The sequence below is a fragment of the Tamandua tetradactyla genome, chromosome 2 (genome assembly GCF_023851605.1).
Source record: "Tamandua tetradactyla isolate mTamTet1 chromosome 2, mTamTet1.pri, whole genome shotgun sequence".
Taxonomy (NCBI): domain Eukaryota; kingdom Metazoa; phylum Chordata; class Mammalia; order Pilosa; family Myrmecophagidae; genus Tamandua; species Tamandua tetradactyla.
Genome location: NC_135328.1, coordinates 219892317 through 219964405, shown reverse-complemented (window position 1 = coordinate 219964405; position 72089 = coordinate 219892317).

The following is a 72089-nucleotide window of genomic DNA, read 5'->3' as shown; positions in this document are numbered from 1 at the left end:
TTTGGAAACACTCTGCCCTCTATGCACAGGTGATTGCCAAGAGTGAAGTGCAGGGAACGGAGGTCCCCGGGAGCTCATGGGTCTCACCCTCTCTCTAACTACAAAGCATCTACATCCACCCCGTACCTGTGGTCCTTATTTCTGGGGACCTGCCTTGGTCCACTCTTAGTGGATCCAGTCCCCTTACTTTGGAGAATGCCCAGGTGGGAAGTGATTATTAAAACCATGTGAAGTAAGTTACCCCAGGAGCTTAATAGAGGAGTCATTGACTTTTCCCTCCTGCTGCAAATTAGCCTACAATGGAAATTAATCACCAAACAGCTCAAAACCAAAGATTAGCTTGTTGGTCCACCATTCCCCTGGAGACAAGGGGGACTGCCCCACCCACCACTAAGCCCAGCACCCTCCTGCTGGATTGGCTGCACTGGGGGGGTGCACCTGGAAGCCCCACTCCACCTGCTCTGCCTTCACAGCTGCCACCTAGCACCATGGAAAGGACCTGCCTTCATGGTGTTGGCACACAGACATGCACCCACAGAGAGGAGAGGCTTCATCCTCAAGAGAGGGTGAGGATGGAGGTGTCTGCTCCCAACGCGTTAGCTCCAGGGCTCACAGAGACAGCCTGCACGCTCATTAGTTCACGCATGCTCTCTCTAGGCATTTATTGAGCTCCTATGATGCCCTAGGATGCTGGGGACCTGGACTTCCATAAGGCCCAGGACCTGCCCTCAGGGACCCTCCTAGGCCTATGGAGGACACACACACACACACACACACACACGGAATCCAAACACCCCAACAGTGTGGCCAGAGAATCTCAGGGGAGCCCAAAGAAAGGTTAGGAGTAGGAGTGTCTGGGGAAATCCCAGAGGGCTGCATGGAGTAGGGGATGGCATTTGGAGCTTCATCTTAATGCACAAGCAAGTGTTCGCCATGGACATGTCTCCCAAGGAGGCGCCATCTGCATCTCATCCGCACCCAGGCTTGACCAGCAGTGTGATGACGTCCTCAGTGGCACATTTCCTGCTTTATCCGAGGGTCCTGGGGGGGATCATTGACGGGAGGCCAGCGGAAGACCGGCAGGCTCACAGGGGCTCTCAGGCCTGGCGCCCTGACCACAGCCCTGGGCTGGACGCCCTGCAGCAGGGCGAGGGTCGGGGATTCCTGCTCTTGGCCACAACCTCCGTGCAGCAGGCTGGGTGGGCCCGAGGCCTCAGCCCCGAGTCCAGGGCAGTTCTCAGGGTTGTAACACGGGACCGTACCACACGCAGGGCTTCCAACGTGTGTTCTCTCGCCTTCCAGAGGCTGGAAGACCCCGAAACCGGGGAGTGGGCAGGCTGCTCCATCCAGAGGCTCCAGGGAGGCTCCTTCTTGGCCTCATCGAGCTTCCGGTGGCCCCAGGGGGTCCCCAGCTCATGGCTGCATCACCCCAAACTCTGCCTCCATCACCACATGCTCTTCCCCTCTGGGTCCATCTCCTTTTCTGTCTCCTGTAACGACACCTGGGACACCTATCTTTGGATTTGGGGACCATCCAGATAATCCAGGGTTTTCTCCTCATCTCAAGATCCTTCCCTTAATTACACCTGCAAGGACCTGTTTCCAAATGAGGTCACAGTCCCGGGCCCAGGCAATGGGGGGAGGGCACCTCCTTTCATAAAGGGGTCACCACTCAACCAGGACAGCGCCTTTCCTTTGCTCTCAAGTCGGCATGGCATTGCAGAGACCCAGCCCCTGCCCTCAGGGATTTGCAGATGGGGGCAGAAAATCTGAACCAGGCAAGCGTCTTGTCCACCAGGGACTCCCAGCTGCCAGGACACACCTGGCCCAGAGGCTGCAGATGGTGCCAAGGGAATGAGCAAACAGAGATGCACCAAGAACTGGATTGGCCACGACGGCAGTTAAGAATCCCTGGACGCACTGGTCCCAGGACCAGCGGACACTCATGGGATAAACACAGACACTGGTCGTTCCCGTCGCCCCACCCAGAAGGCTTTCCAGAAGCCCGACCTTTGTGGCCACCGCCTGCTTCCTCCAGGAAGCCTCCCTGGCGTTGTGCCCCTGGTGGCCTCTTTTCAGTGTGCCTGGTCCCTCCTGGGACCCCCTCTTGGTGGACTGGAGCTTGAAGACTGAACCCCATGTTTCTGAAGCTGACCCTGGGGTCAGGGACAGAGGTGCTGGTGTAAACTACCCCCTCCACACACACAGCCTCTCCCTTTCTCAGCTCTGCCCTCTCCTTCGCAGCTCTGGGCTGGGTCACCCCTGGAGGGGGCCAGGGGGCTCCAGGGCTCATTCCACTTGCATCCCAGTGGGAAGAGCTCCTCCCTCTCCTTCAGTCCAGCCGCTGTCCCAGAGAGGACTTGTGTCCCTGAAGCCAGGAGGAGAGCTCTTGCAAACTGGTCAGGCCATGGGTGCAGCCCCTCAAACCCAGGGGAAGAGCAGTATCCCCAAGGACAATGAGAGGCTGCTGCCGGCAGAAAGGAGACCTGGGATGCATACCGCAGGCACCTGACATACCAGGCAGGGTCTCGATTTGAGAATTAAAGCAAAGGGCAACTTGGGGCACTTGTAGTGGGCAAGCTCCAGTTTAACATCCGTTTGCCAGTGGCTTCCAAGACAGGACCCAAGGCTGTTCCCTGCGACAGCCCCCCTTACCCACCCACCAGCGCACCGACCAGGATGACAGGTCCCCAGGCCTGCCACGTTGGTGTCACAGCCTCAAAGCTGAGAGAGCAGCAGAGAGCACAGGGTACCCCGTCCCCTCTCCTAGGCCTGGAACAGGGGTTCCCTCCAGGGTTCGAGGAGGAGCCGGGGGCAGCCAAGGGCCTCCCCTTCTCCTTCCTCAGCCATGGGGCCCCTGCCTCCGGAGCCCTTTGCCGTTCCTTGCAGGAGGCTTGGAGCCGGCAGCTGCCTCTGGCAAGTGAGCGGGTGTGAGGAGTTGCCAATTTGTGGCAGACGTCTGGAGAAGCTATTTCTAAAACAGCAATTACCAGAAAGGGGAACAAATTACTACTTACTTCAGAGACTTTCACACATGGAGAATCAGGGCTCTACAAAGTAATCAGGGCGATGTGTTTGCAAAACTGCATTATTGATATTCAAATATTTCACAGAGAAAGGTCAGACGCAGAAATTGAAGGTCAGTGAGGAATAAAATGCCAGGGTCACTTTCTCTCTGCTCAGCCCACATGGGGCCCCCATCACAGCTGCGCTGGGCATGTTGGAAAACTAGTCAATAAACCCCGGCTGGGATCCAGCACCAGATTTCTAGGAAAAATGAGCTTGTGTCCAAACCCGAGGGCAGTGCAGCTGTGGCCAGCCAAGCCCGTGCCTGGGAGACTTGCCCCAAAGACCCCATCCATCCATCGTGCCGTAGGCTGGGTGGTTGCCAGGCCACCCAGCAGCTCCCCTGGAGCTGCGCCTGAGGTGGGCACGGACTGAGGCTCAGGCAGGGGCAGGGGGTAAGAGCACAGGCGGCTCGGGCGGCACCACCAGCCTGGCCCGGCCTTTGATTGAGACCCTGCAACAATGTGTAGGTTTCCCCGGGCTGCAGGTGACAAAGTATCATAGGGTGGGGGTGAGGGTGGGGGTGAAATGGCAGGAACATCTCCTCTCACCCTCTGAACCCTCAGAGGAGGCCCCTCCCGCCTCCCCCAGCTTCGGTGGGGGCCGCTGTCCTTGGTTTATGGGGCCCCGCATGACTCCTGTCTCTGTCACCGTCTCACAGGCCCTTCTCCCTGGGTCTGTGGCCTCTCCCCATATTCTAAGGACACCGGTGGTATTGGTAAAGGGCCCAGCCTCAGCTGGTGTGGTCTCATTGTCCCTTGAATCCAGCCACAGAGATCCGTTATCTCAGTAAAGTCCCTGCACAGGGCCGCGGATGACGCGTGGACATGGCCTGCGGGTGCACACAATTCCACCCACAAGAAATGGGATGTCCGTCAGGAGGGCAGCCCCCCCCAGGACCCCAGGCCTTCCCCGCACACCCTATCCCCACCCACCCACCCCCCTCACCCTCCCCGCCCCACACACCTTCACCCCTTCCCCTGAGCAAGTGCGCCCTAGGGAGAGAATCACCAAGGAAAGCAGGTTAACAAGCAGCCCTGGGAAGATTGTACTTGAGCCCCAGTATTGGATTTGACCCTCGCAGGGCTCCAAAAGGAGGGAATGGAGAGCACTCTAAGACTCAGGCCGCTGCTGAGCCCACCCCCTCATCTGGGAGCCTCAGGCCTCTGCCCCGTGGTCCAGTGCCCAACTCACCCACCAAGGAGGGAGGGAGGAGGGAGGAAGGGGGAAGGAGAGGAGGGAGGGAAGAAGGCAGGAAACCAGCCTTGGCTCAGTTAGCAGAATCCCTTCCTCCTGGGAGAGAATCCCCCTAGGCTAGGTCTGGATCCAGCCCAAGGGTTAGGAGGTGAGACAGTCTTGGCCATTTGTTCTGGAGACAGCATCTCTGGGTGAGTCCCCTCTGACTCCCCGAGGCCCTCCCACCTGCCCATCATCCCCCAACTCTTTTCTCCCAAGGACCATAGCTCTTCCCCTGTCCCCCCATCCCACTGCCCCAACGGTGCATGGCCTCCTTGGGGGTGCTGGTTTGGGGCCCCTCGACACGGATGAAGACTTTTTGGGTAAACACTGCCAAGACCGCTTACTCGCCGGCCCCTCCCCTGGTCACAGGCGCCTCAGACCAGAGGTTCTGCCCATCCCCTTCTCTGATGCAGCCTCTGCATCTCTGACAGTGTCTACACAGAGGGGTACTCATTGTATACTTGAGGAGTCTATCCGTCTATCCATCCATCCATCCACCCACCCGCACAGTTCCCCGAGCAGCACTGGGCAGGCACCTTCAGGCCGCAGAACCAGACTCGCTGGACAGGGCCTTGTGGTGAGTTTCTCCACAGGGGGCTCGGCCGAGGAGTGGATGGCACAGGCCCAGAGGAGTCCTGGGCTTGGGGTGGATGGAGGTGAGGTCAGGGCTGTGGGGCCACAGCCGAAGAAGGGGCAGGAAGGACAGACCTTTAACAATCTGCAGTCAGACAGCAAAAAAAAAAAACAAACAGGGACGCTTCAAGGGCACCCCAGAGGCCCTAGTGCAGGCAACCCCAGCCCCCCAGGACCTCAGCAGAGAACCCCAGAATAAGGGCATCTGGCCAGAGCTAGAGACAGCATTTGCAAAGTGCGAATGTGGGACTCCTTGTTCAAAAGGCAGGAACAAAGTAACGTTAAAGGTACCAAAATATAAACCCTTTCTCTTTCTTCCAGTCTCTCTCTTAGCTTGTCCTGGTGATTTTTTTTTTTAATTTATATGCAAGGAATTTTTTGTTGTATTAGCGTTGTAGCTTTACAGAAAGATCATACAGAAAATATAGAGTTCCCAGATATCAGCCCTTGGATTTAACATTTTGCATTACTGTAGTACTTTGTTACAATTGATGAGAGCAAATTATCATAATTGTACTATTAACTAGAGACCATAGCTACATTGGGGTCATTGTTTGTGCTGTTAAACTCATGATTTTTGTTGTTGCTGTTCTAGTAACAGTTTTACCATCTTAACTTTCCCCTTTTAGCCAGATTTAGATATATAATTCAGCATGTTAATTAAATTCACAATGTTGTGCTACCATTACTACTATATGTTATGAAAACTCTTCCATTACCCCAAAGAGAAACTCTGCACCAGTCAAGAATTGACTCTAAGTATTTGCTTATTCTAATGATTTCATATCAGTGAGCTCATGCAATATTTATCCTTAGCGTCTGGCTTATTTCACTCAGTATCATGTCTTCAAGGTTCATCAGAGTTGTCACACGTATCAGAACTTTACTCTATTCCACAGCCGACTAGTATTCCATTATGTATATATACCACATTTTGTTTATCTATTTATCTGTTGAAGGCCACTTGGATTACTTCCATCTTTGAGCAATTGTGAATAATGCTACTATGAATATCAATGTGAAAATGAAAGTTTGAGTCCTTGCTTTCAATGCTCTGGGGAAGTGGGATTGCCATGTCAGATGGTAATTCATACATAACTTTCTGATGAACCACCAAACTCTTTTCCCCAGTAGCAATACCATTTTACATTCCCATCAGCAATAAGTGAGTGTTCTTATTTCTCCACATCAGCTCCAACACTTGTTATTTTCTATTTTTTTATTAGTAGCCATCTTAATGCATGTGAAATAATATCTCATTGCGGATTTCCTTTCTATTTCTCTAAGGGCTAATGACATTGACCATCTTTTCATGAGCTATTGGCCATTTGAATGCCTTCTTGGGAGAAATATCTATTCAAGTATTTTCAACATTTTTTAAAATTGGGTTGTTTGTCTGTTTTGTTGTTGAATAGTGTAGTAGGATTTCTTTATAAATTCTGGATATTAAAACCTTATCAGATCCTGTCTGTGTACTATCCTGCACCAAAGTAGCCCCTTCCATCCGCCACCTGTCAGGCCCTACATCTGTGTCCCCTTCACCACACCCTTGTCTTGCACCCCAAGGCCTGCCTGAATTGCACCCCTCTCCCACGGCCCCCACACCATACCTCCACAACCTTGCACCCCGTTCCCCACATGAGCAGTTACCAACATAGCATTCTTGACTCATGCCTATACCTGTCTGCAACCCATCACTGTCCTGTTGAGCCCAACCCATACCCTGCATCCAACTGTCCCACAGATACAAAGCTTTAGACTACTGAAGGAAATCAACTTCCAAAGTAACCCTATCAAGATATTTACATGCCATGAAGAAAACAGAAAATCACTAAGTATATCAAGAGGCAGACTGATATAGCCCAGCCTAATGACCAAATTAAAACACCAGAAGAGACACAAAATCAAGGACTTAACTGCTCACCTGAAGAAACTAAAGAAAGAAAGCAAACTAACCCCAAAGCAAATAGAAGAGAAATAACAAAGATGTAAGTAGAGTTATATAAATGGGAGAACAAAAGAATAGAAAGAATCAATAAAACCAAAAGTTGATTCTTTGAGAAAACCAATAAAATCAATGGATGAGTAACAAGGCTAACAAAGAAAAAAGGAGAGAGGATGCAAATAAACAAAATCAGAAATGAGAGAGGGGTCATTACCACAGACCCCAAAGAAATACAAATAAATAAATAAATAAGAGGATACTATGAACAGCTATATGCCAACAAACTAGACAGCTTAGATAAAATGGACAAATTCCTGGAAACACACAATTAAGCTACACTGACTCAGGAAGAAATAGAAGATTTCAAAAACCAGTCACAAGTGAAGATATGCAATCAATCATCAAAAATCTTCCTACAAAGAAAAGCCCAGGGTCAGATAGCTTCACAGTGGAATTTTAACAAACATTCCAAAAAACATTAATCTTGCTCAAATTTTTCCAAAAATTGGAGAAAAAAGGAACATTACCTAACTCATTTTATGAAACTAACATCACTTTAATACCAAACCAGATAAAGATGCTATAAGAAAGGAAAACTACAGGCCAATCTCCCTAATGAACATAGATGCAAAAATTCTCGACAAAATACTAGCAAATAGAAACCAACAGCACATTAAAAGAATTATACACAATGACCAAGTGGGGTTTATACCAGGAATGCAAGGATGGTTCAACATAAGAAAATCAATTAATGTAATACAGCACGTTAACAGAATGAAAGGGAAAAATCACATGATCATCTCAATTGATGCTGAAAAAGCATTTCACAAAATTCAACATCCTTTTCTGATAAAAACACTTCAAAATGTAGAACTAAAAGGTAACTTCCTCAATATGATAAAGGGCATATATGAAAAACCCATAGCCACCATCGTACTCAATGGAGAAATACTGAAAGCTTTCTCCTAAGGTTGAAAGTGAGACAAGGATGCCCTCTGTCACCATTATTACTCAACATTGTACTAGAAGTTCTAGCTAGAGCAATCAGGCAGGACAAAGAAATAAAAGGCATTCAAATTAGAAAGGAAGAAGCAAAACTTTCATTATTTGCAGATGGCATGATATTATGCTTGAAAAATCCTGAGAAATCTATAACAAAGTTACTTGAGCTAATAAACAAATTCAGCAAAGTGGGGGGATACAAAATTAATATGCAAAAAACAGCAATGTTTCTATACACAGGCAATGACCTAACTGAGGAGTCAATTAAAGAAGAAATTCCATTCAAAACAGCAACTAAAAGAATCAAGTATCTGGGAATGAACTAGGGATGTAAAGGACTTGTACAAGAAAACTACATAACATTGCCAAAAGAAATCAAAGAAAATCTAATATGTGGAAAGGCATTCTGTGCTCATGGATAGGAAGGTTAAATTTAGTTAAGATGTCAATTTCACCCAAATTGATCTCAAATTCAATTCAGTACCAATCAAAGTTTCAATGACCTACTTCAAAGACTTGGAAAAGCTAGTTACCAAATTCATCAGGAAGGGAAAGAGACCCTGAATAGCCAAAAGCATCCTAAAAAAAGAAGAACGAAAGAGGTGGAGTAACACTTTCTGATTTTAAAAGTTATTATAAAGCCACAGTGGTCAAAACAGCATGGTACTTGCAGAAAGATAGAAGCATTGACCAATGGAATCAAATCGAGAATGCAGTAATAGACCACCAAATCTATGATCAACTGAATTCAACATGGCCCCCAAATCCACTGAACTGCAACAAAATAGACTTTTCAATAAATTAATATGGTAGAACTGGACCTCAATAGCCGAAAGAGTGAAAGAGGACCTTTACCTTATACCCTATGCAAAAATTAACTAAAGTGGATCACACGCCTAAATATAAGAACCAACACCATAAAGCTCCTGAGAAAATTTAGGGAAACATCTTCAAGACCTAGTAATACGAGGTAGCTTCCTTAACTTTACACTCAAAGCACAAGAAACAAAAAGAAAAATAGAAAAATGGGAACTCCTCAAAATCAAATGCTTTTGCCCCTCAAAAGAGTTTGTCAAAAAGATGAAGAGGCAACCAATTTATTGGGATAAAATATTTAGAAATCACGCATCAATCACACATCAGATAAAGTTTTGATATCTGATATACATAAAGAAATCATACAACTCAACAACAAAAGAACAAGTGACACAATTATAAAGTGGGCTAAAGATATGAATAGACATTTTTCTGAAAAGCAAATACAGATGGCTCAAAAGCACATGAAGAGATGTTCATTTTCATTAGCTGCAAGGGAAATGCAGATCAAGACAACAATGAGATACCACCTCACACCTATAAGAATGGCCGCTATTAAACAAACAGGGAACTACAAATGTTAGAGAGGATGTGGAGAAATTGGGACACTTATGCTGGTGGGAATGTAAAATGGTATAGAAGCAATGAAGATAGTTTAGCGGTTCCTTAAGAAACTAAATGTCAAGTTGCTTTATGACCAGGCAATGGCACTACTTGGTATATAGCCAGAAGAGCTGAAAGCAATGACATAGACATTTGCACATCGATGTTCATAGCAGCATTATTCACAATTCCCAAAAGATGGAAAAATTCCAAGTGCCCATCAACAGACGAGTGGATTAACAAAATGTGGTATATATATAACAATGGAATATTATGCAGCAGTAAGTTGAAATGATGTCCTGAAGCACATGACATGATGGATGAACCTTGAAACATAATGCTGAGTGAAGCAAGCCTGAACAAAAGGATAGATACTGTATGACTCCACTTTTATGACCATGGTAAAGGTAAAATCAGAGGCTTGTAATACAGAATATAGGGGACCTAGAGGTACACAGATACTAGAGATGGGTGAACGGTTAGCTAATGAGGTTGAAAGCAAATGTAAGGAGATGGATAGAAGAGAAGGTGGTTCAACAGTGGGTCTATAAGTAATATTACCATACTGAAGGTGAACATGATTGAAAGGGATTGTATAGACCCATGTGTCCCACTGATTAACACTACAAATATAAATAGTTTTTTTCTTTTTTCTTTTTTCATGGGTAGGCACTGGGAACTGAACCCGGGTCTCCATCACAGCAGGCGAGAACTCTGCCACTGAACCAACAAATATAAATAAGTTCTTGCATGAACTACTTCAAAGTCATGAATCTTGTACATAGAGTTTATAAATGCAGGGTACTGGGGGAAAACTGCTATCACACACTATGGGCTGTGTTTAACAGGAAAACACCAGGATTACCACAGCAACAACAGGGGTAAATAATGGGGGAGGAACAAGAGTTAAGGGGAGGTTTAGATTTTCTATTTGGTGAAGGTGTGTTTATTGGTTATCTTTCTCTTGGGAACAGCGAAATTATCTAAAATCAAGAGGGTTTGTGGACTGTGGACTTTGGGCATTACATATGATGCCTGATGAATGCAGGTGGCTGAAGGATGCACTGACGCGAGAAGTAGATCGATGACCAACGGTGTATACACAGGATCAACGGTGTATACATAGGATCAAATATCGTGCTGCTACAAAAAGGAACAAAGTCGTGAGGCATGTAACATTGTGAATGAACCTGTGGGACATTTGGTGAGGTAAAATAAGCCAGAAACAAAAGAGCAAATATTGTATGGTCTCCTTCAGAAAATGCTTATAAGAAAACAGGGGCCTAGATTGTAAACTCTTAAAGCAGTCACATTTAGTTCAAAGTGCTAACTGTTATTTCTAGATTTTGAGAGGCTGTTTTGTATATGTATATCCTGGTATTTAGAGATAAGAATGAAAATGATCAGCTCAGGATTAAGGTAATTCAGAATACAGGGGTAAGGAAGACATCATCTACATTTTAGAACCTCATCTACTCTTTGAGACCAAAAGAAGAAAGGTTTTTTCTGCCCAGAACCTAAATTTTCTGTAGCATATAATCTAACTCAATCTGTCTGGATAGATCATTTAAACAATCCAAACATAGGGAACCCAGAATAAGAATGAGGGCCTTTAATCCTATATAGCTTAATTTAATGCCTGGATATATCCCAGAGCATATTAAGCAGATAATCAGAAAGTACTTGCAAAGTCCCTTGAGGGATGGGAGAAAAAAGATGGAACTATTAAACTTCAACATCAGGGAATTTCCTGATACTGTGTCAAACTTTAGGGACACCCAAATCAATAGGTCATGCCCCTAATCTTGAGGCTTGCTCTTATGAAGCTTATGTACGTAGCAGAGAAGCTTAGCCTACCTATAGGTGTGCCTAAGAGTCACCTCCAGAGGACATTTGTAGCTGAGATGTGGTCTCTCTCTCTCTCTAAGCCCAACTCTCCAAGTGAAATCATTGCCCTCCCCACAACATGGGACAGGCCACCCAGGGGTGAAAGTCTCCCTAGCAGCATGGGAGATGACTCCTAGGGATGAGTTAAGCCTTGGCACCGTGGGATCAACGATGCCATCCTGAGCAAAGGGGAGAAAAGAGGTGTAATAAATAAGGTATCAGTGGCTGAGAGAGTTCAGATAGAGTCGAGAGGCTACTCTGGAGGTCACTCCTATGCAAGCTTCAGTTAGACCTGGTTACCTATCCTAATTTGTCAAACCCCAATCAATATCATTCCAGCCAATCCTAGAGAACACATGGGGTGTTATATAAGATTCTACAAATGTTCCATGCACTAGTATAACTTTCCAGAAACCTACAACCTCTAGATGAGCCCCTGGACCAGATATATCCTGAAATGCCCAGGCCCTCCACAATTTCAAATAGTTACATCCCTCTATTCCATAGTATCAACAGCCCCTTCCAACATGAAACAGTTAGAATGGACATAACCCAAATACCTAGAGTGGGAGAAAGATCAAAGGTGTTGGTGGAGTTATACAGAGAAGATAGGGTTTAACAAATGAGAATGATTGCTGAATCATTATATTGATATTTCTTTAGTCTCTAACATCTTAGAGCAGCTAGAAGTAAAAATCTGAAATTGTGGAATTGTAACCCATACCAAACTCTGAAATCTGTTCTACAACTAATTGTTGTGATGTGCTTTGAAATTTATTGGTGTTTTGTATATACGTTATTTTTCACAAAAAAGAAAAAAAAATTTCTTCTAGCCTCCAGTGTTTTGGAGCAGCTAAAAGGAAAAATCTGAAATAATGGAATGGTAACCCATTACAAACTCTGAAATCTGTTCTGTATCTACTTATTGAATTGTACTTAGAAAACCACTGCTTTTTCTTTCTTTACATTGTATATATGTTATATTTAACAATGAAAAACATTTAAAAAAAATCAGTTGGCCATAGAAATGACTATTACTGAGCTCTCAATTCAACTCCATTGGTCTATAATTCAGTCCTTGTGCATTACCATGCTGTTTTGATAACTATAATTTTGCAATATGCTTTAAATTAGCTTTAAAATCAGGTTGTGTGATTCCTCTAACTTACTTCTTCTAAGATGTCTTTGTCTATTTGTGGCCCCTTACTCTACCATACAAATTTGACAATTGGCTTTTCTGTTTTTGCGAACAAAGCCATTGGAATTTTTACTGGGATTGCATTGAATCTGTAAATTGCCTTTGGCAATTTCACATCTTGACAGTATTTAGACTTCCAATCCAAGAATATGGAATGTTCTTCCATTTATTTAAGTTTTCTTTTTTTTCTGTGTTTTATAGTTTTCTGTGCATAAGTCCATTTCATCCTTGGTTAAATTTATCCCTAGACATTTGATTTTTTTCATTATTATCAAACTTCTTTATTTCCTCTACATACTATTCACAACTAATTTATAGAAACCCTATGAATTTTTGCATGTTGATTTTGTACCCTGCCATGTTGTATAATTCATTTATTAGCTCTATTAGCTTTTTTGTAGATTTTTAAAGGATTTTCTGTATATATATAGATCACGTCATCTACAAATAGAGAAGGATTTTCTTCTTCCTTTCCAAGTTGGGTGTCTTTGATTTCTTTCTCTTACCTAATTGCTCTGGCTATAACTTCCAGTACAATGTTGAATAACAGTGCTGACAGAGGGCATCCTTGCCTTGTTCTCAATCTCAGGGGGAAAACGTGCCATCTTTCACCATTGAATGTGATATTTGCTGTGGGTTTTCATAAATGCCTTTTATCATGATAAGAAAGTTCCCTTCTCTGGAAGATGGCGGCTTAGTAAGACGCGCGGATCTTAGTTTCTTCTCCAGGACACCTACTAGGGGAGTAGAAACGATACAGAAAGCGCCCAAAGCCACAACAGAGATAAAAAAGACAGCGTACCCCATCCTGGAACGGCTGGCTGGCTGAGAGAAGCAGCTCGGGTGAGATCGCCGAGGCGCGCGGGCCTTACCGGGCGGGGTGGCAAGCGGCCGGAGTTACTCCCTTCCCTCTTCCTGGGCCGGCTGGGAAAATTGGAGAGGTGGTCCCCTGAAACCAAGGCGACTGGCGCCCACACCACGCGCAGCCCCCAGACCAACTGAGAGAATTGGATCGGAAACCCCCAGGCCGCGGAGAACGGTGACCCCGTGACTCCCGGGGAACGTGCACTCTCTCGGGCGGGCCGCTGCCGCTGGCGCCCTCCCACCACGCTTGTTGCCCAGGGCCGACTAGGAAATTCGGACGGGCTCTTTCCCTGGCTGCGGCGACCAGCAACCCTCCCTGCGTTCGGACACCCTCCCTGCGTTCGGACCCCGGGCCGGCTCAAGCCGCTTCGGCTAGCGAACCCCCAGGACGGCGAGAGTTTTCCAAAGTTTAAGGTCCCACAGCACCCTTTACTGGTGGGACCCGCAGACAAACGTGTGCCACGAGCGCCACCTACTGGGCAGGATAAGAAAAACAGAACCCAGAGATTTCACAGAAAAATATTACAACCTTGCTGGGTCCAACACCAAGAGAAATCTGAATAAATGCCCAGACGCCAGCAGCAGAAGATAACTGTCCACGCTCAAAAGATTGAGAATATGGCTCAGTCAAAGGAACAAACCAATAGCTCAAATGAGACACAAGAGCTGAGACAACTAATGCTGAATATACGAACAGAAATGGAAAACCTCTTCAAAAATGAAATCGATAAATTGAGGGAGGACATGAAGAGGACATGGGCTGAACATAAAGAAGAAATAGAAAAACTGAAAAAACAAATCGCAGAACTTATGGAAGTGAAGGATAAAGTAGCAAACATAGAAAAAATAATGGATAGCTACAATGATAGATTTAAAGAGACAGAAGATAGAATTAGTGATTTGGAGGATGGAACATCTGAATTCCAAAAAGAAACAGAAACTATAGGGAAAAGAATGGAAAAATTTGAACAGGGTATCAGGGAACTCAAGGACAATATGAACCGCACAAATATACGTGTTGTGGGTGTCCCAGAAGGAGAAGAGAAGGGAAAAGGAGGAGAAAAACTAATGGAAGAAATTATCACTGAAAATTTCCCAACTCTTATGAAAGACCTAAAATTACAGATCCAAGAAGTGCAGCGCACCCCAAAGAGATTAGACCCAAATAGGCGTTCTCCAAGACACTTACTAGTTAGAATGTCAGAGGTCAAAGAGAAAGAGAAGATCTTGAAAGCAGCAAGAGAAAAACAATCCATTACATACAAGGGAAACCCAATAAGACTTTGTGTAGATTTCTCAGCAGAAACCATGGAAGCTAGAAGACAGTGGGATGATATATTTAAAATACTAAAAGAGAAAAACTGCCAACCAAGACTCCTATATCCAGCAAAATTATCCTTCAAAAATGAGGGAGAAATTAAAACATTCTCAGACAAAAAGTCACTGAAAGAATTTGTGACCAAGAGACCAGCTCTGCAAGAAATACTAAAGGGAGCACTAGAGTCAGATACAAAAAGACAGAAGAGAGAGATATGGAAAAGAGTGTAGAAAGAAGGAAAATCAGATATGATATATATAATACAAAAGGCAAAATGTTAGAGGAAAATATTATCCAAACAGTAATAACACTAAATGTCAATGGACTGAATTCCCCAATCAAAAGACATAGATTGGCAGAATGGATTAAAAAACAGGATCCTTTGATATGCTGTCTACAGGAAACACATCTTAGACCCAAAGATAAACATAGGTTGAAAGTGAAAGGTTGGGAAAAGATATTTCATGCAAATAACAACCAGAAAAGAGCAGGAGTGGCTATACTAATATCCAACAAATTAGACTTCAAATGTAAAACAGTTAAAAGAGACAAAGAAGGACACTATATACTAATAAAAGGAACAATTAAACAAGAAGACATAACAATCATAAATATTTACGCACCAAATCAGAATGCCCCAAAATACGTGAGGAATATACTGCAAACACTGAAAAGGGAAATAGACTCATATACCATAATAGTTGGAGACTTCAACTCACCACTCTCATCAAGGGACAGAACATCTAGACAGAGGATCAACAAAGAAATAGAGAATCTGAATATTACTATAAATGAACTAGACTTAATAGACATTTATAGGACATTACATCCCACAACAGCAGGATACACCTTTTTCTCAAGTGCTCATGGATCATTCTCAAAGATAGACCATATGCTGGGTCACAAAGCAAGTCTCAACAAATTTAAAAAGATTGAAATCTTACACAACACTTTCTCGAACCATAAAGGAATGATGTTGGAAATCAATAATAGGCAGAGTGCCAGAAAATTCACAAATACATAGAGGCTCAACAACACACTCCTAAACAACGACTGGGTCAAAGAAGAAATTGCAAGAGAAATTAGCAAATACCTCGAGGCGAATGAAAATGAAAACACAACATATCAAAACTTATGGGATGCAGCAAAGGCAGTGCTAAGAGGGAAATTTATTGCTCTAAATGCCTATATCAGAAAAGAAGAAAAGGCAAAAATTCAGGAATTAACTATCCATTTGGAAGAACTGGAGAAAGAACAGCAAGCTAACCCCAAAGCAAGCAAAAGGAAAGAAATAACAAAGATTAGAGCACAAATAAATGAAATTGAAAACATGAAAACAATAGAGAAAATCAATAAGGCCAGAAGTTGGTTCTATGAGAAAATCAATAAGATTGATGGGCCCTTAGCAAGATTGACAAAAAGAAGAAGAGAGAGGATGCAAATAAATAAGATCAGAAATGGAAGAGGAGACATAACTACTGACCTCACAGAAATAAAGGAGGTAATAACAGGATACTATGAACAACTTTACGCTAATAAATACAACAATTTAGAGGAAATGGACGGGTTCCTGGAAAGACATGAACAACCAACTTTGACTCAAGAAGACATAGATGACCTCAACAAACCAATCACAAGTAAAGAAATTGAATTAGTCATTCAAAAGCTTCCTAAAAAGAAAAGTCCAGGTCAGATGGCTTCACATGTGAATTCTACCAAACGTTCCAGAAAGAATTAGTACCAATTCTCTTCAAACTCTTCAAAAAAATCGAAGTGGAGGGAAAACTACCTAATTCATTCTATGAAGCCAACATCACCCTCATACCAAAACCAGGCAAAGATATTACAAAAAAAGAAAACTACAGACCAATCTCTCTAATGAATACAGATGCAAAAATCCTCAATAAAATTCTAGCAAATCGTATCCAACAACACATTAAAAGAATTATACATCATGACCAAGTAGGATTCATCCCAGGTATGCAAGGATGGTTCAACATAAGAAAATCAATTAATGTAATACACCATATCAACAAATCAAAGCAGAAAAATCACATGATCATCTCAATTGATGCAGAGAAGGCATTTGACAAGATTCAACATCCTTTCCTGTTGAAAACACTTCAAAAGATAGGAATACAAGGGAACTTCCTTAAAATGATAGAGGGAATATATGAAAAACCCACAGCTAATATCATCCTCAATGGGGAAAAATTGAAAACTTTCCCCCTAAGATCAGGAACAAGACAAGGATGTCCACTATCACCACTATTATTCAACATTGTGTTGGAGGTTCTAGCCAGAGCAATTAGACAAGAAAAAGAAATACAAGGCATCAAAATTGGAAAGGAAGAAGTAAAACTATCACTGTTTGCAGACGATATGATACTATACGTCGAAAACCCGGAAAAATCCACAACAAAACTACTAGAGCTAATAAATGAGTACAGCAAAGTAGCAGGTTACAAGATCAACATTCAAAAATCTGTAGCATTTCTATACACTAGTAATGAACAAGCTGAGGGGGAAATCAAGAAACGAATCCCATTTACAATTGCAACTAAAAGAATAAAATACCTAGGAATAAATTTAACTAAAGAGACAAAAAACCTATATAAAGAAAACTACAAAAAACTGTTAAAAGAAATCACAGAAGACCTAAATAGATGGAAGGGCATACCGTGTTCATGGATTGGAAGACTAAATATAGTTAAGATGTCAATCCTACCTAAATTGATTTACAGATTCAATGCAATACCAATCAAAATCCCAACAACTTATTTTTCAGAAATAGAAAAACCAATAAGCAAATTTATCTGGAAGGGCAGGGTGCCACGAATTGCTAAAAACATCTTGAGGAAAAAAAACGAAGCTGGAGGTCTCGCGCTGCCTGACTTTAAGGCATATTATGAAGCCACAGTGGTCAAAACAGCATGGTATTGGCATAAAGATAGATATATCGACCAATGGAATTGAATAGAGTGCTCAGATATAGACCCTCTCATCTATGGACATTTGATCTTTGATAAGGCAGTCAAGCCAACTCACCTGGGACAGAGCAGTCTCTTCAATAAATGGTGCCTAGAGAACTGGATATCCATATGCAAAAGAATGAAAGAAGACCCATCTCTCACACCCTATACAAAAGTTAACTCAAAATGGATCAAAGATCTAAACATTAGGTCTAAGACCATAAAACAGTTAGAGGAAAATGTTGGGAGATATCTTATGGATCTTACAACTGGAGGCGGTTTTATGGACCTTAAACCTAAAGCAAGAGCACTGAAGAAGGAAATAAATAAATGGGAACTCCTCAAAATTAAACACTTTTGTGCATCAAAGAACTTCATCAAGAAAGTAGAAAGACAGCCTTCACAATGGGAGACAATATTTGGAAACGACATATCAGATAAAGGTCTAGTATCCAGAATTTATAAAGAGATTGTTCATCTCAACAACAAAAAGACAGCCAACCCAATTACAAAATGGGAAAAAGACTTGAACAGACACCTCTCAGAAGAGGAAATACGGATGGCCAAGAGGCACATGAAGAGATGCTCAATGTCCCTGGCCATTAGAGAAATGCAAATCAAAACCACAATGAGATATCATCTCACACCCACCAGAATGGCCATTATCAACAAAACAGAAAATGACAAGTGCTGGAGAGGATGCGGAGAAAGAGGCACACTTATCCACTGTTGGTGGGAATGTCAAAGGGTGCAACCACTGTGGAAGGCAGTTTGGCAGTTCCTCAAAAAGCTGAATATAGAACTGCCATACGACCCAGCAATACCATTGCTAGGTATCTACTCAAAGGACTTAAGGGCAAAGACACAAACGGACATTTGCACACCAATGTTTATAGCAGCATTATTTACAATTGCAAAGAGATGGAAACAGCCAAAATCTCCATCAACAGAAGAGTGGCTAAACAAACTGTGGTATATACATACGATGGAATATTATGCAGCTTTAAGACAAGATAAACTTATGAACCATGTAATAACATGGATGGACCTAGAGAATATTATGCTGAGTGAATCCAGCCAAAAACTAAAGGACAAATACTGTATGGTCCCACTGATGTGAACGGACATTCGAGAATAAACTTGAAATATGTCATTGGTAACAGAGTTCAGCAGGAGTTAGAAACAGGGTAAGACAATGGGTAATTGAAGCTGAAGGGATACAGACTGTGCAACAGGACTAGATACAAAAACTCAAAAATGGACAGCACAATAATACCTAATTGTAAAGTAATCATGTTAAAACACTGAATGAAGCTGCATCTGAGCTATAGGTTTTTGTTTTGTTTTGTTTTGTTTTGTTTTGATTTTACTATTATTATTTTTATTTTTTTCTCTATATTAACATTCTATATCTTTTTCGGTTATGTTGCTAGTTCTTCTAAACCAATGCAAATGTACTAAGAAATGATGATCATGCATCTATGTGATGATGTTAAGAATTAATGATTGCATGTGTAGAATGGTATGATCTCTAAATGTTGGGTTAATTTCTTTTTTTCCGTTAATTAGAAAAAAAAAAAAGAGAAGGGATAATTGGAGATGAAGGGATACAGACTGTACAACGGGACTTGATATAAAAACTCAGAAATGGACAGCACAATACTACCCAATTGTAATGCAATTAAGTTAAAACACTGAATGAAGCTGCATGTGAGGTATAGGTTTTTTGTTTTTGTTTTTTTTTCTTTCTATTATTGTTTTAATTCTTATTCTGTTGTCTTTTTATTTCTTTTTCTAAATCGATGCAAATGTACTAAGAAATGATGAATATGCAACTATGTGATGTTATTAAGAATTACTGATTGTACATGTAGATTGGAATGATTTCTAATTGTTTTGTTAATTCTTTTTTTAATTAATAAAAAAAAAAAAGAAAAAAAAAAAAAAGAAAGTTCCCTTCTATTTTGAATTTTCTGAGTGCTTTTGACAGAAGGATATTGGATTTTATCAGATGCATTTTCTCCACCAATTGAGACGATCATGTGTTTTTTTCTTTTATTCTATCAATGTTATATATTATGTTAATTGATTTTCTTAAGTTGAACCATCCTTGCATGCCTGGGATAAATCCACTTGGTTATTGTGCTGGCTTGAAACTGTCATGAATCCTAAAAAAGCCATGTTCTCTTAATAAAGTTTTGTGGGGGCAGACCTATCATAGGATGAGATCTTTTGATTAGGTTGTTTCCATGGTAATGCGATCCCTCCTATTCAAGGTGGGTCTTAATCCTTTACAGGAATCCATTAAGAGAGCTCACAGAGAAAGAGTGCAGAAAGAAGACACTGCAGAAGCCAGAAGGACCCACAGGAGTGAAAGAGCCATTTTGAAACCAAATGAGGAGAGAAGGGCTGGCAGATGTTGTTCATTCCTTCTAGGCAATCTAATTTGTTAGATACAGTTGTTCATAGAATCCTCTTATAATCCTTTCATTTCTTTGGGGCCAGTAGCAATGTCCCCCCTTTCATTTCTGATTTTATTTATTTGTGTCCTCTCTTTATCTGTGTCAGCTTCAGTAAGGGTTTGTCATTTTCGTTAAGATTTTCAAAGAACAAACTTTAAGTTTTGTTGATTCTCTCTCTTTTTTCATTATTTCCTATTTAACAACACTCTGGTCTTTGTAATTTCCTCCCTTCTGCTCATTTTGGGTTTAGTTTGCTCTTCTTTTTCTAGATCCTCCATTTGGGAGATTAGGTCTCTGATTTAGGAACTTTCTTCTTTTTTAATGTAAACCTTTATAGCTATTAAGCGTTTACATTTCTCTCTCATTGCTGCTATTTCTGTATACCATAAATTTTGGAATATTATGTTTACGTTTTCATTTGTATCAAGATATTTCTCTTGTGATTTCTTCTTTGCATCACGGGTTCTTTAAGAGTGTATTGTTTAATTTCCACATACTTTTGAATTTTCCAGTTTTCCCTCTTTTATTACTACCTTCACTCCATTATAGTCAGAGAAAATACAGTGTATGATTTTGATGTTTTAAAATTATACCCTTGTTTTGTGACCTAAGAGATGATCTATCATGGAGAATGATTCAGGTACACTAGAGGATAACATGCATTCAGCTGTTATTGGGTGACTTTTTATACATGTCTGTCAGGTTTAGTTGGTTTGCGATATCATTCAAGTCTCCTATTTATTCATTGATGTTCTTCCCAGATATTCTGTTATTGAAAGTAGTGTATTTAAAGTCTCCTGTTAACGTAGAATCATCCATTTCTCCCTGCAAATAAATCAATATTTGCTTCAAATATTTTTGGGCTCTGCAATTTTGTGACTGCACATTCAGAATTGTTTCGCCTTCTGGCTGAATGGACCCTTTTATCAGTTTACAGTGGCTTTATATGTCCCTTATAATTGTTTTCAACGTAAAATCTATTGTATCTGATATTAGTATAACTACTCCAACTTTCTTTTGTTTACTATTTGTATAGCATATTTTTCCTTCCTTTCATTTTCAGCCTACCTATGTCTTTGAGTTCAGATGAGTCTCTAAGCAGCGTGTAGTTTGGTCATGCTTTTTAAACATTCTGCCAATCTCTGCCTTTTGACTGGAGAGTTTAACACATGCACATCTGAAATCACTACTGATGATTCCAGACTTTCTTCTGACATTTTGCAACATGGTCTTCATAAGTCTTATACCTCTATTGTCCCTCAATAATAATAAAGTAGTAACTACATTCATGTTTATTTGATTTTTTCATTGTACTATTTTTGTGTCTCTTTTCATTTCTTTCTATATATATTGTTCAATATATTTTCTTTTGTTACTATGAGGCTAAAATTGAACATCCTAAATCTGGAACAATCATGTTTGATTTGATACCAACTTAACTTCAACACGATGCACCTAACCTGTTCCTATAGCCCTCTGACCCCCCTCCTTTTTGTTATACTTGTTACAAATTATACCTTTATACATTGTATTTCCAAAACCATATATGGGTATGCTTCACAGTTCTCTTAGGCTACTTTTGTCTTTTTCTAATTCTTTTTCTTTCTTTCTACTCCTCAGTCTGACTTATTTCAATTGTCTTCTCTCTGAGTTCAGTGATTCTTTCTTCTGCCAGCTCCTGTCTTCTGGGGAAATCCTCTAGGGAATTTTTCATTTCTCTTACTGTGGTCTTCAACTCCAGTAGTTCTGCTTGGTTCCTTTTTAGATTTTCTAACAATTTACTGGAATTCTCATATTGTTAATTCACTGTTTTCCTGATATCCTTTGTCTATATTTTACTTCATCTCCTTGAGTATTTTGAGGATCATTTTTTTAAAGCTTTTGTCTGGTATGTCCAGAGTCAAGTTTTCATTGATATTTTCTGGATTTTATCTTTTTCTTTGAATGGGCCATCATTTCCTGTTTCTTTGCTTGTTTTGCAATCTTTCCTTGTACACTGTACATTTTAATCTTTTAAGGCGGTAACACTGGGATTTAGCCCCTGAGTTGCCTGTTTCTTGAGTCTGTGTCCAGCTAGTGATAAGACAGAGATTTCCTTCAGGGCCAGGAGCTAACGAGGTCAAACAAGCCAATGCAAAGAACACCTTCCACAGTCTTTGCAAATTGGCTTTGCGTTGGCAGGTGCTCGCCTTCAGAGTTCAAGCCTCCTACCCAGAAGAAAACCTGAGGCAAACCAAAGTGCAGGGTCTTGCCTGTATTTTCCGAGACTATGTCTTGTGTTGGGTTTATGCTTGCTTGTGGCCTTAGGAGTTCCCCTCTCTGTGCTTTGGAGCCCCTTTGTAGAGGGTGGAATTTCTTCGGCGAACTCTTATGATGATTAAATAAGATAAAGTATGTGAAGCACTAAGAACTGTCTCTGACGTGTGGCAAATGCTCCATAAACATTAGCTTTTTTTATATCCATGATTCAGGAAGAAGATAATCTCTGATAAGACTCACAGAGTGGCATGGTGGGTGACGACTCTGTGAGGACCCTTGAGGCCCATCTGCCCAGTCTCCTGCCTTCTTCCCACCATGATCTCTCTAGACCACTGCTGTCCACCAGAATTTTCTGGAGTGATGGAAACATTCTCTGGAGTGATGGAAACATTCTCTTCTGGGCTGTCCAGTTTGTTAGCCACCAGCTATATGGGGCTATGCAGCTCTCAAAATGTGGCTATGGTGAGCTGCACTGGACAGTGTGGCTCCAGACAGTCATTTCAAGACCTCTCAATTTGAAAATAAAGGTTGCTTACTAAAACAAAATTGAGATATGCTGATTTCTAAGCTCCCCTCCTGAAACTCCGCAGTGCCCAAGAACTTACCAAAGGCTCTGAGAAGTCCTGCAGCAGTTAAATTCCATCCATCCCTACTTATACGTCCCAAACTTATCTGACCAAACTTCTTTTGCATGTAATTGTAAACAACACCCACTGATATCCTGCAGAGCATTCCAAAAGAAGACCATTTCCACTAGAACAATAAACGTCATTTTGACTTGGAAGTCACTCCAGAAATCTCATTTTAGTCTGTGCGAATAGCTCCAGAGCCCTTGAGTCGCTCATGCATTCATTCAACAAACATGGAAAGCATCCTTACTACATATGCCCTCTGCCAAGCTTCAATTGTCCCCTTCTCTACTAGGTGCAAGGAAAAGTACTTCCCACCTGTGCCCGCTTCCAGCAGTATTTCATAAATGCATCCGCCTGACTCCACTCTGGAGGGTCCATATTTTTTCAAAGCTCCCCTGGTGATGCTTCTCTGACCCATTGAGGGGAAAGCAGGGACCCGCCCATATCCTTGGACTCAGCCTAGAATGGTTCAAGGTTCTGGGGACTGGCACAGCCCCATGTAGGCAGAGAAGCTAGCTCCAGCCCACTGGTGACAGATCAGACCACAGTGGGAGGAGACAATCTTTTGTTAGCCCGCCCCAGGCCTTCTCCCAGATGTGCTGAGCATCCTCCCCAGTGTGCAGGACAGAGCCGTGTCAGAAGTTTCCAGGCCTGTTCTGCCCTCCCCATTAACTGTCAAGGATGCAGGAGCAGGGCAGCACCCCCGTCAACTTCCACCCAGCACAGAGCCCTTTAATGACTTTATAAATTTGAAAAACCAAATTACTGGCGTATCTTTAAGATGTCTAACGAAGCAATTGGCTCGTCAGCCAACTGGCCCTCTGAGTAAGGCCCCAAATGTGGAAATGGGAGCAGCCTCACCAGCACTGCTTAATGCAAAATGGGTGATGTCTGGAAGGCGGTCTTATGAATAAAAGAACAATGCTCGAAAACAAGCCCCACCGATATCTATGCATTGCAAACAGCCCTGAGCAGACTCTTCGGGTCCTCTTGGCACAACCCTCCAGCGCTGCCTCGCTCTGCCGAGGGCCTCCGGGAAGATGGAGCTCGCCATGTCACTGGAAAAGCTGCAAGGAGTGGGCAGTTGGAAGCGTGCGTCCCAGGCACCTGAGCCCGCTCCTGCCACACGACTCCGGAGAGGGCCCTCTCCGCAGCAGAAATGGACCTCCGGACAGCCTCTGCCAAATTTGGCTCCTGCACCTGCCACAAGAGCTGCCAGGAATTGCTGCCACTACCAAGCCACTAAATCAGCTGTCTACAGAGAACAGCTCCACCCTCTGAGGGCCAGGCTTCACGGGGACAGGGGCTCCACAGTGGCTCACCCCCTGCCACTTACAGCCCCTACCCAAACCACAGAGGACCCCACGCTGCCGGGCAGGCTGTCGGCTCAGCCTCTCACATTCCTGCAGCACATTAAAGACAGAACAAAAGAGAGAGAGGAGGAGAAAGCCAGTCCTCCCAGATTCAAAACGATAAGATGAAATGTTCCGAAGGGAGAGGGGCTTTTCAAAGGACTTTTCATCCGGTGCGGTGGAGAGAGTGGGAACTGAGAGAGTTCTCTGCCAACGAGACAGACCACTCTTCACCACTGCCCAGTCGGCGTCATAGGAAGAGGTAGAGGGGCTAGGGCAGCGCACTCTGCAAGCCCAGCTTTGGAAGTGCTCGAAAGACCGTTTTGAAAGTTCTCCTGCTTCAGGGAAAACTGCTTTCAGGTCCAGGCCCTCAGTCCAGCAGAGCCGCCCTGCAGTGTGGGGCAGCGGGGGCAGGGGCTGGCGACCTCTCCTCCTGAGACCCAGCCTCTGAGCTCATGGTCTGCCTAGAAGCACTCCAGTCTAGTGGGGAGACCCTCAGTGCCCCCCTCTGAATAAGGGCACAGGACCAGATGCATTGCTAAGCCCTTCCAATTTCTAGCTATTCTTTCTTATTTGAAATGAAAAAAATAATAATACGTACTAACAAGTACTTATCCAGCCTCTGTCCTGGCTGTCCACAAAGTGGAGACTCATAAATATTAGGTGGTTTATTAATTGATGTACTATTTCTGCCTTCGTGCTGCTCTAAGAAACCGTCTGCCTGACGTAGTCCTGTCCTCAGCTGACATACAGCACCATCAGCTCCTGTTCAGAATTTCCAGAAGGGGCTCTCTGAAACAGACATGGGTCTCCAAGATGTGCTCCCCGTTATTATAACAAACCATCTAGACAATCCTGCTTAGCCTGGTGGTCCTGCCAGAAACTTGACAACTCCTCAAAGTTCTCTGAACTTTTCTTTTGGAGCCCAAATTATAGGGGGAGGGAAAAAGCTGCCTGAATGAAAGCAAAGACTCCTTGAAAGGAGTGTTTGCAACTTGTAATGGCGCTCATCTGTCACCGAGAGCCAGAGGGGGGAAGGCTGGCTCTGTATCCTAACTGTAATAACTATATATTGAACAGCCCAGGACTTGATTTATTAACGATGAGATTGTACAAGCAAGTCACTATTGACAAATGGCAGCAATTTTAGGCACCCCAGATCAATACCCTTTAATCGAGTCAAATCTCAACAAATTAAATTAAAGCAAGATTCCAAAAAGAACCCCAAACTAAACAAATGATTTTGTGTGAAATCTCCCACGTGGCTGGATGGCGTGCATGCCCCTCTCATCAGCTGGTAGAAAAACTGTCATTCACTTACTTGGAAAATGAGCTAGGTGTCGGGCGCTGGGGTTAAATTGTCATCACTGTGTTCTCTGAGTCCTGGGGTTGGGCACAAAGAGGCAGGTACAGACAAATGTGGACACCAGCAAAGTCTTCGCCTTCCCATTTGCCACCACCCAGTTCATTAACTGTGGCAAGCAGGAGTCCCTGGCAGGCAAACGACGGATCTTTTGGTCCATGAAAAAATCCAGGGACTGCAGTCAACACTCCCCAGTGACCCATGACCAAGAGAATGATAGCCAATTGTCACCACCTCCAGAGTTGCCATGACATTAAGCAAAGTGACATTTTTGAAAGACAAGGCTCAAGTCTGGCACAGATTTTAGCTGACAAGCATTCATGTCCAGCTGGACGACAGCTAACAGGGTGGTCTCTACCCAGGGGGTTTGAGGGCACCACACCAGTACCCATGGCCAGCTCACCCTGGGGAGACGAGGCCCTTCAAAGCTCGCGTGTGGTCGCATCCACCATAGCACAGCATTTCCCACGGTGTTGCAAGAAACCCCAGAACAGCCTCCCACACTGGAGACCTTTCACTTTGGAATTTCTTTCACTCCTGGAGTTTTCCACGGTCTCATGGGAGCCCTTGTTTGCTGGATTTCAAGTATGGACCATGGTCCCGTCCATAAAAGGAAAACCTCAGGAAGCCCACTGCTCTTGGTCAACAGTTAAAGGTGACCCATCGCCCCTGTGCTGGTTTGAATCTTGTGGACCCCAGAAAAGCCATGTCCTTTAATCCTCATTCAATATTGCTGGGTGGGATCATTCTGATTGTTTCCTACGGAGATGTGACCCACCCAATTGCGGGTGGTAACTTTTGATTTGAGGGTTTCCATGGAGATGTGTCTCCACCCAATCAAGGTGGGACTGCTTGCTGGAGCCCTTTGAGAGGGAACCATTTTGGAAAAAAGCTTTAGAGCCCACAGAGCCAGAGACCTTTGGAGATGAAGAAGGAAAACACCCCCAGGGAACTTCATGAAACAAGAAGCCAGGAGAGAAAACTAGCAGACTTCGCCATGGGCACTTCCAGCTGAGAGAGAAACCCTGAACTTCATCGGCATTACTTGAGTAAAAGTAACCTCTTGTTGGTGCCTTAATTTGGACATTTTCATGGCATTAGAACTGTAAACTTGCAACTTAATAAAGTTCCCTTTTTAAAAGCCGTTCTGTTTCAGGTGTATTGTATTCTGGCAGCTAGCAAACTGGAAAAGTCCCCCAGATAACAAAGTTGGAATTTGTCACAGACTCTGGAGAAGCCCAGAGTCACCAACCCTGAGCTGTCTCCTGGTGGGTCCTGAAAGAACTGAATGAAGGGTCCAGTGGGTGCAGTCTCCTGCTGGCTACAAGGTTGTTCACCAAGTGGGAACCGGTAGAGACCAGGGTGACAGGGCGACAGGGTGACAGGGCGACAGGGCACCGGGGCCCGGGGGACCTGGCTCTCTGAGAGAGTTGAGTCACTGACGTCTGTGGCCTGGTGTGGACAGTATGCAGAGAGCAGCTGCCTCACAACCCAGCTGTTGTTTGTCAAGTTTTCTTTGCCCAACCCTGCCTCTTCTTCAACATCTGCCCATCCTGTCCCTGTCCCTGTGTGTCTTAACACACGAAAAAGGAGTCAGCAAGGGACAGGAACCAACATTTCTTGAAGGTCTACTACATGTTGGGAGAGTAGAGGACAGAGACCTGGCACCATCCCGGAGCTGTCTTTATTTTTTTCTTTTTTTTAAATTTATAATCATAAATTTAATGATTATGATATAAGGATACATGCCCTTTCAATCATATTCACCTTCAATATGGAAATGTTACTTATAAACCTGCTAATTAGTTACCATCTCTTCTCTATGTTACCTTGCATTTATGTTCAACCTCTTTGGGTAGCCTGCTATATTCTACAGTGTAACCTCTTAGATTACTATTTCCAGAGCCTTAATAGCAAAACCATACAGTATCTGTCCTTTGTGTCTGACTTATTTCAGTCAGCATTACATCCTCAAGTTCATCCACGTTGTCATGTGGACCTCCTTTCGTCTTACTGCTGTGTAATATTCTATCGTATGTATATACCACATTTTGTTTATCCACTCATCTGTTGATGGGCACTTGGATTTTTCCATCTTTTGGCAATTGTGAAGGGTGCCACTATGAACATCAGTGTGCAAATGTCTGTTCGTGTCATTGCTTTCAGCTCTTCTGGGTATGTACCAAGTATTGGTTTTGTCGGGCTATAGGGCAACTCAATATTTAGTTTTCTGATGAATCGCCAAACTGACTTCCATAGCAGCTGCACCATTATGCATTCCCACTAACAGTGGATAAGTGTTCCTATTTCTCCACATCCTCTCCAACATTTGTAGTTTTCTGTTTGTTTAATAGAAGCCATTCTTATAGGTGTGAGGTGATATCTCATTGTTGTCTTAATTTGCATTTCTCTTATAGCTAATGAAAATGAGCATCTCTTTGTGTGCTTTTTAGACATCTGTATTTGTTCTTCAGAAAAGTGTCTGTTCATATCCTTTGCCCATTTTATAATTGGGTTATTTGTTCTTTTGTTGTTGAGCTGTATAATTTATTTTGTACACAGACTACCAAGCTTTACCTGATACGTGGTCTTCAAATATTTTGTCCCATTGAGTTGGCTGCCTCTTCACCTTTTTAACTATGTCCTTTGAGGCACAGAAGCTCTTGGTCTTAAGGAGTTCCCATTCGTCTATTTTTTCTTTTATGGCTTGTGCTTTAGGTATAAACTTTAAGAAGCTACCTCCTACTTCTTGATCTTGGAGAAGTTTTTTTGCATTTTCTCCTAGAAGTTTTATGTAAACTGGTTCTTATATTTATGTCTTTAATCTATTTTAAATTAAATTTTGTATAGGGTATAGGGTAAGAGTCCTCTTTCATTCTTTTAGCTATTAATATCCAATTCTCCCATGCTCATTTATTGAAAAGACTATTGTGTCACAATTCAGTGGATTTGGGGGCCTTATTGAAGATCAAATGTCCATAAATTTGGTGGCCTATCGCTGCACTCTCAATTGGTTGAAACTTCTGTCTTTATCGCAGTACCATGCTGTTTTGACCACTGCGGCTTTATAGTAAGCTTGAAAGTTAGGAAGAGATGGCCCTCCAACTTCACTTTTCTTTTTTAGGATGTCTTTAGCTATTCAGTGTCTCTTTCTCCTCCACATAAATCTAATGACCAACTTTTCCAAGTCTTCAAAGTAGGTTTTGGAATTTTGATTGGTATTGCATTGAATCTTTAGATCAGTTTGGGTAGCATTGACATCTTAATGGCATTTCACTGTTCCTACTCATGAGCATGAAGTTTGCTTCCATCTATTTAGGCCATTTTAAAATTAATTTTAGCATTTTTTTGTCATTTTCTGTGTATGAGTCCTTGGCATCCCTGGTTAGGCTTTTATTCCTAGTCACCTGATTCTTTTGGTTGCTGTTTTGAATGTCATTTTTTCCTTAATTGTCACCTCAGACAGGTCATTGCTTGTGTATAGAAACATTACTGGTTTTTTGTACATTAATCTTGTATCCCACCACTTTGCTGAATTTGTTTATTAAGCTCGATTAGCTTCGTCATAGATTTCTCAGGGTTTTCCAAGTATAGGGTCATGTCATCTGCAATAATGAAAGGTTTACTTCTTCCTTTCCAATTTGGGTGCCTTTTATTTCTTTCTCCTGTCTAATTGCTCCAGCTAGGACTTCTAGTACAGTTGACTATAGTGGTGACAACGGGCATTCTTGTCTCCTTCCCGATCTTGGGGGGAAGGCTGTCAGTCTCTCAATGTTACATATGAAGCTGGCTGTGTGGGTTTTTCATATACACCCTTTATGATATTGAGAAAGTTTCCTTCTATTCCTGATTTTTGATGTGTTTTTATCAGGAAAGGATGTTGGATTTTGTAGAATGCTTTTTCAGCATCAATTGATATGATCATGTGGTTTTCCCTTTTGATTTGTTACTGTGCTGTATTACATTGGCTGATTTTCTTATGTTGAACCACCCTTGCATTCCTGCTATAAATCCTACTTGGTCATGACGTATAATTCTTTCGATGTGTTGTTGGATTTGATTTGCTAGTATTTTGTTAAGAATTTTTGCATCTATGTTCAATAGTGATATTGGTCTGTAGTTTTCCTTTTTTGTAGTATCTTTATCCAATTTTGGTATTAGAGTGATGTTAGCTTCATAAAATGAGTTAGGTAGCATTTCTTTTTCCTCAGCTTTTTGGAAGACTTTGAGCAGAATTGGTGCTAGTTCTTTTTGGAATGCTTGATTAAAAAATACACTTGTGAAGCTGTCTGGTCCTGAGCTTTTCTTTGTAGGAAGATTTTTGATGACTGACTGAATCTCTTTACTTGTCATTGATTTGTTGAGATCTTCTATTTCTCCTCGAGTTACTAGAGGTAATTCGTGTGTTTCCACAAATTTGTCCATTTCATCTAAGTTGTTTAGTTTGTTGGCATATAGTTGTTTATAATCTTCTCTTACAACTTTTTTAATTTCTTCATGATCTGTGGTAACAACCCCCTCTCATTTCTGATTTTGTTTATCTGCAGCCTCTTTTTTTTTTCTTTGTTTGTCTGGCTGGGGGAACCATCAGTTTTATTCTTTCAAAGAACCAACTTTTGGTTTTGTTTATTCTTTCTATTATTTTATTGTTCTCCAGTTTGTTTATTTCTGCTTTAATCTTTATTATACCTCTTCTTTTATTTGCTTTAGGGTTAGGTTGCTGTTCTTTCTCTAAATTCTCCAGGTGAACATCAGGGCTGGTTTTGATGTATGTCTGCTGAGATGTGGCTGCAGCTGGAGCTGCCCTTCTCCTTCAACCTGCCACACCTAGCCCCTATCAGAACCCAAATCTCACATTGTTATAATTGCATTTGTTTCCTGTGATTGCCTTAATAAAGTACTATAGGCTTAGTGGCTTAAAACAATGAGAAATTGTTGTCTCCTCCAGGGGATCTCAGCGAGAGTCCTTTCTGGCCTCTCCCAGCTTCCAGAGGCTCCTGGATACCTTGGTGCATTAGTTTGAAAGCTGTCAGAATGTAATATACCAGAAATGGAATGACTTTTATAAAGGGGAATTTGATAAGTTACAACTTTATAGTTCTAAGGAAGTGAGTACCTTAATCCAAATTAAGGCATCAACAAGAGGTTACCTTAATTCAAGGAAGACCAATGGGTCAGGAACCCCTCTGTCATCTGGGAAGTCGTGTGGCTGGCATCTGCTGGCCCTTTGTTCCTGGGCTCCATCGCTTTCAGCCTCTGCTCCTGTGGGGTTGCTCACGTTGCTTCTCCATGGCTGGCTTGTTCCCTCGGCTTCCCTTCCCTTGTTGTTCTGGTTTGCTTAACATCTCATGGTGACATCTGCTGGGCTCCTGGCATCTCCAAATATCCATGTCTGTTCTCAATGCGTCCACATCCATGTCAGCTCTGTTGTGACATTTCTGTCAGTTCTGAAGCTTCTGTCAATTTCTGACTCTCTGTAAAATGTTTCCTCTTTTAAAGGATTCCAGTAAACTGATCAAGACCCACCTGGAATGGGTGGAGTCACATCTCCATCTAATCAAAACGGCATACCCACAACTTGATGTGTCACATCTCCGTGGAGATAATCTAATCGAAAGTTTCCAACCTACAGTACTGAATCAGGATGAAAAGAAATGGCTGCTCCTACAAGATTGGATCAATATTAAGACATGGTTTTTCTGGCATACATAATATTTTCAAACCAGCACACTTGGCTTGTGGCTGCTTCCCTCCAATCTCTGCCTCCATCTTTATATGGCCTTCTTCTCTGTGTGTCTGCCTGTCTGTCCTCTGCCTTTTTCTTACAAGGACATTTGTCATTGGTTTAAAGTCCCATCCAAATAATCCAGGATGACCTTATCTTAAGATCCCTAACTACATCCACAAAGACTCTTTCTCCAAATACAGTCATAGTCATAACTTCCAGGAGTTGGGGGTAACCTGGGGTACTAGGTTTTTTTTTTGGGGGGGGTGAGGTACTAGTCATCCCACCACAGTAATCTGTCTTCTCTGTGCTGCATTCTCAGTACTTAACTAGGTGTCAAATTAATGTTTGCACAATGAACGAATGAATGCAGGCATGAACGGATAGATGGATGGACAAATGGCTGCTCCCACTGACACTGCTCAGTGCCCCATTCCTTGTGGCCACTTTCCCTCGATGTCCCCATGTAGGACACTGCCCTCAGGGTTGCAATTTTTGCCTCCTTGGAGCATCCAGGCTCATCCAAGCTAATCGGAGACAACACTCGGGAGCTGCTAAAATTTTCAGCGGCTCTCTAGCTCCTGTTCAGGGGTGGCCCCCCACAATAACTGGAAAATGAGATCCAACCTCTGAAACTCATTCTGCCTCCCTCCCAGGACCCCAGCAAACACAGGCGGCTGGACGCCAATGTGCCTCCCTGAGGATGAAGGGGCCCTTACCGTCCTGCCCTAACCCTGAGGACACCATCCATCCCTGACCCTGTACCAGGGTCCCTTCCTCTGTTGCCCACCAGGACCCCTGCCCAGACCTCAGCGCACCTCTCCCCAAGCACTGGGAAGATGCTGTTCAACAAGCAAGGGGTGGGGCACGGGCGTGAAACCCTGTCGAACTCTGCAACCATCTGCAGATGTGTGTGTGTGTGTGCAGGTGTGTTCAAATGCATGCAAACACTTGTATGCGTGTGTGCAGGTATGTTCAAGTGTTTGCAGGTACTTGCACATGTGCAGGCATGTTCGAGCATGGGAAGGGGTGTTCAAGCATGTGCAGGATGTGCACATGTGCATGTGTGTGTAAAGGTGTGCACATATATATGTGTGTGTGTGGTTTTGTGTTTATACCTTCAAGTAATTAGGAAACATGACGAGAGGCCTGCGTTCTCTTTAGGCGTGTGCTTTATTCTCCTGGCAGGATATTAGTGCTAAAAACCATGAGACATGAACAAGCTGGTTCACACAGAGACCATAAAGCGTTTGTTTCTAATGGACCTGCACACAAGCAGACCCGTCTTCAGGCGGGGTCCCTCCCGGCCAGAAGAGAGGGGGCCCTTGGTCTCAAAGGCAAGTACCAAGGAACCTCGCCTTATCATTTCAGGATGTCCCCCCAATTTCCTCCCCATGCTGGGGCTCCCCTGGTTTACTAGGTCCTGGGGAGGGGACAGTTTCCAGGCATCTACCAGGAACCCGAGAAGGTGACCCACGCCTCTTACGCTACTGAATCCTCACCCCTGGCCCCCACGCCCTGCCCCGAGCTAGGCCCTTACCAGATAAGAGATCGAGGCTCAGCTGAGCCCAGGAAGCTGGACAGGGACTGAAACTCGGGGCTGTGACCCCAAGCCTGTGGCCTTTCCAACGCCAAAATCCTCGCTCCGGAGGGGGGCGGTGTCCAGGTGGGGGCTACCAAACAGACCCTCAGGCCCCGCCTGAGCCCAGTGAAGCTGAGACTGGGGTGCGGCTGGGATTTGCATCTTGATGAGCTGCTGGTGATGGGAGGTCAGAGAGGATGCTGACCCTGCGAGGGTGCGATGTAGTCAGCCCTGCCCAGCGCCTGCCGGCCCGCCTGCACCAGGCCTCTGGGGAAGCAGGGGAGACCCAGATGCAGGGCCAGACACCCGACCCCTGGAGAGCCTCGTGGGGGAGTTGCCGAAGCAGGAAGAACACGTGAGACTTTGAGTCATTACAGAAGTTGTCCACACACCCCTGGCAATCCCTAAGGCAATAGGAGACTGTCCTTCTTGGCCTGGATGGACGTTTTCCTTCTGCCCCCAAGGGCTCCATGCCCTTTGATCCCGTCCTGTGGGGAGAGAGAACACGCTTTCCCGGTGACCTATGACAGGACCTTGGCATGCTGGCAACAGGGGGAGCAGGTAACGGGGTCCAATGTTGGGGGGGATTAAAGGCCATTCGAGGGCTTGTGAGCCTGAGGGTTGTTTCATCCACTCTTGTGTTCATTCATTCAATCCACAAGCATTTAGGGAGCACTTCCCTGGCGCCAGGCCCTGCATTAGGGGCTGGGATGCAGCAATGAACAAAGAGGCACTCTCCATCTTCACGCAGAGCAGAACCCAACAGGCGATTTCCATGACCAGGAAACAGGAAGGAGGCAGCAGGGCTGCGCAGCCACCGCTGGGCGCGCAAGGAGCTCACAGCAGGTGGATAGGAGCTCACAGCGGGCGGAGAGCTGACCACAGGGTCCCTAACTCCACCCAGAGGAAGGGACACTACAGAACTGCGTCACCCTCTGGACTGGGGAGGGGGAGCATCACACCTGCCCCAGTGGAAAGTTCTGGTTTCCATGGAAGTGCCTCTCCCTGTTTCTCTATCTCTGTATCTATAGCCGCATCTGTATTTGTGTGCATGTAGGTAGATATCGGTGTATAAACACACGATAAACATATACTTACATATTCATGTATGCAAATATATGTGTGTTTTGATTTGCTAAAGCTGCAGGGATCCTTTATACCCGAAATGGAATAGCTTTTAAAAAGGGAATTTATTACAGTAGAAGTTTACTATTCTAATACCATAAATATCTCCAAACTGAAGTACCCAGAGAAAGATACCTTGGCTCAAGGAAGGCAATCTGGGAAGGCATGTGGCTTCTATTGTTCCTTGTTCCCAGTTCATTGATTCCAGGTTCTGACACCAGTGTTTCCTCTCTAAGCATCACAGGCCTTCACTCAGCTCCTCCAGGACACAGCTCTGCGTTCTGGCTTGCTTAGTCTCATGGGCAAGCACATGGCGACGTCCACTGGGTTCTGCCCATGTCTAGGCATCTGCTCTCTCTGTCGGCACTCCAGGCATCTCCAAACATTCAGCTCTGAAACAAATGTTGTCCAAGCATTTGCATCTGAGGGATCTCCAAAATGCTTCCCCTTTTAAAGGATACCAGTAAACTAATCAAAACCCACTTGAATAAGTGGAGTCACATCTCCATCTAATCAAAAGATCACACCCACAGTTGGGTGTGTCACATCTCCATGGAAACAATCTAATCAAATTTTCCCACCCCAAACAATAGGTCTGCCACCCCCAGGATTGGATCAGGATTAAAACAAAATTTTCTGGGGTACCTGATCGTTTCAAACCAACACAACGTATAGCAGCAGTAAGATAGAAATACAGATACAAATAGAGAAAGACAAGCTACAGCTATACGGTATTGTAGACATTTCTCCAGAGCAGAAAATATTTTGCTTAATTTTCTTCTGCTAAAATTGTTTAAAAAAAAAAAGAAAAAGCATTGCAGCGGCCAAAATAGCTCAGTTGGGAGAATGTTAGACTGAAAAAAATCATTGCAGATGCCTCATCCAGAAAAAGCATGTTTTCCACCCCCAAAATTGGGCCAGTGTTATCCTGATTAACTGAATATTCTGGGGGAAAAATTGTTTTTAATAAATTATCTTTGGAAATCACCTTACATGCAACTTCAAAATTTTCAAAAAACTGGGACACAGTTTCCAGGCGACCCTCCCTCGAGAGTCGCTGATGATGGCGCCACTCTCCAAAGGCCCAGCGTGTCCCAAGGCCGAGCACTGCCTCTGCCCGCCTGATCGGCACCTTCTCCCTGCACAGGGAGCAGAATTAGGCCTCATCACAGAGCCCACGCTCACTTGGGTGGAGTTAACCGAAATTTACTGTGAAAGGCCAACTTGGCAAGCTGGGAAAATGGATGTTTTGATTCTTCATTTCCCCTTTCTTAAGCAACATCTAGAATCTATTTTGCCTCCATCTATTTTTAATGGCGTCCTTGCCAGCCTCAGCCATCTTCCCCCGACCTCGCAGCCTGTCCCCCCACCCCCGCCCCTAAACCTGAGCTGATTCAGGCATCTGTCTCCGAGGCTGACATCCTCATTTTCAGTTCTTTAAATAAGTCTAGGACCGATTCACAGAGCTCCTTCCTGGAAGCCAACACACCTTCTCGAGAAGGTTGGTGTATGGAGACAATCAGACGCAGATGGGGACACCCAGTGCATCTCTTGGCCTCATCACAATTCTCCACACTACACCCGAATCAGACTCTAGCTTACTTGTCATTGTGTTGACCCTAGAAAGTTCCAGAAGGCACTTGGTGTTGGGTCTGGTTTGGTCTTGGGCACCAACCAACATGAAATGTGTAGCATGAAGGTTTCAAGCTTCAAAATCTCAAACCCCCAACACTTACAAGCTGATGACCTTGGGAAGTTGACCTTCTCTAAACCTCCAGTGTCCTCACCTCTACAGCGCAAGTGAGTGGGCCCTTTACGGGGCCTTCCCATGAGAACAAGCAGACACTCCCCGGGAAGGACCATTCACCTTGCCTGAGGAGATCACGAAAGATGGCAGCACCTCACAAAGGAGAAGCAAAAGAGCCAATGTGCCCCATCCAACACGGAACCCAGCCTAGAGGGCAGAAGACAATGAGGTATCTCAGAACCAAATCTGTCTCCTCCAATTCAGCATCTGTGAAATACAAAAGTCCCCATGGCCGGTCAGCCCACATTCATGGCCCCCCTGCCGAGGGCTATTTATGGAGACATCCCACCAGCCGAGGGAGATGTATGAGCTACATAAACACGAAGGATAATCTGGCAAATTCCAAGTCGTTCTAAAAGGCTGCAAATCAGCCCTTGGGCTGGGTCCCAGAGACAAAGAGACAGTGTGATTAAGTGTGACTTTTTTAAAGTTTTGTTTGGATTTATTCCTAAAAGCTTCTTCATCCAGAGACTCAGCCTCCGTGTTGGGGTGCAGATGGCTGCCCTGTCATGAATCAGAGGCCTAGATTCTGAGCAGTTTCCAAAAGGAGTCCAGAAAAAAAAAACACAAGCACAAAAGGCAGTGAGCCTCATCATTTTGGTGCAAAATTAAGATCTGAGAAGACCTGTCTGGGAGCTCCCAGGCTGAGAGCCCCCGGAGGCTGTGGACTGCCTGGGGGCTGGTCTGGCTGGGCAGAGGCCACTGCGGGCAGCCCCCGAGGCTGGGCGGGGGGCGAGGGCAAGGTGCCCGGCCCGCAGGGGCACCTCGCAGACACGGCAGCTGTTGGCCGGCACGACCAACAGGGACCGAGCCAACGAAGAGGATATGGCGGCATGGCATTGGCACTGGAACAGGGCCTGGTACCCCCGGCCCCAGCAGAGGTGGCACTGGCCGTCAGGTCTGGTGTCCCCCCCCCCCCCATGCTGAAGCTCCCTGCCCGCTCGCCGCCCTGTTCCCGGGACACAACAGCTCCCCTGGGGCCCCCAAGGAGAAACTGAGCTGGCCCTCGGCTGGCTGCTTCCCGAGCTCCTCCTTTCCACCCCTGCAGCTGGGAATGCCAGGCTCCCCCTATGAGGACTGAACAAGAGTCTCAGAAGATCCTTCAAAAGCAGCCCCCTCTCCTCCTGGCTTCCCATCAGAACTTTCCGACATGGGCCCACGTGCAAGGGTCAAGTTCCAGAGGGGTCGCAGGGAATAGCTTAGTCTCGAAATCAAAGTTAAGGACCAAACCGTGTTTTCAGGAATTTCCTGATCTTCCTGGAGTCAGGAGACAGTGGGGGAGGGGGGATGTGCCTCTCCTGCTCCCACCCCCACACCCCCTCCTGGTCTCTCTCTGCCCTTTGCCCGCACTGGTAAATCTGGGGCACTGCCCGCCTGCTCACTTATCTCCACCTTCCTTCCATGGGGACAGGCCGCCGTGGAGCGGTCACTCCTCCGTTTCCAGGGGAGGCTGCCCAACCCAGCCTGGCGGGTGAGGGGAGGTCTGCCTGGCACCAGGTTTTGGGGGAGCGCCCCGGAGCTTACCTGCAGCCTGGCCCTCAATGGTGAAAGTGAGAAGGTGAGGCCCAAGCCCCTCCATGACCCTTTTCCAGTCCCACCTCTTCCAGCCCCGGGGCAGGCAGGAGGAGCGCCATTCTGGGGGGACCCTGTGAGACCCTGCAGCCCTCTCCCCTGATGGAGGGCCCCAGGCAGCCTTGGCAGGCCCCAGGCCCTGTGCAGTTGCTCTCCCAGAGCCACGGGGAAGTTGCAGCAGCAGCTCAGGAGCCTGCAGGGGCTCCCTGCCCCGGCCACCCCATGGCTAAGCTGGTTCCCAGTTGGGCCTCCGCAGCCAGCCATGAGCAGCTGCCCTGGACGCTGGGCGGGAGGCAGACGAAGCTCTCCTGTCCTGGGGACCCCTGCGCCAATCGGGACCTCATCCCACCAAGTCCCGAGCAGGAGAGGTCACGACCCTCGAGCCTGATGCGGCTGAAAGGAGCCGCAGCCCCACACTGCATATCACCGCCTCTGAACCCCAAACGCAGCCCGAGCCCTTGTTTCTGGACCAAAAGCAGGACTTCAGGGCCCCGAGGCCTCTGGCAGGTAGCGGTCAGCGGCGCATCCGCATCCTGGGCCGATGCAATTGGGAAGGTGAAGGAGGAGGCAGGATGGACGTCATGGGGGCCCTTGCATCCCTCCTTCCAGGCACACAGGAGCTGCACCCTTCTGCTCTCGGGGTGAGGGGGGCCGCGGGACCTGCAGGGCTGAAGCCCAGAAGAGGCTTAAGCAGCTGGGGCGAGACCGCCCAGCATTCTCTCCTCCCACCTCCCGGCTGGGGCAAGTGCCGATGGCACGGGGGTCATCCGCAGAATTCTCGGGCCTGCAGGCGCCTCTGTGTAAAGGAGAGATGGGCCAAAGCCGTCTGAAGTCCTGCAATGGGGCTGTTTGTTACCACCCCATAACCCAGCCAGTCCTGATGGACGGAGCAGGGGCAGCAGAGGGCAAGGTCAGCACCCAGGGCCCTGGCCTCCTGCTGGTTCCAGGACTCTGCAGACCAAGCCAAAAAGCTCCGGCAGAAGACATGATAGCGGTCTCTTCACACGGCTGCATCAGAAAAAGGAAGGCACATTCTGAAGATCTGTCACCCAAATTGCCTGAGGAGAGAACGTTTATTAAAAGTTTTCCATAAGCATACCCCAGCTCTTTAATCACAGAGGCTTTCTTTTTTTCCTTCCCGTAAAATCTTAAGGACATTTACAGCCTCCACATAAAGGACTTTTGCTTCTAATCAAATCGATTTTACTATAATTAATTTTTAATGTATTTTTCGGGGTGTTGTGTATGTACAGACAAAGATATTTTATCATATATTAATATAGCCATTTCCACTCTTAAGATGTGTTATTAAATGAGGGCTAATTTATTTTGCTTAAAATGTATGATGTTAACCCAATTACCATTCGCATTTCATCACGTGCACTTTAGAGTAGGACGGGACGATGATAATAGACCCAACAGGATTAAATTCATCCAATTGCATCCTTGGGATTTCTGCTGAATTCTAATAATAGCTTCATTAGGTAGCAGGCGACACCTCCCAGTAAGGTAGAGCCAAGTATCCTCCAGGCCCCCCAGGAGCTGGGGTGCTGGGCCCAGGGAGATCCCAGCTCAAATCCCAGGACCTTCACCAATTGCGTAACCCCTCGGAGACTCAGTTTCCTCATTCATCATCAGGCTTCCCTGGTGAGTCGCAGGTTTGGCACATGGTAAGGGCTCCCCAAACATTTGGTACCCAACACCCAGGGATCTTCCCAGCATGCACCTCTCATGTTAATTAGCCATGGATGTGCTGTTTTCTCCACATCCAACTCAACGTTCACAAAAAATATTCTTATGTAACATTTCCAAGCAGGAGGGTGCTGTCTCGTGCCTCGCTGGAGGAAATGCCTCCCTGGGAAGCAGAACCACCTAACTGACTTATGGATGGGGAGGTGGGTCCGGGACAATTCCACCCAGCAGGAAGTCACAAAAACACTTTTCAGAGACTCCTGTTCCCCAGGCCTCTGGCAGCATCCCCGACACAGGCCACAGCTGGTGTGTCCCATTTGGGATTTTCTAGTTGCCCTTTCAGGCGGCCCCATGCAGAGCTGGGGGACCGTGAACCCAAGCCAGCATGGGCTCAGGAAGTAGCCTCTGCCCCAGCTGGCCACAGCAGGGTGACGCTGTCCCAGCACCCGTGGCCGCGGCTGTGCCCCCTCCTCCTGCACTGGCACCACTCAGCAGCTGAACCTTCCCTGGAGGCCAAAGGAGTTGCTCAGGCCGGTGGACGCTCGTCCTGTCTGCCCTCACAGTGACGGCAGTCTTCGTCACTGTGAGGGCACACTGGGCACCAAAGCATGGGCACCCAAAGGTGAGGCTCTGAGGGTGGCCAGATGAGAATGGGCAGGTACCTCTCGGCCACCTCCTGGGCTCCCACTGACATTTCCCCTCCCGGGGCCGCTGCTGTTAGAAGCACGTGGCCACCTGGTTTCCTCCAGTTCTCACCCAGGGGGAGGGCTGGCCACGGCGGAGAACATGGGCACACGCCTTGCCGCCCCCATCCAGCCTGTGGTCTGCAGTGAGCACACCCAGAGAGAAAAGCACTCCCGTCTCAGGCATCGCCCACGCGCCTCAGAGTTGCAGACTCCTGCCCCACCAACCCAAACCCCTCACCTGCCCGCCATCCAGTGCTCACTCTGCCATTCTTCTCGGGGTGCCCCGGCCTCCCTCACCTCGACCCCCACACTGCACGCCAAAAAGTAGCAGCCACTGTCTTCCTGGCCTATCCCATGGGCAGAATTTTCCAGGCAGCCTTTCTTGTTTTCTGCTTCCCGCACCCCCATCCTCCACCTCCCCATCCGCTTTAGGTTCATTCCACAGGGGGTCAAACGCCCTCCCTGACCCCAGCACCATGCAAGGAAGGCCCCAGCAGTGCCAGCCTGTGGAGCGCCTTAGCTCTGTGGTGCATTCCCTCCTGGATAATACACACTTCACTCACTAAGACATCATTCACTCACTCAACAAACCTAGACTGAGCATCTCCTGTGCTGCAGGTACCTTCCAGATGCCCTTCCAGGCACTGAGGAAACAGCTGTGTGCAAGCGTCAATTCCAAAGGAGTTCAAGGGAGAGGGGCCTGCATGCAGAGCAATCTCCCTCTCCCCTTCCCAGCCTCCTCCCCGGGAAGTTCGCCCACATTGCAGTCCACTCTGCTTCTTTCTTTGAACTCAAGGAGGACCACGTGGAAAAGATCCAGAGCTCTGTATGAGAAGCATGGAGTGGTGGCTGAAGCTGACACACACCACTCATAAGGGCTGATTGTGCCCAGGCTTTCCAAATCTCCATTCAGTGACTTGTATCGGAAGCTTGAAATCAGCCACTGGGAGTATTTACACCAACGAAATTGGTAAATGCAACACACCAGTCACCTCCAAGAGCTGGACCTCTGGTCTTTCCATGCTGACCCGTGGCCAAAACTCGGTGCCCCCCATAACATGAGGCAGAGTTATTCACAGGCTCCTGCACTATCTGCAAAGCCCTACTGCTAATTTCCCTCGAGTCATCTGTGACTCTGACAGATCTCTAGAATGCATTTCACAAAATGCAAATAAGCGCGTGGCTCAAAGACAGACCAAAGGAACCAACACCAACACTCCCTTCTGACCTGCTACCATTGGGTAAATCTTTGGAGCTCAGCCTCCCCGAGGTAATGTGGGGGGACATCCCCCGGTAACCCACCGTGTGGTAAGAAGGGCCAAGGAGTGGCTGGGGCTGAGAGCCAGCTGTGCCCGCCAGGTTGGCAATGGATGGTGCATCAGCCACACCTGGCACAGACAGTCCAGGGCACGAGGCGCGGCTGCCATCTGCCAGCTCTCCCTGTGGTTCTGACCGCAATCGTCCGCCTCCTCTCATTCAACAAACCTTCACGGAGCCTGCGCTCTGTGCCTGCTGCTGCCTCAGGGACGAGGACGGCCAGGCCTGGTCCCGCCTGCAGACTCAGGCTGGTCAGGTAAGCTTGGCAATGGCTGGCATCAGCCGAGTGAGGGCAGAGCCGGACAGACAGACAGACGGCGCTCTTACATGGCTGGGAGCTCAGGGAGCACAGCTCACCTCCTCCAGGGCTGCCGAGAGCCCTCCCAGAGTGTGGGGTCTCTGCGGGACACTGCAAATGGCTGGGTTGGGGCAGGTGAGGAAAGGAAGGGGAGGGGTCCCCTTTGCACCAGGGTCACTGCTTCCTCTCTGGAAGAGCAGAGACACAGGGCCAGCATGGTGGCAGCATGGAGAGGAGCTGCCCCCCTCCTCCCCTTTACATGCACCCCAGCTTGTCCCGTGACCTCATCGCAGGGCCCGGCACCTATGACAGAGGGGAGACGGCTGATGAGAGGTTCCGGCCACCCAGGGGACACACACAGCCCCTGTGCTGTCCGTCCCCTGCACAGTGCTCACTGCTCCCCTGCCCCCCAAGAAAGGCCAGGCTTTTCCCTGCCAAGCCTAGCACTCCTGCTTCCTAATTTAAGGGGAAGGGAGAACAGCATTTGCACTGCACTCTTTGTACCCATCACCAAAGATGAATTGGTTGGGGGGATAAAACCCTCATTAAATCATCTCTGCCCCTTCATTAGGACACTGTCACTTAAGCCTTCTACTTCCCACATCAGTGAACTCTGCAAAATTCCTCCCAAAAACCAGGAGTTAGGGCGAGCAAGGCAGGGAGCGGTGGGGGTAGGGGCGTTGCTGAACAAATCCCCCCCCCAGGAGCATGCATATCTCAGGGGTTAATTCACAGGGCTGACGGATGCATTGCTCATTGAGCTTATTTATAATATTTACACTTATGGAGAGAGGAGCATTCTGGCAGGAGGCCATTTATCTCATTCCTTTTGGACGCTCTCCCTCTTTTAACTAATGGGGAAATGGCCCGCTAAGTAATTTATAACCCTGCTTTGTGGACTCATCACATTTCTATGGAGGGCACTGCAGGGGGTCACCAAAGTAAGTGGCACATTGGCCCGGAGCAGGTAGCAGACCTGGGGCTTTGGGGTCACCCATAGTCCATGAGGGCTGTGGGGGGCCCCGTCACCCCACCTGCCTCCAGCGGGAGAGAGTGTCCGGATGAGAATGCCTGGTGTGGGGGCAGCACGTTCTGGCTCTGCCAGCCCCTGGCCGTGTCCCCCCACCAGGCTGCAGGCACCCAACCTGCCGCCCCACCCCTGCTCCCGAGGCTCTCATTTCCTCCCTACGTCGAACAGGGAACATGCCTTGATTTTGGCGGGTGGGGGCGTGGGGCAGGATCCCCACTTAATCCTTGCCTGGGTCCCAGCTTGGCTCCACACAGTGAGTTCCCAAAAAAAGCCACACCAAAGGGGGCAGCACCCATCCACAGCCTTGCCCCAGAAGGGCAGGCTCCCCTGTGACCCAGGGGACAAATCTCCTTGCTTCCCTGGGCCTCAGCTTCCCCAAATAAAAGGCATGAACTACATCAGTGGCTCCCAGCCTCGTCATTAGAATCTCCAGAGGAGCTTTAAAAGCCCCAGAGCGGGTGGTGTGATGCCAGGAATTCTCCCCTGCCATGCTGGGAACCCGGGTTCGATTCCCAGTGCCTGCCCATGCAAAAAAAAAAATTAAAAAAAGCCCCAAAGCCCGGCCACGCCCTGAGCCAGGTACCCCCAGGTGACCCCAACCAGCAGCAAAGGAGAGAGACCCGCAGGATTGGATCAGAGGTTCTCAAAGTAGGATCCCGGGGCAGCACCGCTAGGAGGGAACTTGTTAGAACTGCAAACTCGCTGGCCCCACCCCAGACCTGCATCAGTAGTTCCGGGCCCAGCAGGGCATTTTCACACGTGCTGCAGGGCCTTTGGCTGCTGGCTCAGGTCTGGGAAGCCCAGCTCGTCCCGCTCACCTTTGTGCTCCTTTGCCTCTCCCCCACCTGAGCCCCAGAGGCGGCCGAGGCTGGAGGGGAGCCCGACTTGACCTCTAGGAGCCCTTTCCTCACGCGTACGATATGAGCCCTAGGGGGACGCGGGGCGGCGTGTGCAGAGAAGCAGGGCGGTGCGCACAAAACCCGGAGCCCACCCAGGGGCGTAAGGCAGGTCAGAGCGGGGGTGGAGGGGTGGAGGTGGAAGGACAAGGGGACCCGACGCCGCCGCACCCAGCTCCGTGGGGGGGGGGGGGTACACCCCGATTCACTGTCACCAGGACTGTTCCTGCGGGTCCGGGGCCACCCCAGTGGGGGTGGCGGGGTCCGTGGGGTCGCACAGGGCTCGGGGGCTCCGGGTGGGTAGCGCGAGCCTGCACTGCGCAGGACCGGCCGCCAGGGGGCGACGCCACCGCCACGAGGCGCGGCTGGGATTGAAGCTTCCTGGGGCTACTTTGTTGCAGCTTTTAGGAGGATGATAGCCGAGTAACTGATGGGAAAGCAGAGCCCCGAGAAACCTCTCCAGGGTGAACTCTGCCTCTTAAATGAACCAAGGGTCATCACACGAACCCCGGTGGACTCAGATAAAGCAGGCAATGGTGTGACAGCCTGTTCGGCCTGACAGCCCCCTCCATGCCCCACCCACCTGCCTGGCCGCAACCCACCCTCGCCCCTTCGGCGACCAGATTTAAGGCAATGTTTTGCAAACCAAGCTCGAGAAAAAAATCCTTCAGGGTCTAAAAGTTCTTTGAGAATTTTTACATTTTTATGTTTTTATTTCAATGGGTCTGAAATACATTTTCCCAACTCTAAAGACAAACCTCAAGCATAGATCATTTTCAAGATGACATGTTCCTAAAAAAACAGCATTAAAAAATCTTGCCTTAAAATGAGCTCACAGGGTTTCAGAAATAAAATAATTGCTACAATTTATTTGGTGCTACAACAGTTGCACACTCTTCTAAACTGAACTCTCAGAATGACCCTGTGGGGGGGCACAGATATCACCCCCACTCTGCAGATGAGCTGGTTGAGATGGAGATAAGGTACAGCACAGTGGGGTAAGGATTCAGGTGGGGCAGCCTGGCCCCTCAGCTCCCCTCTTAACCTCAGAGCTATGCTACTTCTCTCACACACTCCTGGAAGACCCCTTCTCACCTTCACACCATCCTCCTGGAGCTGGAGCGGAGAGTTTCCCTGGTCTCTCAGAATTACTTTTAAAGAGGATAACAGGACCTAGTTCAAGCTAGAGTGTTAATGACTGCTTGTGGTTTAAAGGGCTCTCCCTGCTGGGGAATTTGTTTCTTTTCCCAGCTTGAAAGTGGCCATGTGGGGCTTATTAGAGGAAGGCCCTGCCAAGTTGTTGGAGCTAAAGAGGATGTTGCTTGAGCTTCCTCCTGCAAGGAGAGCAAACACGAGCAGGTCTGCTTATCCCAGCTGCCGAAGAAGTGACGTCTATAGAGCAGCGCCTCCAGGGCTGGGCACCCAGGACTAGGGGGCATCTGCGAAGCATCCCAGACCCAATGTGGTGGAGAAAGGAAGGTAGGGTGGAGGGAGAGACGGCCCAAGACAGGCAGGCAGGATTTCTAGCCAAGGCCAGCGCCAGCTGGCCCACGCTGAGGGCCTTGTTTTTGGTGCTGGGCTGTTCTCTTGCTTCAGGCGCCTGTGAAGCTGCATAAATCGGTCCTGCCTGGAGTCCAGGACCTAACTGAGTCTCCCCAGCAAACAGGGAAAGCGGAGAGGCAGGAAACGCCGAGTTGATGGGCCACAGAAGGGCCATTAACGGAGTGAATCGACCCAGCTTAAAACAAAAACACATTCCAGAGAGCAAGCCTGCAGACTGATGTCTCAGCTAAAAGCTGGGTGTCCCATTGGGGGACAGCCCAGACACAACCGTCCTTCAAAAGGGGCAAAAGCAAGTGGGATGCAGCAATGTCTGTGTGTGTGTGTGTGAGAGAGAGAGAGAGAGAAAGAGAGAATGAGACAGAGAGAAAGAGAGAGAGATTGTCTGTGCAGGCCAGACTCTTAAAGAGCATTGAAATATTTTGCGAGGGTTTTACAGGTTTCCATATCTTTAGATCTTGGAATAGAGGCAGAAAGAGAATTTAATTAAAATTGGTAGTGGGGTGGGGAAGCATCATTTTATACAGATATTCTAAAAGCCTGAAGGTGATCTGTCCAAGATAAAACGTCCTTGCGAGCCCACCCCAGCTGTTAAAAGCTATCATGGAATTGTCAGCAGCAGTGAGAAAAAAGCATGGCCTGGGAGCTTGGTGCATCATCTGCTAACTCAATGCACTTGAAAAGATTCTCCTCTCTGGGCCTCAGTCTCCCTCCATTTTCAAACTGAGTGACTAGGAGTAGAGACAGTTCAGCTGAGGAGCCTCAAGAGCTACTTTCTTAGGAGGCAAGAAAAAAACCAATCCATGGAGCATGGGGCCACCTCCAGCCCCCCCCACTCCCTGCCAACCAGGTGGGGTGCCACCTCTCACCCTCTCTCCAACCCCAGCTTCAAGCAAACCTCATTTAAAAAAAAAATCTATTTTATACTTCCTGAAAGAGACTTCCTTGGAAAACAGTGGCACTAAATAAGTTCTGAAGTCCCTTCTGGCTCTGACATCAGGCAGAAGTGACTGAAGACACACGGGTCCACGAAACCCCCTGGACAGCAGAGCAAACTCAGGACCTTCCACCCTACAGCTGTGCCACATGTGATCAGATCCTCCCTTGGCCGTCACTGGCCTCTGCCCGCTCACCGCAGGTTTCTGCCCTACCTCCAAAGCGCCTCTCCACCCCTCAGTGATTGACACAAAGTCAGGACTCTTGTTTAAACCACCTAGTAGGTGCCCCATAAATGTCCACACAGTGTGCCAGTTTGATGCTATTATGTACGCCCCTCCACCCCCAAAGAAAAAACATGTCCTTTAATCCTCATTCAACATTCCTGGGTGGGAAGATTTTTATTATTTCCATGGAAATATGACCCACCCAGTTGTGGCTGATAACTTTTGATTGATGGTTTCTTTGGAGGTGGGTCTCCACCCATTCAAAGTGGGGTTGCTTACTGAAACCTTTTAAGAGGGAACATTTTGGGAAAAGCTTTAGAGCCACCAGATCTAACAGAGTCCACACAACCAGAGACCTTTGGAGATGGAGAAAGAAAACACCCCGGAGAGAGCTTCATGAAACAAGAAGCTGGGAGAGAAAGCTTGCAGATGTCACCATGTGTCCTTCCAGCTGAGAGAGAAACCCTGAACTTCATCGGCCTTTCTTGAGTGAAGGTAACCTCTTGTTGATGTCTTAATTTGGATGTTTTCATTTCTTTAAAGCTGTAGACTTGTAACTTATGAAATTCCCCTTTATAAAAGTCATTCCCGTTCTGGTATATCACATTCAAGCAGTCAGCAAACCAAAACACCCAGTGAATGAACAAACATCCCCCCTGGGTTGTGCTCTAAACCTGTGGTAGACGGAGTGCCCCCCCACCCCAAGATCCCACATTCTAATCTCTTGACCCTGGGACTCTGCTATTACATGGCAAAAGGGTCTTTGCAGATGTAATTAAGGTTATAGACCTTAAAACTGGGAGATGATCACACAGTGGGTCCAACATAATCAGACAGGGCCTTCACAGTAGAGAATGTCCCAACAAAGAAAGTCCAGGACCAGATGGCTTCCCGGGTGAGTCCCACCAAGCATTTTGAATGAACAGCAGTCCTTCTCAAACTCTGCCAAAAATTAAAGAAGGAATACTGCCTGATTCATTCTATGAGGTCAGCATTACCCTGGTATCAAAGCAAAACAAAGATATCACAAGAGAATAAAACTAGACCAATATCCCTTATGAATGTGATTGCAAAAATTCTCAACATACTAGCAAACCTAATCCAGCAGCCTACTAAAAGGATTATACACCACGACAAGTGGGACTTATCCCAGGAACGAAAGGGTGCTGCAAAATAAGAGTATAAACCAATGAAATATATTACATTCATAGAACAAAGGAAAAAACACATGATCATTGCGACTGACATGCAAAAAAAGGCATTTGAAAAAAATCCAAAAGTCTTTCATGGTAAAAACGCTCAGAAAGCTAGGAATAAAAGGAAACTTCCCCAACATAATAAAGGGCATTTATGAAAATCTCACAGTTTACATCATCCTCGGTGGTGAAGAAACTGAAGAATGTTCCGCAAATTAGGGATAAGACAAGGATGCTGGCTGCAACTGCTGCTATTCAGCATTATACTAGAAGTACTTGCCAGAGAAATTAGGCAAGAAAAAAGAAATAAAAGGCATTCATATTGTGAAGGAAGAAGTAAAACTATCGCTATTTGCAGATGACATGATCTTGTATTTAGAAAAGCCCAATCCACAAGAAAGCTACTAGAACTAATGAAATTTCACAAAGTTTCAGGGTACAATATCAATGCAAAGAAAGAGTTGTGTTTCTATATAGCAGAAGTGAACCATCCAAAGAGAAACTAAGAACACAATTCCATTTACAATAGCATCTAGAAGAATAAAATCTAGAGATAAACTTAAACAAGTAGTTGAAGGACTTGTACATGGCTTTCTACAAAACGCTGCTGAAAGAAATTAAAGACCTAAATCAATGAAGAGACATCACGTGTTCGTGGATTGGAAGCCTTGATACTGTTCATATGTCATATGTCAAAAAACCACACAAAATGATCCTACAAATTGAACAAAATCCCTACTAAAACTCCAACAGCCTTTTTTTTTTTTTACAGAAATGGAAAAGTCAATCCTCAAATTCATGTGGAATCACAAGGGATCCAAATACCCAAAACAGTCTTGAAAATGTAAAATGAAGATGGAGGAATCACACATCCAGATTTCAAAACTTATTACAAAGCCAGAGTAATCAAACACTGTGGTATTGGTATAAGGGTAGACACATAGAACAATGGAATGGAACTGAGAGTTCGGAAATAAACCTACACATCTATGACCAATTGGTTTCAACAGGGTTCAGGCCCATTCATTGAAGAGAGAATAGTCTGTTCTACAAATGGTGCTTTGGATTTCCAAATGCAAAAGAAGGGGGGTGGACCTCAACAGCACACCATATAAAAAAGTTAATTCAAAATGCATCAATAGGGTGGGCCATGGTGGCTCAGCAGGCAGAGTTCTCGCCTGCCATGCTGGAGACCCAGGTTCGATTCCCGGTGCCTGCCCATGCCAAAAAAAAAACAAAAGCATCAATAACCCAAATATTAGAGCTAAAACCACAAAACTCTTAGAAGAAACCCTCATGACCTTGGATTTGGCAGGGGATCCTTGGATATGACACTAGAAGCACAAGCAATGACCAAAAAATAGATAAAATGGGCTTCATTAGAATTCAAAACTTTTGCACATCAAAGGACGTAATCAAGAGAATGAAAAGACAATCTATAGAATGGGAGAAAACAGTTTCAAATATATCTAATGAGGGCAGGGCAATAGTGGCTCAGTGGCAGAATTCTTACCTACCATGCCAGAGACTTGGGTTCTATTCCCAGAGCCTGTCCATGCCAGATATAAATAAATAAATATATATATACAAATACATATATATATATGATGAGGTTTTAATATCTAAGGTATATAAGGAACTCCCACAATCAACAACAAAAAGACAACCCAATTCAAAAATGGGCCAAGGATTTAGAATAGACATTTCTCGAAAGAAGATATACAAATGGTCAATAAGCACAGGAAAAGTTGCTCAACACAGTCATTAGGAAAATGGAAATCAAAACCACAATAAGAAAAGTTTATTAACAAGACAGAAAATAAGAAGTCTTGCCATAGATGTGGAGAAATTGAAACCCTCATGCATTGCTGGTTGAAATCTAAAATGGTACAAACACTATGGAAAACAGTTTGGCAGTTCCTCAAAAGGTTAAATACAGAAATACCATATGACCTGGCAATTCCATTCCTAGATATATACCCAAAATAATTAAAAACAGGGACTTATACAGATACTTATACACTAATATTCATGGAAGTGTTATTTATGATAGCCAGAAGATGGAAACACCCAATTGTCCATCTAAAAATGAAAGGCTTTTTAAAAAAAAAAACTAAACTATGGTGTGTACATACAATGGAATATTATTCAGTTGAAAAAAGGAATAAAGTTCTTATACATGCTATAATATAGATGCACCTTGAAAACTTTATGCTAAGCTGGATATCAAAGGACAAATATTATATGATTCCACTTCAATGAAAAATCTAGAATAAGACAGAAAATAGATTAGAGGTTATAGGGGCTGCAGGTGCATTATTGCTTAATGGACACAAAATTTCTGTTTGGGGTAATGAAAAAAGTTCTGGTCATGGCTGGTGGTGCTTGAGCCCAAAATTGTGGATGTGAGTAATGGCAGTGACTTGTAGGCTAAAAATGGTTAAAATGCTATGCTGTATACATTACCACAATAAAATTTAAAAAGAAACCAAAAGCAGACAACATTTTCTGGCTGAAGCAGGGAAACTGAGGCAGGTGGTTGAGGAGTGCCATGTTAGAGCAGCATGATGGCAGCCAGGTGACCCCACCAGGTGAAAATTCCACAGGTGCTCACCTGCCAGGTGCTCCTTCCTGAATTAGGCACTCAGCGCAAAGCTGGTGATAAAACAGGTCATGCCTCATGGTGGACAGTCATCACGCAACTTGGTTCAGCAAAGTTCCCTCCACATCCAAAGAGTAGCAAAAGGCCCCACCAGGCTCTAAGGGGATGGGTAATCATCCAAAGTGTGTGCTCAAGAAGAGAAGAACCTGCCACCAGCTTAGGCTAAAGGTCTTCAGAGACAAGGAATTTTGTTTTAGATAGATGGATTAGGAGGCTGGTCCCACAGTTAAGTTTTAAGAAAACATCTGAATCATCTTTGGAGGCACACGTGATAACGTTGATGGATGAAATGACAAAAAGTCTGGAATTCATTCCACACCATCCAAGGGTGCAGATCAATGGGAGTGGCCATAATGCGTGATTTTTGTAGATGGGTGCGGGATCGACCAGGGGTTCCACAAAAAAAGGCTAGAAATATACATTCAGAAAAGTACCGACACGCCACCCAGAGTTGACGAATGTTCACGTTGGCTTATATTGTTTCTTTGGTTTTAGTAAAAAGAAAATTAACATTTATCAAAAAAATGTTTTTGGAAAAAAATGGGGTTAAGACTCTAGGAGTCTTTTTCTTTGGACATCTTTGGAACACCCCTCAGCATATTCCTGTTATTTGAAAGATTTCTCCTCACCCCTCAGTCTCCCTTTGACCCCACTGACTCTCCTCGCCTGACAATTTGTATCCTCCAAGATTTCTGGCCTGAAAACCTATGTCCCATGAATTGATTTACCACTGTATTATTTCCAGTTTGGAGCTGTGCCCAGAGCTCCTGAGAATGAGGCCTGTAGGATCCCAAGCTCTCCTTGCCCCCCCACCCCCACTTCTCCCAGCTGCCCTGATCTGATGCCTCCCCACCCACCCAAATGGGCCCTCACCATCTCCGCGTTATTTGCCAGGTGAGTGACCTTTTCTCTTCCAATTACTTCTCAAGAGCGTTTTTTTTTTTGCAAAGCCTCTTCTTTTTATGAGGTTTAAGAAGAAAAATAGAAAAACAAACCAACGAAAGCCTCTGAGTTTGAATACAGTAAAATCTCATTAATTTGGGTTTACCGTAGGAAAATATTCTAGAATAGTAAAGGCATTAAATAGAAGATGATTTCAGACATTTACTTTTCACTAATGGCTGTACCCTTGTCAAGCTGAGAAAAACCATTTTAACAAACAGATGAGAATCACTTGCAATTAATAGCATCATTTGCGTGCAAAGCACATGCTGAAGTTCTCGGCTGATTATTCCTCTTGATCCGGTTCACAATCTTGTCTCTTTTTTTCATCCTTCCTGCGAGGGACCCGGCACACCTTGTAGAACAAAGGAAACCCTTCATCCAATCTACAATCAGAACCCTTCATCCACATCTACAATGTGATGAGTAGAGGCTTGGACAGTAGCTTTTGTTTCCTCTCCCGGTTGCATGGTCTAATCCACTTCAGGGGAGCTTCAGAGAGCAAACGCAGGTCCCAGGTAATGTATCACACGGAAGCATGCACTTAAAAAAATAAAACAGATGTGAGTAATAATTAATTCATCACATCCCTTTGAGGTAAATTAAAGGAAAGTAGAATCGGGCAACAGTAGCTCAGAAAATATTTTCTTCTTTAAAGTTAATTGGACTCACAGTTTTAAATGGAGCCATATTCAATTCTCCCAGGTTTTGCTTGCTTTTAAACAAGGTTATCAACTCCCAGTGTGACAATGAAACGTGTCAACAAAGCTCCTACTTAGTGCTACAGAAGCACTTAATTTTCATTAAAAAGATGACATTGCAAGCAATTATCAAGGACAGTCCACATCCGCAGGTATTTATATTCATAAGGACAAAGTGTAATACAGCAATGCATAAATTAGCCAGCTCTGTCTCTTTGCTCCCTCCCAAGCTGGTGCATGCTCTGGCTGGTGATAATTACCTGCCTCTGGTCTTTCCACGGGGTCATGATGCCGGACTTTGCTCTCCTCGGCTCACACCCACCTTCCCCCACTCCCTCCAGGCTGATGTTAATCCCTGGCATGTGATGCCAACGGTGTTTCACGGTGGACTCGTGTCCTCCACTGATAACCCTTTCCACATGTGTCCCGACATTGAAAGAGGAAGCTTGGTTAGATCTTGGGAACCTTTCTGCTCCCAGCCACCCCCACGCCCTTGAGCATTCGAGGCTTCTGATTATATTGACCAGGCTCTGGGCTAGGCTGTCCAGAGCCACTGGGCAAGACGGGCACAAAATGCAAACTGCAGACCCTGGCTGCAGCCCTGCCCAGCAGCAGTTATCACCGGGATGGACGATGGCTAACCTGAGGCTCAGAGAGGGCAAGAGAATTGGCTAAGGTCACTCAGCTAGAAAGCAGCCGAGTCAGGATTTGAATGCAAGTCCGTCTCTGCGCAAAGCTCACGCCGTTCTTCTGTGTCACGTAGGGGATTCCCAAACGATCTGCAAACCGGGATGGAGACTGCAACCCCTTACCAAGTCTATGCAGGACCCTGAAGATGGGGCGGGGGTCACAAGTCTGCCTCTCCAGGTCCTCAATCCAGAGCCAGAGGCAGACGCATAAGAGAGGAGAGAAGGGTGGCTTGACAAGTGCTATCAAAACAGGCAACTTCTGATGAAGACAGAGCAGCGAGCTCACACTTCCATACATGGCAATGATAGATGGACAAAATATACAGACAGAAAATAAGAAACATAGCAAATCTGAAAAAAGGACAGACTCCCAGAAGTTGGACCAGAAAAGGAACTGACATGCAGGCTGGACTCCGCGTGGGCCGTGGCGGCGGAAGCCCCTCCCCTGGGAAGTAATGGGGACTAAATGAGCTCAGCAGGACACAGCACTGGGGCAAAGCTGACTGCTTCACCCCCGAAGATGGGGTCTGGTTTCCTGATTCACGGCAGGAAACTGGAGAGGAGTGAGTTATAGTCCCTGCCTGGGGCTGCAGCATCAGCGGACTATGAATCCAGTGAGCTGGAAGACAGGGTGCAGTCTGCCCCCTCCGTGAGAGCAGCAACGTCTCCCCAAATACTGAAGAAATGTGGGCCCTGGGGTGACCACGAGAGCTGGTTCCGAACTTGTAGCCCCAACCCCGAGGGAGGCATTTGGAAAACTAGTCAATGGGAAGGGGCATGCACAGGGGAGCAGAGAAAAGAAGAAAATAAAGACCTCCAATTCAAAATGGACCTGCAAATTAAAATCCTTTAACGTACGTATAAACTGAATGCTAAGGAAGTCACCAAACAAAGCCCAAAATCAACAAATGGCATGGATTTACAATAGATAAAATTAATTTTATTAGGCGGTCTAACAAAGATTTTTTAAAAATAAGCCTATGATATGTAGAGAGAAAAATAGAGGGATTGCTTCATTTTTTGCTTGTTTGCTGTATAGAGGGGTCGCATTTCATTCTTTTTCCGTGGGAATATCCCATTATTGCAGCACCATTTGTTGAATTTTTCTTTGTTTGTTTTTGGTTTTTTTTATTTTTGCTTATTTGTTTGTTTTGGAGGAAGTGCATGGACCAGAAATTGAACCCCAGTCTCCTGTATGACAGGTGAGAATTCTACCACTAAACTATCCTTGCATCCCCAAGAATTGCTTCCTTTTAAAAAGAAGAAATTAAGAAATAAAAATTTTAAAGTTCCAAACATACAGCCTCCTAGAAAAGGCCAAACAGTTGAGACCTGCAGAGTCTATCTCTTCTGACTCATTTTTCAACTGAAGGTAAACAACATCCATCTTTTCTCCAAATAGTATAGCTGTCTGGGACATCAGGAGGATTGATAATGCTACGTTTTGCAAAAAGAGTCCTCCACTATTAGCTCCAGGAAGTCTTACAGGCCACTGGCTTTGATTCTACAAAAGTTGGCTGTCTCTCTCTTACCAGAGAATGCCAATGTAAGGTTTCAGGGAAAAACCAGGACTCATATTCCTTCTCAACTAGATCTTTAAAATGTTTTGTTGAATGCAACTTCAAGGGATTATAGTTGTACCATCTACCACCTGTATAACAACCTGCCACCTGTATAACAAAGAGTAACAACCAAGGTGTACATACACAGACGAGGAAAACTCTTCACAGCTGCCATCTACCTGATAGCTATTGTAAGAAGCATCCAATTTTTGTAAGCATTAAAATGTGGAAAAAAAGAATCTTAGAACTGAAACACAGTAGTAGAAGTTTCAGAAGAAGATGCTAGAGAGAGTGAGAGAGAGGTGATATTTGAAAAGCTAATGGCCACATTTCCAGAACTGGTGAAAGATATTAGTCCTCAGATGAAAAGTTCACCCCAATTTCTGAACAGGACAAATAAAATTAAATCCACATTTAGATATGTCAGAGTGAAATTGTAGAACATTCATGAGGAAAAGAAAAATCTCACAAAGAACAATACAAATTAGGCTAAAGCAGACTTCTCAAAAAAAAAAGAGTATAAGAATACCTTAAAGCGTTAATGGAAAATAATTATCAATCAAGAGTTGTCTACCTAGCTACACTGTCGTTTATAAGAGATGGTGAAATAAAAATGAATAAAGGACTTTATTTAATGGGTTGAATGAAGTGGTTCTATCAGGGAATGAGATCCGATTCCATTCCAGTGACTTTCAGTTCATACTCAGACTGCTGGACCTTGTTAGTTGTTTCATTCATCAACTCGAATGGGGACTTGGCCATAGAAGAAGCACACTAAAAATGTGTTGACCTGATGAAAGCAAGAGAAAGAAGGGAGGCAGGGAGGTGGCCAGGTCAGACAGGGTCTTACAGCCACATTTTAAGCCGATCAGAGTATACTGGCTTGAAGCTGCTGTGTACCCCAGAAAAGCCATATTCTTTTGCTCCATCCCTGTGGGTGCAGATCTGTTGCAGGTGAGATCTTTTAATTAGGTTGTTTCCATGGAGATGTAGCCACCCCAGTGCAAGGTGGGTCTTAATCCTTTACAGGAGTCCTTGGCGAGAGGTTAAAATACCATAAAAGCCCAGAGAACTTAGAGAGAAATGCCCAGAGACACTTGGAGAGAATGAATGAAACCAGAATCAGGAGAGAAGGTCCAACAGACGTCACCCTGTGCCTTCCCACATGACAGAGGAACCCTGGATGCCAGCATCCAGAGAAGATATCCTTCCTCAGAGAAGGTATCCTCCTCTTGGTGCCTGAATTTGGATATTTTCATGGCCTTAGAAGTGTAAATTTGCAACCTAATAAATCCTCTTTAAAAGCCAACCCATATATGGTATATTGCATTCCAGCAGCTTTAGCAAACCAAAACACAGACAATCTTACCTGAATTCATAAAATATCCAGACTGCTGGGTAGACGATGTATGGAAAGGGGCATGGGTAGATAAAGGTTTGCTGGAACCCAAGAGAAAGAGAAGGTGGCTAGAATCAAACTGGTGTTATGGAATTAAAGAAAGTAGGCAAATTCAAGAGATAACAGCAGACAGGGCCCATAGGACTTGGCATGACCCATTCTTGTCTCAAAACTCACAGGAAACTAATAAAAATAGTAACAATGATGACAAATCTCTAATATGAATTATATAGTGCTCTTACTGTTCTAAATTCTTTTACACCGGTTTTCTTATGAGCATGCCAATGGGTAAGCGGCCTGCCTCTAAGAGTTCTCCTCTGGAAAGTGAATCCAGTCCACCCCTCTGGCATACCCTGACCACTTTCATCACAAAGGCAGAGCACATCTGTGGCTTTAATGAAAGAGGCTGGTTCAGAGCCTTCTCAGCCAAATGGTGTTGATCCAAATGCCACAGTGTTGCCATCTATAAAATGGCTGTATTGGAACCTGCTTTGTCCACCTCATGCCATTTTGGAATGTCTTGTGGACTTGGCACATGGCACCCATGGAGGAACGTAGTCATCAGAAGCAAAGTGGACATGGCCTTGGGCACTGGCTTGGACAAAACTATCGTGGAATTCACTAGACGGGTATCCCTCCCCCCGAGGAAGGGGCTTGGATGAACCAAGACACTGGTTCCCTGCTGGGGTATTTGTCCTCAGCAAAGAGCACTGGCCAGACTCTCGGGTCCTAGTATGAGTCCAATTCCAGTTTGCTCAGACAGTTTCCACCTCCCTGGCTGGGCAATGGCTGGAATTGATTTGTCCACTCTGGGTTGAAGAAAGTGGTGTCAAGGTTAGACTCTGGATTTTGCATTAAATTCAGATGGCGGGAGGTCTTCACGCAGAGATTGATCACTCAACAAATGCAAATAAACTTACTCTTTAAAGTAGAAACCTCTCCCATGCTACTCTAAGCTGTTATCCACCAACGGAGAAACCATGAAAACCCCACCTCATAGGCACATTACTTCCAGTACGTGTGGGCTCCCCAACCAGAGAAGCCCAAGGCCCATCTCAGGACCAACCTCCACCAGTTTCCGGCTAAACGCCTGGAAGTGGCTTCTTCCCGACCGCCCCCATGTCTGCAATTGGCTCTTGTTTGGATCTCGTTGGAGGCAGAGACCCGGCAGCCTGCTGAGCTCGCGCTTAGGCTCTGACGGCTCCAGCTGATGAAAGGAAAGGGAGGACTCCCTGTCTCCAGCGAAAGGACACAGGCCAACCCGCCACTGGAGTTCCAGTAGACTGATTATCCCTGTGCTCAGGGGGAAGTCAGGTGGAAAGAGATTACAACAAGCGGGTTACAGGAAGATGGAGCCACAGGAGGCCCGGGAGGGGCTGCCAGCCCTGTGGTCAGCAGAACGACGCACCCCAAAGATGGCCACGTCCTAATGCCCAGAGCCTGTGAATATGGTGAAAGGAACTCGGCACATATAATGACAGTTATGGACCTTAAAAGAGGGAGGTTATCCTCATTATCCAGTGGGCATGGTGCAAACACAGGACTCCTTAAAAGCAGAGAACAGAGACTTCCGGAGAAGATGGCGGCTTAGTAAGACGCACGGGTCTTAGTTCCTCCTCCAGAACAGTTACTAGAGAAGTAGAAACGATTCAGAACAGCTCCCAGAGACATGACAGAGACCAAGAAGACAGCGTACCCCATTCTGGAACGGCTGACTGGCTGGGAAAACCCGCTCCGGTGAGATCGCCGAGGGGCACGGGCTTCCCCGGGCCGGGGCAACAGGCGGCCGGCGGCCGGAGTCCCTCCCTCTCTCCTTCCCGGGCCGGCTGGGAGAATTGGACAGGCGGTCCCCTCAAGCCATGGTGGCGGGTGCCCCCCCTTCACGCGCGGCCCTCCGGAGCAGCTGGGAGAATTGGATCGGAGATCCACAAGCCGTGGAGAACAGCGACCGGGGTCCCTTCCAAATACGTGGCTTCCCCGTCTGGCTGGGAACGGTGGATAGACACTTCCCCAAGCCGTGGCGGCTGGCGCCCCCTCTGCCACGCTTGGCGCCCCAGGCCAGCTGGGAAATTTGGACAGGCGTTCCCCCAAGCTGCAGAGACCGGCGACCCTCCCCACGCGCGGATCCCCGGGCCGGCTGGGAGATTCGGATTGACACTCCCCCAAGCCGCTTCAGCTGGCGACCACCCCTACAGCGAGAGTTTTCCAAAGTTAAAGGGGCCACAGCATCTTTTACTGGTGGGAACTGCAGACAGATGAGTGCCACGAGCGCCACCTACTGGGCAGGATAAGAAAAACAGAACCCAGAGATTTCACAGAAAAATCTTACAACCTGCGGGGTCTTACACCCAGGGAAATCTGATTAAATGCCCAGACGCCAGCAGAAGATAACGGATCACGCTCAGAAAATTGAAAATATGGCACAGTCAAAGGAACAAACCAATAGTTCAAATGAGATACAGGAACTGAGACAACTAATGCTGAATATACGAACAGAAATGGAAAACCTCTTCAAAAATGAAATCAATAAATTGAGGGAGGACATGAAGAAGACATGGGCTTAACAAAAAGAAGAAATAGAAAAACTGAAAAAACAAATCACAGAACTTATGGGAGTGAAGGACAAAGTAGAAAAGCTGGAAAAAACAATGGATACCTACAATGGTAGATTTAAAGAGACAGAAGCTAGAATTCGTGAATTGGAGGATGGAACATCTGAATTCCAAAAAGAAACAGAAACTATAGAGAAAAGAATGGAAAAATTTGAACAGGGGATCAGGGAACTCAAGGACAATATGAAGCGCACAAATATATGTGTTGTGGGTGTCCCAGAAGGAGAAGAGAAGGGAAAAGGAGGAGAAAAACTAATGGAAGAAATTTTCACTGAAAATTTCCCAACTCTTATGAAAGACCTAAAATTACAGATCCAGGAAGTGCAGTGCACCCCAAAGAGAATAGACCCAAATAGGCGTTTTCCAAGACTCTTACTAGTTAGAATGTCAGAGGTCAAAGAGAAAGAGAGGATCTTGAAAGCAGCAAGAGAAAAACAATCCATCACATACAAGGGAAACCCAATAAGACTATGTGTAGATTTCTCAGCAGAAACCATGGAAGCTAGAAGACAGTGGGATGATATATTTAAATTACTAAAGGAGAAAAACTGCCAACCAAGACTCCTATATCCAGAAAAATTGTCCTTCAAAAATGAGGGAGAAATTAAAACATTCTCAGACAAAAAGTCACTGAGAGAATTTGTGACCAAGAGACCAGCTCTGCAAGAAATGCTAAAGGGAGCACTAGACTCAGATACGAAAAGACAGAAGAGAGAGGTATGGAGAAGAGTGTAGAAAGAAGGAAAATTAGATATGATATATACAATACAAAAGGCAAAATGGTAGAGGAAAATACTATCCAAACAGTAATAACACTAAATGTTAATGGACTGAATTCCCCAATCAAAAGACATAGACTGGCAGAATGGATTAAAAAACAGGATCCTTCTATATGGTGTCTACAGGAAACACATCTTAGACCCAAAGATAAACATAGGTTGAAAGTGAAAGGTTGGGAAAAGATATTTCATGCAAATAACAACCAGAAAAGAACAGGAGTAGCTATACTAATATCCAACAAATTAGACTTCAAATGTAAAACAGTTAAAAGAGACAAAGAAGGACACTATCTACTAATAAAAGGAACAATTAAACAAGAAGACATAACAATCATAAATATTTATGCACCGAACCAGAATGCCCCAAAATACGTGAGGAATACACTGCAAACACTGAAAAGGGAAATAGATTCATATACCATAATAGTTGGAGACTTCAATTCACCACTCTCATCAATGGACAGAACATCTAGACAGAGGATCAATAAAGAAATAGAGAATCTGAATATTACTATAAATGAGCTAGACTTAACAGACATTTATAGGACATTACATCCCACAACAGCAGGATACACATTTTTCTCAAGTGCTCATGGATCATTCTCAAAGATAGACCATATGCTGGGTCACAAAGCAAGTCTTAACAAATTTAAACAGATTGAAATCATACACAACACTTTCTCGGATCATAAAGGAATGAAGTTGGAAATCAATAATAGACGGAGTGCCAGAAAATTCACAAATACGTGGAGGCTCAACAACACACTCTTAAACAACGAGTGGGTCAAAGAAGAAATTGCAAGAGAAATTAGTAAATACCTCAAGGCGAATGAAAACGAAAACACACATATCAAAACCTATGGGATGCAGCAAAGGCAGTGCTAAGAGGGAAATTTATTGCCCTAAATGCCTTTATCAGAAAAGAAGAAAAGGCAAAAATGCAGGAATTAACTGTCCACTTGGAAGAACTGGAGAAAGAACAGCAAACTAACCCCAAAGCAAGCAAAAGGAAAGAAATAACAAAGATTAGAGCAGAAATAAATGAAATTGAAAACATGAAAACAATAGAGAAAATCAATAAGACCAGAAGTTGGTTCTATGAGAAAATCAATAAGATTGATGGGCCCTTAGCAAGACTGACAAAAAGAAGAAGAGAGAGGATGCAAATAAATAAGATCAGAAATGGAAGAGGAGACATAACCACTGACCTCACAGAAATAAAGGAGGTAATAACAGGATACTATGAACAACTTCACGCTAATAAATACAACAATTTAGAGGAAATGGACGGGTTCCTGGAAAGACATGAACAACCAACTTTGACTCAAGAAGAAATAGATGACCTCAACAAACTAATCACAAGTAAAGAAATTGAATCAGTCATTCAAAAGCTTCCTAAAAAGAAAAGTCCAGGACCAGACGGCTTCACATGTGAATTCTATCAAACATTCCAGAAAGAATTAGTACCAACTCTCCTCAAACTCTTCAAAAAAATCGAAGTGGAGGGAAAACTACCTAATTCATTCTATGAAGCCAACATCACCCTCATACCAAAACCAGGCAAAGATATTACAAAAAAAGAAAACTACAGACCAATCTCTCTAATGAATATAGATGCAAAAATCCTCAATAAAATTCTAGCAAATCGAATCCAACAACACATTAAAAGAATTATACATCATGACCAAGTAGGATTCATCCCAGGTATGCAAGGATGGTTCAACATAAGAAAATCAATTAATGTAATACACCATATCAACAAATCAAAGCAGAAAAATCACATGATCATCTCAATTGATGCAGAGAAGGCATTTGACAAGATTCAACATCCTTTCCTGTTGAAAACACTTCAAAAGATAGGAATACAAGGGAACTTCCTTAAAATGATAGGGGGAATATATGAAAAACCCACAGCTAATATCATCCTCAATGGGGAAAAATTGAAAACTTTCCCCCTAAGATCAGGAACAAGACAAGGATGTCCATTATCACCACTATTATTCAACATCGTGTTGGAGGTTCTAGCCAGAGCAATTAGACAAGAAAAAGAAATACAAGGCATCAAAATTGGAAAGGAAGAAGTAAAACTATCACTGTTTGCAGACGATATGATACTATACATCGAAAACCCGGAAAAATCCACAACAAAACTACTTGAGCTAATAAATGAGTACAGCTAAGTAGCAGGTTACAAGATCAACATTCAAAAATCTGTAGCATTTCTATACACTAGTAATGAACAAGCTGAGGGGGAAATCAAGGAACGAATCCCATTTACAATTGCAACTAAAAGAATAAAATGCCTAGGAATAAATTTAACTAAAGAGACAAAAAAACCTATACAAAGAAAACTACAAAAAACTGTTAAAAGAAATCACAGAAGACCTAAATAGATGGAAGGGCATACCGTGTTCATGGATTGGAAGACTAAATATAGTTAAGATGCCAATCCTACCTAAATTGATTTACAGATTCAATGCAATACCAATCAAAATCCCAACAACTTACTTTTCAGAAATAGAAAAACCAATAAGCAAATTTATCTGGAAGGGCAGGTTGCCCCGAATTGCTAAAAGTATCTTGAGGAAAAAAAACGAAGCTGGAGGTCTCACGCTGCCTGACTTTAAGGCATATTATGAAGCCACAGTGGTCAAAACAGCATGGTATTGGCATAAAGATAGATATATCGACCAATGGAATCGAATAGAGTGCTCAGATATAGTCCCTCTCATCTATGGACATTTGATCTTTGATAAGGCAGTCAAGCCAACTCACCTGGGACAGAACAGTCTCTTCAATAAATGGTGCCTAGAGAACTGGATATCCATATGTAAAAGAATCCAAGAAGACCCATATCTCACACCTTATACAAAAGTTAACTCAAAATGGATCAAAGATCTAAACATTAGGTCTAAGACCATAAAACAGTTAGAGGAAAATGTAGGGAGATATCTTATGAAACTTACAACTGGAGGCGGCTTTATGGACCTTAAACCTAAAGCAAGAGCACTGAAGAAAGAAATAAATAAATGGGAGCTCCTCAAAATTAAACACTTTTGTGCATCAAAGAACTTCATCAAGAAAGTAGAAAGACAGCCTACACAATGGGAGACAATATTTGGAAACGACATATCAGATAAAGGTCTAGTATCCAGAATTTATAAAGAGATTGTTCAACTCAACAACAAAAAGACAGCCAACCCAATTACAAAATGGGAAAAAGACTTGAACAGACACCTACCAGAAGAGGAAATACGGATGGCCAAGAGGCACATGAAGAGATGCTCAATGTCCCTGGCCATTAGAGAAATGCAAATCAAAACCACAATGAGATATCATCTCACACCCACCAGAATGGCCATTACAACAAAACAGAAAATGACAAGTGCTGGAGAGGATGCAGAGAAAGAGGCACACTTATCCACTGTTGGTGGGAATGCCAAATGGTGCAACCACTGTGGAAGGCAGTTTGACGGTTCCTCAAAAAACTGAATATAGAATTGCCATACGACCCAGCAATACCATTGCTAGGTATCACTCAAAGGACTTAAGGGCAAAGACACAAACGGACATTTGCACACCAATGTTTATAGCAGCGTTGTTTACAATTGCAAAGAGATGGAAACAGCCGAAATCTCCATCAACAGAAGAGTGGCTAAACAAACTGTGGTATATACATATGATGGAATACTATGCAGCTTTAAGACAGGATAAACTTATGAAGCATGTAATAACATGGATGGACCTAGAGAACATTATGCTGAGTGAGTCTAGCCAAAAACTAAAGGACAAATACTGTATGGTCCCACTGATGTGAACCGACATTCGAGAATAAATTTGGAATATGTCATTGGTAACAGAGTCCAGCAGGAGGTAGAAACAGGGTAAGATAATGGGCAATTGGAGTTGAAGGGATACAGACGGTGTAACAGGACTAGATACAAAAACTCAAAAATGGACAGCACAATACTACCTAATTGTAAAGTAATCATGTTAAAACACTGAATGAAGCTGCATCTGAGCTATAGGTTTTTGTTTTGTTTGTCTGTCTGTTTGTTTGTGTCTTTTTTTCTTTACTATTATTATTGTTTTTATTTTTTTCTCTATATTAACATTCTATATCTTTTTCTGTTGTTTTGCTAGTTCTTTTCCTAAATCGATGCAAATGTACTAAGAAATGATGATCATGCATCTATGTGATGATGTTAAGAATTACTGAGTGCATATGTAGAATGGAATGATTTCTAAATGTTGTATTAATTTCTTTTTTTTCTTTAATTAATAAAAAAAAAAAAAACTGGAAAAAAAAAAAAAAAGCAGAGAACGTCCCCTGTGTGGAAGAAGGGAAAAAAGAGGCCGAAGGACAAGGCAGGGAGCTCTGCAGCATGAGAGAGACGTGTCCTGCTACGGTGTGGAAGGCACCGTGGGAAACTTGAGCAGGGATCCAGGACGCCTCCAGGAGCAGGAGCCAGGCCTCAGCCAGCAGCCGCACGGAAGTGGGAGCCTCGGCTCTACCACCACCAGGAACTGAATCCGGCCCAAGCCAAGGAAGTCTGGAAGTGGATTCACCCCCCGGAGCCTCTGGAAGGGACGGCGGCCCGGCTGACCCCTTGCTCTCGGCAGAGTCCAGCTCAGCCCCTGGGCCCCTGGGCTTCTCACCTACCGAACCAGGAGATAGATTTGTGAAATCAGCCCTGCAGCAACAGAAAACTCCTACAAATTCCCACTCTGCACTGGGTGTCCTGGGAGGTAAAGCCTCTGGGTGGGTCATCGATTATGAAACTCATAATGGGAAACAAACAAACACACAGTGTGCTGAGGCTGGAGCCAGTGAGACCAGGAGCTGGTGGGCAGGGGTGGAGGTGGAAGTTTCTGGGCAGGAGTAGGGGCAGAGAAGGGGCAGAGAGGGGGTGGGGCAGGGGAGGGGCAGGGGCACAGCGGGGTCACTCAGCAGCTGGCAGCTGGTAGAAGCACTGACCTGGGGGAGGGGGTCGGGTGCCTGTGAGGCTGACCCCAGCCCGTTCCAGGAGCAGCCACGGCCAGGCCTGTGGGGTTCACTGGAAAACAGTCCGGGCAGCGCTGGGTTTGGGAGGCTGACTCTCCAGCTTTGGTGATCTGACTGGACTGGAGGCAGCACCTGCTGCACCCCGACATTACTCAATCCAGCCCTGGGGCCACCCCTGAGGTGCAGGCCTCGAGGTGGGGGGAGAGTGTGCTGGTCCCTTTGCTGAGCGGGACTGCTGTGTTCTGCCAGCACAGTTCCAGGGCCTGGCCCAGGAGCAGCAGGCCTGCAGGGAGAACTTACACAGGAGAAAGTTCTCGGAGTCCCGGGAGCGAATTCAGCATCCAGGTAAGAGACGGAGAGCCGCGCCAGACAGCCAGGCCCGTTGTGGGGTGACGACACCCCCTGGGCATTCACAGGGAGAAGGGGCAGGGGCTGGAGGAACCCACAAGGCTGCACTTTCAAACCAAACCTCCAGGTTTTACTGGGGCTGTGCTGCTCTCCAAGCAGGGAGGGGACCCCAAAGGGCCCCGAACCCGGTGAGGGCTGGGCCAGCACACAGTAGGGCTCTGCCTATGGTCCCGACCACACTGTACTCAGCCCCTGGTGCCCAGGCCATGCCGCCCACCTGCCTCCCCACCGAGGCCCCAGGTGGGCAGGCGGCGGTTCACTCCCACAGACAGGTGAGCACCCAGTGATGGCCCCCCGGGGCTGCCGGCAGCAGAGGCCTGAGACACACCGCGGGAAGGCCCTGGCTTCCCGGCCCGCACACACTGCCCCTGCCCCAGCCCGCCCCACCCTTTCCCTTAGGAGAAGCCGTGTAGGTTGGAGGGAGAGGCACCTCTCCAAGTGAGCAGGAAGGGAGCAGAAGCACTTCCTCGGCCTGCCCCAGCAGACCATCTCCCGAGGGCAGAAGCTGCAAAGAAGTAAGAGGCTCTCCCCATGCTACCTCTTCGCGCCCCACCCACGGGAACCCTGCGGCCCCCGAGTTTCTCCTGGGCCCAGCTCAGCTCACAGCAGTTGCGCACGAGGGCTCTGGACTCTCACTAAGCTCACACGGATGGACAGCAGGTGCAGAACCCTATTCCCACCGCATGGGCTGAAGGATGGAGTCAGCGCGTGGGAAGCACATGCTATTCCCAGCTGGAATCCTGCTCCTCAGAGAAAAGCTGGCACTGGCCCAGGCTCTCTAACACCAGGAATCTCCCCTGGAGAAGGAGGGAGACAGCCAGACAGAGAGACAAAGCTGACCCTTGGAGCTGCACACCTGGGTATATTCCAGCTCACCCCTGCACCAGGTGACTTGGCCAAGCTATTGAACTGGTCCTTGGGGTATGGGGTGAGGGTGCAGTGTGCACACCCACAAACGGATGGTGGGGTGGTACTGGGTACCACCCCACTGGTACAAATATTTCATCTGTATTGACAGAGCACCAACCACGGGTGGAAAAACCACCTGGTAAACGCCCCTGCCCTTGCAGACTCCACATTGTAGGATGGAGGTGGCCAGATGGCGACAAGGGCTATCAAGAAGGTGGCATAGGAGCCAAGGTCAGATGGAGGTGGGATCCCAGCTGCATGCACAAGGTGAGTGATGCAGACGGCGGGCAGGGCAGGTGCAGGGGTGGGACCCCGTGGTTTAGGAGCGAGGAGGCTGCCATGGCTGGGGTGGAATGACAGGGGTGAGGGAAGGAAGAGGTGGGCTGGGGACAGTAGTGGGAGCAGATCACACTTGGTGTGGAGCCCTAGGGTTGGGGTCGAGGAGGGGCTTAGCATTATTAACCCCAAGGGTTGGAAAAGCGCCAGGGAGAGGCTCTGGCCACAGTGGCAAGCACCACATGGGTGGTGAGAAGGGGCCGTGGCAGGTGCAGTCGGAAGCTGATGGATTGGTTGATGGACTGTTCAAGAGAAGGGTGGAGAAGGATTCTGGCCCAAGGAGCTGAAAGGACTGAGTTGCTATTAGTTGAAGAGGACACTCTCATCAATATATATTAGAAGCCTCAAAGTAGCATAAGCTGGTGCCCTAATAATTCCACTTAAAGGAATTTATTGTAAGGAGATAATCATAAACTTGGGAAATATTACAAATATGGCTCATTAAAATGTTATTTACAGTAAAAAATTGGACGTAGCCTACTTGTAAAGCAGTAGGAAAAGCCGTAACTCTTGTAGTGGGCTCTGTGGTTAATCGGCCAGCGACCATTCCCCAGCCACTCCCACCAGCCAGCTCCCCCTTCCCCAGCCACCACCCAGTCGCCTAGGCTTGCCTGATGAAGACTTCTGAGGTGGCTTTTACTCCCCCATTATAAGGGCAGACATAATGGGGGTGCTCCTAATACTATTTCTTTGCCAGTTTTTTCTTTTTTTCTTTTTGACGTGAATGCAAACACATTGTCTGGAGCTGTGGCAGCTCTGTTGGGACTATAAGGCAACAGCATGAGGACTGAACCCAGCATGCTAAGTACAGCAGAGTGGAAAGCCAGCCAGATCCTGGGCCCTGTGCAGAATCACTGAGCATGGGAACCAACTCCAGCAATCACCAACCTCCAGACTTCCCACTGTAGGAAAAAAATGAGTTCTGTTGTCCAGCCACTGTGAGCTGGGTTCTCTGACGGTTGGAGCTGAAAGTGTTCCCGTTTCTTTTTGTGTAACCTCTGGTCCTGAGCTGGGTCCCCTGCTGGGTCTCAGAGGAAACAGAACACACCTGGGGAGCTGGTGGCCAGAGCAAGGGAGAGAATTCATGCCACGTGGGCTCCATGCAGCAGCAAACCTCAGTCATCTGCGGGACAGTGCCTGGGCCTGGCTCTAAGCTGGGTTTCTGGCAAGTTCTAGGGGATGAGAAGTTCAAGGAGAACCTGGAAGGACTGTTAGCCATCCGCATTAACCCAACTGCTCCCAGGTGCAGGACAAGGTGCCCACAGCATGTAATCCTCAGGTGTGCCCACTGGGAAGTACTGCTGTTGCCCAGCTCACAGAGGAAGAGGGGACCAAGGTGAGAGGGTTAGCTATCCTGCCCAAAGTCACAGAGCAGTGAAGACACGGAGCTGGTTGTGCCTGAGCCTGGGTGTGCCTGGAATCAGGTGTGTCTGAGCCCAGATGCACCTGAGCCCAGGTGTGTCTGAACCCAGGTGTGCCTGAAACCAGATTTGTCTGAGTCCAGGTATGTCTGAGTCCAGGTGTGCCTGAAACCAGGTTTGTCTGAGTCCAGGTGTGTCTGAGTTCAGGTGTGCCTGAAACCAGGCATAACTGAGTCCAGGTGTGTCTGAGTTCAGGTGTGCCTGAAACCAGGCATAACTGAGTCCAGGTATGTCCAAGTACAGGTATCTCTGATCCAGAACCCACCCTAGGCTGCATTTCCTCCTCCAAAAACCTGTTTTCCTCCAAAAACCTGTTTCCCCGACTGTTTCTGAAGATCCTGATACATGGAGTCCGGAGCAGCCTCTCTTTCAATGGCCAGCTCTCCACACCACAGCAGTGCAGGACAGAGAGAATATCCAGAATGTTCCAGCAGATGTGAGAGAGGGAGAAGTCAGAGCTTCATGCCCGCTGGGCTCATCAGAGGAAGTGCCTGGGCTCACTTATGAGGCAGGTGAGATGCCTGGGATGCAAAATAGGGCCAAGCTCAGCCAGATGCCAGGCTCCTTGAGATCTGACCCACCTGCCTTTTTCAGGGCCTGGCACACAGCAGGTGCCCACAGACCCAGCAGATGCTGCAGAAAGTATGCAAAATGGGTTATCGCCTTAGAAAGATCTCCAAGGACACCCACGGGGGCTCAGGTTGTGGGAATTATATCTAATTCATTGCACGTCCACAAATTGGAATATTATCTAGCCATACAAATCCTATTTTCAAAGAATATTTTACAAGATGGGAAATATTTATTCTATGGTGTTAAGTTAAAATAAAAATCGAGGTCCAAGTAATTGAATATTATTTCAACTGTGTGATATTTAGACAATGCATGTGGAAGGGAATGCAAAAGACAAAAATGAAAATCTTAACGGCAGCCATGTCTTGGGATGGGATCAAGGACCTATGCTGATTTTGTTCCCTTATATCTCCCTGTAGTTTCCAAATTTCCTAAAATAAGCACAGCGTCCTTTGGAATTAGAACAAAGTCTGTTCTAGTAACTGCGGGCGGGCGGGGAGCAGACTGGCTTGGCTTTGTCCTCTTACCCTGCCAGGGCCAGCGGGCAAGTACCGCTCGGCGAGTTGGCTTCACCCTCAGGGATGCACTGGCTCATGGTTTTAGAGGCCAGGAGTCCCAACTCGGTGTGTGGGCAAGGCCATCCTTCCTCGAAAGCCCATGGCGACTTGGTGCCGGCTGGCCGCCGTCCCTGGGGCTCCTGACACGTGCGCAGCTGCCTTGGTCATGGGCAGTGGCCTGGGTCTCCTCTGGTGTCTTTCCCGGCCTGCCCAGTTCTCCGGTCAGAAGGGCTAATTGGTGAGCTGACTTGGCGTGACCACACTCACGCGCTTTCCCGCGATCCTGCTCCCCAAGGAGCGTCCACCTGACTGGAGAGCATCTTCAAGTGTGTCCATAACAAAAGGGCTCTCAGCAGTCAAGATCAAGAACATGCCTGGTGCTGGGGCCCCAGGTCCTGTCCAGGGCACCCCAACACCGTGGCCTCTTCCTGGACATCTCTCGTCCGGGCGCACCATGGAAACCAACCAGAAGCATTTCAGGAGGGCTCCGCTCCTCTCAGCCGGCAGCAGGCACTGCCCCTTAGAGATACTTCTCACTTGGCAGCCCATTCATCCAGGCTGGGGGCTCAGGGACCCCGCCCAGGGCTGGGCACAGCCGGCTCCAGGGCTGTATGCTGGGTGCTCTGGGATCAGCGATTTCATTTGCAATGGGAACGATGACGTTTTCTCTCCCCAGCGATGCCTTCACATTGCAAACACTGTCCCCAGTCCGCGCCCCGGTGGAGGCCGCCCCGCGGGACGCTGCTGGCCCGAATCCCTGCTGACCAGGTTGGCCCGGCCTGGGACGTGGCAGCCCGGACCCCACGGTGCCCGGTTCTGCGTGGACGCGCAGGGCTTTGTCCTGGAAGCGGCAGCTGAAGCGACGCTGCACCCTCTGATGCGGGGAGGAAGCCACTGTCCACGGCCACGGGCACCCCGGGCCCACCTCGTGGGAGCTTCGCTGCGGGGATCTGTAGGGCAGCGATGGGGCCAAGGCGGATTTGCAGAGTCCCGCACGTCGCGGTCTGTGTCCCCTCTCCAGGGGGCCCGGCGCAGGGAAGGGCGGAGGGGCAGAGGGCAGGTGGGCACCGGCTCCACCACCCCCGGCTCCCAGGACAGGGGAGGCGCAGAGGGGAGGCGCATGCATAGAACATAAGGCGGGAGCGGCCACAGGAGGCCAGGTATCCCCAGGAGGCTCCCATCCCAGCCATCGGGAAGTTCGTGCTGCTCTTCCCAGACGCGAGACCCCGCCCCGCCGGCCTTGCTGAGGGAGGGGCGGCATTGGGTGAACGCGGCTCCACTAGGGCCAGCGATGGGGGGAGGGGAAAGGGGGAGGCCTGAGCTAGCGCCGCCGGGTGGGGTGGGGTGGGCCTGTGCAGGAGAGGAAGCCTTTGGGGCTTAGCAGCACACGGTAAGACCTGGGTCCGCTGGGCTGGCCCGAAAAGGAAACCTTGGGCCCTCCCCATGCCCAGATGCCCCCAGGGTGGCCAGGCTGAGCCTGATGGGACAGAGGACACCAGGGACACCCAGAACCTGGCAGGGAGTGAGGGCTCCCATCAGCCCCTGGGCAGGATGAGGGTGTCAGCCCCCGTGGTCCCCCACCTCAGCCCCCTGCCCAGGTCTTCCATAGCCATGCAGCCTGAAGGAGTTTGCCTTCCAGAGCTCTGTGGGGGCACCAGGTGGGCGTTTGCAGCCCTGCTCCAACCCTCATCATGGGTTAACCAGCGACCCATCCACCCGCAGCCTCAGTTTCCCCGCTGGATTTGACAGCTGCACTGAAAGCCCCTGGTGCACAGAGCCCCCTGGGGTGACAGTTACCAGCCGAGGGAGGGCTGCGCCATGTCCTGCTGAGGACCAGGCATCTTAGCTGTTCTCTTTCACCCAGTGTGCATTGAGCTCAGCTCTGGGATGACAGCTCTCAGAGCTCAGCTCTGGGGTGACAAGCCCCTGCTCTTACAACCAAATCCTGGGGCCTCCACCCAGAAGGGCTCTGCACCAGCCCTGGCCCACCAAGCCCCGCTTTGCTCTGCTTTGCTTCTCAGAACCCAGCTCAGGGCCAGGAAGCGTGGCCTCAGGGGATGAGGATAAGGGCTACGAGGGGTGGGGCTTGGGCACCAGCGGCAGTGGGGAGGTAATTTAGCTCCCCGAGAACACTCTGCAGTGGAGCCAGGAGGCTGAGCTCTAGCCTTGTCTAGCCTCTTACTAACGTGGCCCTCTCGGGCCCACCATTTCTCTGAGCCTCCGTCTTAAGACGTGTAAAATGAGAGCCCTGTGCTCGCGGGAGATGCAAGCCTCTTCCAGCCTAGACCTCTTGGAAACCCAACAGACTGGCAGGGGCAGGCTCCCTTTGCAGGCTGTTCAAGGAGAAATGCCCTGAGAACTATGTCCAAGATTTATCTCCTCTAAGCAAAATCACTTTTAACTCCTCGTGAAGATGAGAGGCTTTTCACTTTCCTGGCTGCCACGGCATCCGTCAGGCACTCATGCTGCAAGGTGAGTGCCCACGTTGACACACCTTGGAGATCAGAAGCCGCCATGGGCATGCAGGCATCCGCCACGTGCCCTGTGCACCCTGCATGGGGGCAGCAGCTGGTGATGAACCCGCGGCCCCCACTCCCCTGGCACTGGAGGGGCTGGCTGCATGGTCACTCCACGAGGCATCCTTAGACCTCAACCCAGGCCCCGCTTCTCCGTAATGGCCTGTCCCACCTTCAGCCCTCCAGCTGTCCCTGGCCCCAGGGTCTGAGATCCTTGGGTGTAAGGTTGTGCCACCCTCATCTATAGACTCCCCAGCCTGGCACAGAGCTGGGCTTGCTCAGCGCAGGTGCAATACGCCTGCCTACCCACGGGACAATTGGAAGCCTGTGTGGCTGGAACTGAGGGTGCAAGGGGGAGAGGAGAGAGAAGAAATAGGTACATCATGGTGGCCTGGAAGGCAACTGGAAGGATTTTATTTTTTACTCCTAAGGAGATGGAAACCACTGGCAGCCTCTGAGCTGAGGGATATCTGATTTATGTTTTTTGAGGTATTGCTCTGACTACTGTGTGCAGAATAGACAGCAGGGACCAGGTAGAAGGTCTCTGCAGAAGTCCACCTGAGAGGGGAAGGAGGTCTGGACCAAGGCAACAGCCCCAGAGTTGTCAAGAATTGTTGGGTTCTCTCTCTGTCTTAAAGGTGGAGTTGAGCACATTCGTTGATCAGCCATGGGGTGTAAGAGAAAGAAGGATTCGGGGATGACCCCCAGGCTCTGGCCAAGGAGAAAGATGTCACTCGTCTCAATGAGGAAGGCTGTGAATAGAGCAGATTTGAAGGGCAGTGTCACGAGTTCCCTCTTGGATGCACTGAGTGTGAGAAGTTGTGTTCCTTGGGCCGAGGGAAGGGGCATCCATCCCACAGGAAGGAGAGCTTTGCCCCTGACTTTGTTTAGAAATGCTGCCACATAGTGATAATAAAATGACTTTAATTAAACTTCAGCAGATAAACCAGCTCTCAGTGCCGCTACCCCAGATGGGAACTGCTCCCACCACTCCACCCTAAATCAGAATGTCATAGCCAAGTGCTTGAGTGTAGATGAGAAAGACCTGTAAGGACTGAGTCCTGGCATCCTCCAACATTTAGGACTCCACAAAATGTGGAGGAAGTGGCAAAGGGGACTGAGAATGAGCTAAGAAAGTTGGGTGAAAACCAGGAAAGCATGATACCCAGCTGATGTTCAAGCCTGACATCCAAGTGGAGGTAGGGGGAGCAATTGGGTCAAATAAGATGTACTGTGAGAAATAATAATTGAATTTAGCAATGCAGATTCAGCAGTGGTCCCAACATGTCTTGGTGGTGTGATGGGGTATTTAAGAGAGAATATTTAGAAAGAGAAACTGAATCCCCTGAGTTGTCCACTAAGGGGAGAAGAGAATTGGAGTTGAAATCAGGATGGGACAGATGGCCAAGTGTTTCTGTTTATAAGATGGGAGAAATGGCACAGGCTGAAGACAGTGAGCCACTAGAGGGAAAGTTTGTGGACAGGAGAGACAGACGGGATTGCTGAATCAAAGTCCTTGCATAGGCAGTAGAATATGGTATTGAGTGGACAAGTGAAGGGGTCAGCTTTAAAGGGAGGCAGAGACGGGAAAGAGGTGGAGTGGTGAGGCACAACTGCTTATAGGAAATGAGGACATGACCCAGTGGGGGGTGGGAGAGGTATGGGACGTTGGAGGAGGAGATGGGATGGAAAGGCTGTCGAGGAGAGTGGTCAAGGGAGGGGACTAATGACCACAAGCAGAAATAAGAGACCACTGGT